Source organism: Narcine bancroftii, chromosome 9 (genome assembly GCF_036971445.1).
Source record: "Narcine bancroftii isolate sNarBan1 chromosome 9, sNarBan1.hap1, whole genome shotgun sequence".
NCBI classification, from domain to species: Eukaryota; Metazoa; Chordata; class Chondrichthyes; order Torpediniformes; family Narcinidae; genus Narcine; species Narcine bancroftii.
Window position 1 is genome coordinate 63,099,393 of NC_091477.1, and position 72,089 is coordinate 63,171,481.

At 43.9% G+C, this 72,089-nt stretch overlaps 1 protein-coding gene across 4 annotated transcripts; it reads left to right on the top strand.

Annotated features, from left to right (window-relative positions):
* The first annotated feature begins 3,697 nt into the window (after positions 1-3,697).
* LOC138743704 (presenilin-associated rhomboid-like protein, mitochondrial) lies at positions 3,698-56,269 on the top strand. 4 transcript variants are annotated; one of them, XM_069899321.1, is made up of 10 exons: positions 3,698-3,785; positions 9,143-9,365; positions 16,540-16,680; positions 17,972-18,020; positions 21,811-21,906; positions 30,664-30,813; positions 31,607-31,677; positions 41,018-41,119; positions 42,587-42,684; positions 54,159-56,269. In XM_069899321.1, the coding sequence occupies exons 1-10, from the start codon at positions 3,718-3,720 to the stop codon at positions 54,271-54,273; spliced, it is 1,113 nt and encodes a 370-aa protein (XP_069755422.1). In that variant the 5' UTR covers positions 3,698-3,717; the 3' UTR covers positions 54,274-56,269. The 4 variants fall into 4 exon arrangements, with proteins under 4 accessions (XP_069755422.1, XP_069755424.1, XP_069755425.1 ...); XM_069899323.1 differs by lacking the exon at positions 42,587-42,684; XM_069899324.1 differs by lacking the exon at positions 30,664-30,813.
* The last annotated feature ends 15,820 nt before the right edge of the window (positions 56,270-72,089 follow it).

Below are 72,089 nucleotides of genomic sequence, written 5' to 3' on the forward strand. Positions count from 1 at the left end.
ACCATATGACTGTGGGAATGGGGATGGACACGCCTCCATTCGCGTGACTAATCTGCTGAAGATGGCAGACTGCCTGGCCATTGCGGCGCTCAGTTCCTGCAGGGAAGCTGACAACCCAGTCACCGATTGGGCATGCTTGTCCACTTCTGAGCTTCGCATTGCTTCCTCCTCCTCCATCAGGTTGGCGAACATGGCTCTCTCCTGATCCAGTGACTCCTCTCCACGCTGGCGATCCGTTCTCTGTCCTCCCTGTCAAGTGCCATCATCATCACCTGACCCTTAGTCAATCGCTGGTGCTTGTGTCTGGGACCAGAGGCTGTGGGTGGAAACAGGAAAAGTGCATCAGTATTGGACTTATGTACTTCTCCATAAACACAACCTCAATGCTACTGTACCTGTGTTCTCTATTGAGAGTGCCACCTCGCCACTTCCAGAAACGGTGACCTCTGCGCAGCCTCTCTCGGGGGCATCCAAATCCGTGGCTGCGGAGTCCTTGGCGGCGGCCTGCTCCTCCTGGACTGGCATGTCTCCTCCATCATTGATGCTGGGTGAGCCCTGAGATCCCTTAGGGATGCGCTCTTGCGATTCAGGGGTCTCTGGAGCTCTGGCTACATTCAAGGGAGAAGCTGAGAAGCTAGTTTCCCAGAGTGTTGCACTGGTCGAAGTACTGCCGGTCCTTGCGCCCATTGTCGCTCCTCCTGTTGTGGTCCAGGACTGCATGGAATTTCTTCCTCAAGCTCTTCAGCCTCATAACCACCTGGTTTTTACTGCAGCTGTGCCCATGCGCTGAGAGTACTCCAGACAGGCGCTCAAATGTGGGACCATCCCTCACTGTGCCAGTGAGCTCCCTTTCCTGGGATTCCTGAGTCAGATGGAATAGAAGCAGTCTTACTGCTTCTTCACACCTGTATGAAGCCTTTTTTAGAGCCATTTTTCAATTATAACGTTTTTCTGCAATGCTGACACAAATCGACTGTACCTGCACGAGCCTGTCTGCACAATGTGCTTCAAGGTTCATGCCAGGCATCTCAGGCTGACGACGTGCTTTCCCCTTTGGCAGCTGCTTTCAGCCAGCTGCATTCAGATGGCTGGGGGGGGGGGGGGGGGGCAATTGTGCTGCAGCAATTATCCCTCCCGGATAATATTGGCATAAATATGCGGCTTTACAATCGGGGATTTTGGCCACCTGAAAGTGCCTTGTCCTGAAACCTCAAACTTCGAATTAAAACAGCTCGAGGTGGCTGACCCAGGTAAGGTTTCTTTCTCAATGCCCTATGTGCTCTGTCCCATTCCAAGCCATCCGGAAAAAAAAATCAATAGCCAGCACATCTGGAATCCATTTTTTTTAAAAACTTCACCGGATCTTCAATGTCTTCTGGAAGTCCTACTATTTTCACATTATTCCATCAACCTTGATTTTCCAAAGAATCAATCTTTTTCAACAACTCTCTCTTCTGAATCTCCCATCCAACAAATAAGTCTTCTACTTTTTCTCTATTCCACTCCACTTAATTCTTTAATCATGAAATGCCTCTTCAATTTTCTTAAAATTATCTTGCACTGTATCCACTGCTTTCAGACATTAATTAACATGTCTTAACAACATCCTTCATTACAGACGACACTTCTTCATTTTTTATATTATTCATTTTAACCTTCATGTCCAAAAATCTCTGGTTCATCTAAGAAATTCTGTGATGACATATTTTCCATCTGTTGGGCAATACCTTCCAAAACAGTACCAACCAGCTTCAAATTCTGGTTCCTCAATTCCACCTACATTCTTTAACTGCAATGGCTGTGGTAAGTTCTTCATATGCCTGTGTCTCTAACAAGGCAGGACTTCCTCCTCTTCACCTGCATTTGCTGCTGGTCAGGCTGTTCGACTGTGGGTTTGGACATCAGCCAACGCCAGGCTGACTTCTTTAATCCTGCGTTGGTTGGGCCCCCCCCGCCCCCTGTCCAGACCTTTTCTCGCAGCTCCTACATGCGCATCGTTCCACGCATGCCCAGTAGTGCTGACGACCATCTTCAGATGCACCACTGCACGTCTCGGGGTCGCTGGGCACAATAGCAGGACCGTGCGTTAACATCGGGAGACGGCACTTTGCCACCTCGCTCATGCACCCGGCATCACAGGCATGCGTTTCAGAGCAGGTTGGGCGGGTAGCAATGCCGATGCCATCTTGCGGTTGCAGGATGGGCGCCAGTGTTATACTCATCCATCCAGGAGTTCGTTGGGCTTTCATAAATAGTCAATCGATTCCGTGGCTTCTCTCTGGTAAGTAGGCATCAGTTCTTCAACATTTTTTTAAGGTAATTTCTTTTGTAGTTGAGCTTTTATTTTCTTCACATTTGTAGCCATTATCTATCTTCCATCTTCAGACATTCTCAGAAATTTTAAAAAAACTTTTCAGACTTTTCAATTAACTGAGGAGAGGTGAAATTACACATCTTCTTCCTACATCATCTTGCCACGCCCCCTCGCTTTCCCTTCCTGAAATCAACAATTCGCTCCTTGGTTTTGGTAACTTTGACTGCAAGGTTATTATTAGTCCACCATTCAACCAAGTTTTCAATCTCCATCCTGCATGCTGGCTCATGCCCTCCTTTACACAACCTATCACAGCTCTGGATAGGACTAGAGGACTCATCTATTGAGGATATATGGGTGAAGCTGAAGAATAGGAAAAATATGACCACCGTCATGGAGATGTATTATAGATCACCCAATAGTCAGCGAGAATTGGAGGGGGAAATCATTGTAGAGAGAGAGCAGGCAGTTGCAGGAAAATAAGGTGGTGATAGATTTTAAATCGCAAACCCTTTCCCACACACGTTACCTCTGTTTCAGTGTCTCTATCCTCCTCATCCAACTTCAACTCATCCACACAGCTCAACTCCACCCGCACCCCTCCACAATTCCCTACATACCCCTCCTCAACTCCCCCGCACCCCACCTCAACTCCCTTAGCACCCCTCGCTGTGCAACCCATCAACACACACTGCACCCCTCAACGGCCCAACAACCCTCAACAACCCCCACCCACAACTCCACCCGTGCCCGTACTTAACTCAGCCTTTATTCTCACCCTCCACCACAACACTCCCCCTTATCTCTCTCCCCTCCTCCTCAACACTCCCCTTCTCATCACTCATCCTCCTCCTCTTCACTCCCCTCCTCAACATCACTCCCCCTGCTCATCAACACTCCATCTCCTCCTCAACACTATCCCTCCTCATCGCTCCCTTCCTTCTCATCACTCCTCTCTGACTCAACACTACCCCCTCATCAACACTCACCTGCTCAACTCCCCTGCTCCTCACCACTCCCCTCCTCACCACTCACCATCCTCCTCAAAAATAGCCCCTCACCACAGCCCTCCTCATGACTCCCCCCTCCCCACGACTCTCCCTCCTCATCACTCCAACTCCTCATACTCCCCCTCCTCCACATCACTTTCCCTCCCCATCACTCACTCCACCTCATCACTTTTCCTCCTCAACACACCCCTCTTCCTCAACACTCCCCTCCTCCTCAACACTCCCCTCCTCCTCAACACTCCCCTCCTCCTCAACACTCCTATCCTCCTCAACACTCCCCTCCACCTCATCACTCCTCCTCCTCATCACTCCACCTCCACTGGCTTGTCTTTACGTCATGCCCTAGGAAAAGCGTCACCGGAAATTACGTGAGTGAAGTTAGGGAGATCGGGCATGGCGTCGGTCTACTCCGCCATGGCGGCTTCTCCGCTCTTGTGGCCGGGGACTGGCCGCCAGAGCAGGTGAGATCGCCGTGGACGGGCCGTGCTTTCACGGGAAGGGGGGCGCTGGACACGCAGCGTGACGGCGATTCAATTAGTTCCCTCTGGCACCTACGGCCAGCCGGAGACTGCCCGCAGCCGCTGCTCCCCAACCCTCACCCCTCCCCTCGTCCATGCATCCCACTCCCCAACCCCACCCCTCCCCTCGTCCATGCACCCCACTCCCCAACCCCACCCCTCCCCTCGTCCATGCACCCCACTCCCCAACCCCACCCCTCCCCTCGTCCATGCACCCCACTCCCCAACCCCACCCCTCCCCTCGTCCATGCACCCCACTCCCCAACCCCACCCCTCCCCTCGTCCATGCACCCCACTCCCCAACCCCACCCCTCCCCTCGTCCATGCACCCCACTCCCCAACCCCACCCCTCCCCTCGTCCATGCACCCCACTCCCCAACCCCACCCCTCCCCTCGTCCATGCACCCCACTCCCCAACCCCACCCCTCCCCTCGTCCATGCACCCCACTCCCCAACCCCACCCCTCCCCTCGTCCATGCACCCCACTCCCCAACCCCACCCCTCCCCTCGTCCATGCACCCCACTCCCCAACCCCACCCCTCCCCTCGTCCATGCACCCCACTCCCCAACCCCACCCCTCCCCTCGTCCATGCACCCCACTCCCCAACCCCCACCCCTCCCCTCGTCCATGCATCCCACTCCCCAACCCCCACCCCTCCCCTCGTCCATGCACCCCACTCACCAACCTCCACCCCTCCCCTCGTCCATGCACCCCACTCCCCAACCCCCACCCCTCCTTTCATCCATGCATCCCAACCCCCACCCCTTCCCTCGTCCATGCACCCGAACCTCCACCCCTTCCCTCATCCATGCACCCCAATCCCCAACCCTTCCCTCGTCCATGCACCCCCACCCCTCCCCTCGTCCATGCACCCCATTCCCACTCGTCTCCTTTAACTTCCCCAGTCAACCACTTCACCCAACCCCTCCCCTCATGCTCCAATCAATCTCCCCTCCTCTCAACCACACCTCTCCCTCATCTTCTAACCCACACCCCTTCCCCCATACCCTCTCTCAACACTCCTTCCTCCATCCCACCACACTCCTCATTCTCAATTCCCCCCCCCCCACCCCCTCAAGATTTTGTCTCTTGGTTTGCTTCACCCCCATTCCCTGCTGCCTCTTCTTTTTCGTCTGGTTCTCCAACATTTGAAGTGCCATTGGCAATATAAACTCGAGGGCATTGAAGGGACACCAGAGAGGAATTATGTGTTATATGTGCTTACTTCAGTGAAATTAATGTTTAAAAAAATTAGTAACAGCAGTGTCCCTTTTATTTCTTCAAGTTTGCAATCCACTCATAGATTATGGCTGACCCTCCTCAAACATTTTCTAGCACTATTTCTCTTCATATCCAAAAATTTATTGACCTCTGTTGAATGAAGCCTATGGCCAAGTCTCCACAGCCATCCACAGAGAATTCCACAGATTCGCCATCAATGTGAAGACATTTCTTCTGCCTTATTTTGACCATGTGATGTGAGGGACTAAATGCTGTAATTTTGGTATTGTGTACGAAAGTGCATGACTGGAATTTTCCTTGTTGCATCTTGCACTTCTTTCATGTGCCTTCTGTATATTCCATATAATTCTATCTAACGGTGCTTTCAGGTGGCCAGAATACCCGAATGTCTTGGCTTGGCTTCGCGGACGAAGATTTATGGAGGGGGTAAAAGTCCACGTCAGCTGCAGGCTCGTTTGTGGCTGACAAGTCCGATGCGGGACAGGCAGACACGGTTGCAGCGGCTGCAGGGGAAAATTGGTTGGTTGGGGTTGGGTGTTGGGTTTTTCCTCCTTTGCCTTTTGTCAGTGAGGTGGGCTCTGCGGTCTTCTTCAAAGGAGGTTGCTGCCCGCCGAACTGTGAGGCGCCAAGATGCACGGTTTGAGGCGATATCAGCCCACTGGCGGTGGTCAATGTGGCAGGCACCAAGAGATTTCTTTAGGCAGTCCTTGTACCTTTTCTTTGGTGTACCTCTGTCACGGTGGCCAGTGGAGAGCTCGCCATATAACACGATCTTGGGAAGGCGATGGTCCTCCATTCTGGAGACGTGACCCACCCAGCGCAGCTGGATCTTCAGCAACGTGGACTCAATGCTGTCGACCTCTGCCATCTCGAGTACTTCGACGTTAGGGATGAAAGCGCTCCAATGGATGTTGAGGATGGAGCGGAGACAACGCTGGTGAAAGCGTTCTAGGAGCCGTAGGTGATGCCGGTAGAGGACCTATGATTCGGAACCGAACAGGAGTGTGGGTATGACAACGGCTCTGTATACGCTTGGGCTGGAAGTCAGCCTGACTAAAACTGAGGTCCTCCATCAGCCAGCTCCCCACCATGACTACCAGCCCCCCCACATCTCCATCGGGCACACAAAACTCAAAACGGTCAACCAGTTTACCTATCTCGGCTGCACCATTTCATCAGATGCAAGGATCGACAATGAGATAGACAACAGACTCGCCAAGGCAAATAGCGCCTTTGGAAGACTACACAAAAGAGTCTGGAAAAACAACCAACTGAAAAACCTCACAAAGATAAGCGTATACAGAGCCGTTGTCATACCCACACTCCTGTTCGGCTCCGAATCAAGGGTCCTCTACCGGCATCACCTACCCGAATGTAAAGCCACCTAAAATACCCAAATGGAGCTGTCGGGAGGCCACCTGAAAGCACTTACCTAACCCTCCTTGGGGATATATTCTCCAGCTGGCGACCCGTTGACAGCTACCCTCCCCGCTGCCGACACCTACCCTCCCCGCTGCCGACAACTACCCTCCTCACTGTCCACACCTACCCTCCCCACTGCCTGACAGCCCTCCGGCGCGGGACTATGGGGCTGGGGCAGCTGGCGTGGGACTACAGGGCTGGGGTGTGGGGTGGTCAGTGTGGGACTATGGGGCTTGAGTGGCCGTCGCAGGACTACGGGACTGGAGCAGCCAGCACGGGACTTCGGGCCCCTGACGTCCCACGCTGGCTGCTCTAGGCCTGTAGTCCAGTGCTACAATTTGGTGTTGGTGAGGAAGGCTTGTTAGTTGCAGTTACTCTTTCATATTGATTTTTGCATTCTAGAGAGAGTTCAACACTAGCATCTTTCAACCTTTGCATCCTTAAATCTGATAAACTGAAACCTACAAAAATTCTGTCATCAATTATCATTGATCAAGAGCAAAGGATACATTAATAGGAAGCAACGCACAGAGATATTGTCCTTGTGAAAACAAACCAACAACTGTTTTGTGGACGACAATTAAAGTTTATTTCTTTTCCATTATTTTCATGTAGTGCTGCTACAAGATGCTCCATAAACAAGCCGTGACTGTGGCCACAGTCCACAGGAGCCGGCGTTCGTTCGGATGCGTTTCTCCTTCAGCATCCCAGCTGCACTCCCCAAGCTGCGTCTGCCAGTGCATTATCTGCATCTGAGCACCTGAAAGTGGCTCAACAAACCTGGAAATATAACATTTAGCTGCTTCAGTCAAATTTAGAGTTGGGGGCCCAAGACACATCCTTCTGCTACCCATTAGTTGCAGGCTGTGACCTTGAGAATATTTTGTTTATTCGCACTCTTGGCTGATAACCAAGTCTCAATCCGTGTTAAAATTTTAGTGTCAGGATGGCATAGCTTGTTGAGCTCCTGCCTCTACAAGAGATTCACAATGTTGTATGCATGTGATTGCTTTGTTTCCTTCTACCACCATGATGCATAGTTTCATAGGTTAAATGTCAGGTAAATTGATCCTACTGAATGGCAGATTTTGAGGGAACTGATGGAAATACAGGGTGAATAAAATAGGATGAGTATGGAATTAGGATTAATGTAAATGGGTGCTTGCATGTCAGTGTGGACTGAAGGACTTGTTTCTGTGCCATATGACTTATTGCCCCCAGATCTGTGTTTTCACCTCACTGTGTGGAATATTATCAAAGGTCTTCTGAATATTTATTTGCACTATTGTCCTCTGGTTCTCATTTATCTATTTTATAGGTCATACTTCACAGAACAAGTAGATTAATTGTATATTTTTCCTCTCCTAAATCTATGCCAACTCTGTTCAATGTGATTATTATTTATGTTCTGTTATTATTCTTCTTCTTTATAAACTACTGCTCCTTTCCACATTGCTAAAGCTCAGCTAACATATCAGTGGTTCCATGTGTTTTCTTCCCCCCCCTCTTTCTTAAATAGTGGGGTGACATTTTGCTATCCTCCCATTTCACAAAAACAGATCTAGAATTTTGGAGGGTCTTAGTCAATGTGCTTACAACTCTGGAGCCCATCCCTTTGAAATCCTGGATGTTGATCATTGGGCATTGGGTTTATGTCAGCTTTTAGTCATTCCAGCTTTCTTGTTATTTACAAAATCACACCTCCTTAGTTTCCCACAGTACCCTTGGTTTCCTGGTATTTTGGAAGTAGAAGCTCTTGCAGTCTTTATTTAATACCATATTTAATTATCAATCACAGGAGGACAGTTTTCCTGTTGGCTTCTTGTACTTAAAGGAAAAGTTTCTATTTTGAAAATTAAGCTTTATTTCTATCAATCTTTCAATGTATTTTCTATTGAATTTAGATTAAATTGCTCAAGATTATATCATATTATGAACAGTTTCTGAAGAAGGCTCTTTTTATGATGATAGTTTCTTTTTGCACAAAACTGTATTCTAAAATAGCCTTTTTCTTAATATTCATTTGGAAGCTATCTATGGCCCCTGATTTTTTTAAAAACACTTCTGCTCTTATTTACAAAGCCATCTTTCACCCTTGCCTTTTTCTCTGCACTGGGGCTCTGATTTCTGGTTCAATGGCACTCTGTTTCTTGACATCTGGTTCCTTATCTACCATTACTGTTGTATTCCTGGACTCCTTGTTAATTTCCCCTTATCTTTTCATTGGCTGGTCTCTCCAGACTGGTGATGTGATGTGTCTGTTATCCACACTTGCCCATCATTAGTTTCAAAGATTTGTACAGTAAAATCTGGAGTTCGCGCAACATGCAGTCTGAAGAAACCGGGAAAATTGCTTATCCAGCATCTCCCAATCTCCAGAGGTGCCAGATACCAGGGGTTTTACAGTAATTTGTGAAGTTGGTGTGCAATAAAAATATTTTTGAATGATCTGGAGATGTGTTAATTTTAAATGCATTTCCATTTGTAGATATTGGCTTTTTCTAATATTTAACTGAGGCAGTGTCCTGTCTTATCAGTCTCTTGTTTGCCATTTCCAATGTAGTGCTGACACTATGTGTGTGAGATATATGATGTACTGTATTTTGTTTAAAGAGAATTGACTTTTCTCTTCCAGGTTAATTTTTCACACTGTATCGAGACGGGGGTTTAGAAAAGCTCCAAAAAATAGTGAACCTCGGAAAGTGGAACCAGAGAACACAACTCAGAAAGATTTAGCTTCGAGTGTGAATCAGACAAGCAAAAGCAGCCTGACCCCAGTGCTGGAAGAGCCTGTCATAAGTAAATCAGCATCGTTATCATTCAGGCGGCTGGTGAAACCCTTTGTGTTTACTGTTGGGGTAAGTTGACATTAATGGTCAAAACTTTTTTTCATTCTAAATATGCTGAGGAACTATCATGAGGGGTGGGTCTTTAGTCTTGTGTCTATTCATGGGAAGGTCACGTCAGTAAGCCGCAGGAAGACTGGAGATTCTGCCTTTCCTACTGTACTTCCACAGACTGTCACTGCAGAGTAATGGAGATAGAACTCTTACTTATCACACATTTAAATATTCTTTGGCTTGGCTTCGCGGACGAAGATTTATAGAGGGGGTAAATGTCCACGTCAGCTGTAGGCTCGTTTGTGGCTGACAAGTCCGATGCAGGACAGGCAGACACGGTTGCAGCGGTTGCAGGGGAAAATAGGTTGGTTGGGGTTGGGTGTTGGGTTTTTCCTCCTTTGTCTTTTGTCAGTGAGGTGGGCTCTGCGGTCTTCTTCAAAGGAGGTTGCTGCCCGCCGAACTGTGAGGCGCCAAGATGCACGGTTTGAGGCAATATCAGCCCACTGGCGGTGGTCAATGTGGCAGGCACCAAGAGATTTCTTTAGGCAGTCCTTGTACCTCTTCTTTGGTGCACCTCTGTCACGGTGGCCAGTGGAGAGCTCGCCATATAACACGATCTTGGGAAGGCGATGGTCCTCCATTCTGGAGACGTGACCCACCCAACGCAGCTGGATCTTCAGCAGCATGGACTCGATGCTGTCGGCCTCTGCCATCTCGAGTACTTCGATGTTAGGGATGAAGGCGCTCCAATGAATGTTGAGGATGGAGCGGAGATAACGCTGGTGGAAGCGTTCTAGGAGCCGTAGGTGATGCCGGTAGAAGACCCATGATTCGGAGCCGAACAGGAGTGTGGGTATGACAACGGCTCTGTATACGCTTATCTTTGTGAGGATTTTCAGTTGGTTGTTTTTCCAGACTCTTTTGTGTAGTCTTCCAAAGGCGATATTTGCCTTGGCGAGTCTGTTGTCTATCTCGTTTAAATATTAAGCTTAATCTTTTCACCATTGTTGGTCTCCCTCATGAGACCAACAAACTTGTTTCATTATTTTATTTGCCAAGGCAGCAGTATGCCCTTAATTTCAGTTCCTTATATTATTTTCTTTTCTTTTTTTTTATTGTTACATGCAGAAATGCAAGGTAAACCCATACTTAAGTACAGCAAATTGTGGAATAATAAAAACTGAGGTCATGGTGTAGAGAACAGTAAGCTAAAGAGTGCAGGATGTAAGATTACAAAGACAAAGTGCAGGATTTTACATAGCCTTTCTGCAGTTAAACCATGCAGGAGGATCATCTTTTTACCTGTTGAAGAGTCTGATAACAGCTGAAAAGAAACTGACATCTGGAGTTTTGTGTTTTCAAAATCATTTGGGATTTTGAAATTATTGCCTTTGGCTTGAATCTTGAACAGATCATGGCTCCATAATTTGTGTGTGCTCCTTTTTGTTGTATGTTAATTTCCTTGTGTGGATGGCATGCCTGCAACTTTCTGCAATGTTTAGTTGTGATCCAGTTTTACTTGCATCTTGATTCCAAATGAATGCATATTGCACCTTGGTGGTAAGTGAGCTGGTTTCCCTCCAAGGAACTCACAGACTAAATTTCAGATTTATTTGTGGCAGATTTCATATCTGCCATAAATTGGCTTCTAACCTCTGTCCTTTAAAAGTGCCAACAATTGTCAAATCTGGAAGTCGAAGTTTCACCCCGTCTTGTGAATAATTGTCGCAAACAGGGTGGGGTGGGAAGTAAAACACAAAAGTCTGCAGACACCGAGGTTGAGGTAAAAACACAAAGCTGGAGAAACTCAGCAGGTCAAACAGTGTCCTTTATACAGCAAAGATAAAGATAAACAACCGATGCTTTGGGCTTGAGCCCTTCATCAAGGTATGAGGTAATGTTACAACTCTATAAAACTGGTTAGACCACACTTGAAGTCACCTTATTACAGGAAGTATGTAGATGTTTTAGAGAGAGTGCAGATTTACAAAGATCTTGTCTGAATTAGAGAACATGTCATACGAAGCAAAGTTGACAGAGCTAGGGCTTTTCTCTTTAGAGAGGTGACTTAGTAGAGGCATATAAGATTGAGAAACATTGATAGGGTGGACCGCCTGGGGTGACAATAGCAAATAACACAGGACATCTGTTCAAGGTAAGTGGAGGAAAGTTCACAGAGATGTCGGAGGTAAGTTTTTTTATATACAGAGAGTGGTGGGTTCCTGAAACGCATTGCCAAGCGTGATGGTGGAAGCTGGTACAATCAGGATATTCAAGTGAAATGGATGGAAGAAAAATAGAGAGTGTGAGGCAGGGAAGGATATCAGGTTTGGTGGGTTCACAGAGAGACACTTAACTTTAATGAACACATGGGAAATAAACAGGGAGAATGTTAAACGGTACTCGATCATTATTTCACTTAATCAATGCTATTGACCTTCGCATCAGACCAAGGTTGGTCTGCCCACACACCCAGTTCCCTGAACCAACGAAGGTGCAGCTCTCTGCAAGTATTGATCTTTTGCAGTATTACAGCTCAGGTTCAGTGTAGGGCACACCTTACCTGCGACACTTCCAGGGATGCCCATAATACCAATCTGGGGTGGTGCAACGTCTGGAAAGAAATGTGCTGTGCATCAATGTTATATACAGTTCTGATCTGGGCACTAATCTAATAATGACCCTAAGTAATTTAACATCAAGCTACCATCATGCACACTATCACTTCTGAGAATTTCCCTTCCATAGCATCTAAGCATTGTTTCCCAACTCCACACTGCCTGATTGTTCCTCCTATCTGTTAGTCTGTGCTGCTCCCTCTTTCTCTCCCTTCTCACCTTCTTATACAGATTTATTGTCAGAGTACATACATGACATCACATACAGCCCTGAGATTCCTTTTCCTGCAGTCGAGACAGATTTATCATTTATTGGTATTGCAAAATAAAACTGTACACAGTATTTAGATGTAAACAAATAAATACATGTAAACAACTGACTATGCTATACAGAGAGGGGGAAAAATCAATAAAATGCAAAAGTAAGATTATTTTTAAAAATGTTTACAGAATCAGAATTAAGATTTATTGCCATGAACAAGTCATGAAATTCAGTGCTCTTTGTTTATTGATATTTTACAATAAAAATATTGAACAATACAATTAAGTGTGCTACAAGATCGGAAAACAAGTTACAATAATGATCATTAGTCCAAGTTGCAAAGCACACTCAATATAATGAAATAATACATGACAAAAAAAAACAATACCTTTCAAAACCCCTTTCCCTAAGCAAGGTTGAAGATTAACATTAATAAATCCAGGTGGCCCAGTCTTAAAGAGGGACAACTCAATGCCTAGATTCCAGGTTAACACTAAATCTTAAGATTATGGTAGTAGTCCACATCATTTGAAATTTCATATTTGAATTATTAACCACATATCTAATTTTTTCCAAGTTTAAACAAGGCATGATATCTTTTCACCATTGTTCATGTAGGTGAGGTATTATCTCTCCATTGAATCAAAGTTGCACGTCTGGCCATCAACGATGTAAAACATAAAGTGCGGCGTTGAATTGAAGTTAGTAAATGCATCATATTCTCAGTGTTCAAAAAGAGCAATTAAAGGGCTAGGTTCTAATTTTAAAATTAAAATCACCAATTGAAATGCCCTGACATCTCATTCATTTGCCAGCGAGTCGAGGGCCAGTGCATAGGCAGCATAATTTTCCCCGGGTTTCTGGCATCTAGTCAGAAACTGGTGTTGAGCGAGCACCACATTCCGTGGCCCTGCATAGTAAGCAGTCAGACGTTCCCGGGCTATAGACAGAGTGGTAGCTCCTTGCGTTATGGCGAGAGAGACTTCACCCAGCAGCGAGTTCAGGTGGCCCCACTGTATCGTCTCATTGACCACGTTGTTTCGAGCCATGTAGTAATCGAAACAAGCAATCCAGTGGTTGAACTATACACTGGCCCTTGACAGGCCACATGCCTGTCCACTTTCCCTTTCTTAGTCAATTCTGTTTTCATTACCCCATCAGAGACGGTTAGAATTTTTGCACAGAAATTTCAGAATTATTCTGATTTTAAAAAGTAGCATACTTACCTTCAGTGTGTCCTGATGTGGTTGTTTGCACAGATATGTTTAGAGCACTTTTACATAGCCTTTCTGTGTTGCAGAATTTGTTGGAGGGGAAATGTCGTATTCATTAAGCTTGTTTCTTACAGTGGCTGTGGTCATTTTACACTGCAGCTGCTCCGTAAAAACATGAACTACATAATAAATTCCTTTTGTCATTTTTACCCTGCCACTGGAGCAGAAAAGGTGTCTAATGAGTTCCAAATGACAGTTACTCTCTTTTAAATAAAAGTACTTTCCCCATGGGTGTTCTTTCTATATTTTGATCAAGATTTTATACTTATTTTTCTTAGTCCTTGGATTGTTCTCCGCATGGACCTGTGTGGGTGGCATGGTTAGCATAATGTTATTACAGCGCTATTTAACCAGTCTTGAATCCAGTGCTGTTTGTTTGTTCTTTCTCCCCGTACCTACATGGGTACTTCTGGGTGCTCCAGTTTCCTCCCACCATTTAAAAACATATGGGGTTTTCGATTAATTGATGTATTTGGGGTGCACGGACTTGTGGGCCTGAAGGGTCTGCTACTGGGCTCTATGTCTAAATTTAAATTAGGGTGGCATGGTTGGCTTAGTGGTTAGAACAACGTCTTTACCGCCTCCAGTGGTCAGGACCGGGGTTCAAATCCTGTGCTGGCTGTAAAGAGTTTGTATGTTTTCCCCATGTCTGCTTTGGTTTTCCCAGGTTTCCCTCCACTGTTTGAAACATACCAGGGTTGAGGGTTAATTGGGCATATATTGAGTGGTACGGATTTGTGGGCTGAAATGGCCTGTTATCGTGCTGTATGTCTAAATTAAAATAAATTCTTGACACATTTGGAGAAAATTAGATATAGCATTAAAGGTGTCACGGTAGAATTTGACAAGAATTTGACAACTTGAAGATTTCGTTGTGTGAATGCTCTGAGGATTCCCTGTCTGATGTCCAAGAGTTGCGATTCGATTCACATCTACTTACTGTATACAGGTTAACCTTGTTTAGTGGGAGGGGAAGAATTAGTGTTTGGGGAGGGGGGGCTCCTTTTGCCTTTTTATTAATTTTTAGAGAAAACGAGGCTATAGTAGATAATTAATAATGATCACATTATAGAATAGGACGAAGATTTATAGTCCCTATATGGGATTCTTAATTCTATCTCATTATTTTCTGTTTAACATCAGAATCTGAGGTTTTGAGAAAGATATGTTGCCTGATAATGATGATTTACATGTGCAATGTATAAACTATGTTGTCATGATTATCCAACTGCACGAAAACCAACAAGGTCGGGTCAGATACAGCAATGAGCTCTCTGAACCCTTCTCCATTAACAATGGCGTGAAGCAAGGCTGTGTTCTCGCACCAACCCTCTTTTCAATCTTCTTCAGCATGATGCTGAACCAAGCCATGAAAGACCCCAACAATGAAGATGCTGTTTACATCCGGTACCGCACGGATGGCAGTCTCTTCAATCTGAGGCGCCTGCACGCTCACACCAAGACACAAGAGAAACTTGTCCGTGAACTACTCTTTGCAGACGATGCCGCTTTAGTTGCCCATTCAGAGCCAGCTCTTCAGCGCTTGACGTCCTGCTTTGCGGAAACTGCCAAAATGTTTGGCCTGGAAGTCAGCCTGAAGAAAACTGAGGTCCTCCATCAGCCAGCTCCCCACCATGACTACCAGCCCCCCCACATCTCCATCGGGCACACAAAACTCAAAACGGTCAACCAGTTTACCTATCTCTGCTGCACCATTTCATCAGATGCAAGGATCGACAATGAGATAGACAAGAGACTCGCCAAGGCAAATAGCGCCTTTGGAAGACTACACAAAAGAGTCTGGAAAAACAACCAACTGAAAAACCTCACAAAGATAAGCGTATACAGAGCCGTTGTCATACCCACACTCCTGTTCGGCTCCGAATCATGGGTCCTCTATCGGCATCACCTACGGCTCCTAGAACGCTTCCACCAGCGTTGTCTCCGCTCCATCCTCAACATCCATTGGAGCGCTTTCATCCCTAACGTCGAAGTACTCGAGATGGCAGAGGTCGACAGCATCGAGTCCACGCTGCTGAAGATCCAGCTGCGCTGGGTGGGTCACGTCTCCAGAATGGAGGACCATCGCCTTCCCAAGATCATGTTATATGGCGAGCTCTCCACTGGCCACCGTGACAGAGGTGCACCAAAGAAGAGGTACAAGGACTGCCTAAAGAAATCTCTTGGTGCCTGCCACATTGACCACCGCCAGTGGGCTAATATCGCCTCAAACCGTGCATCTTGGCGCCTCACAGTTTGGCGGGCAGCAAACTCCTTTGAAGAAGACTGCAGAGCCCACCTCACTGACAAAAGGCAAAGGAGGGAAAAACCCAACACCCAACCCCAACCAACCAATTTTCCCCTGCAACCGCTGCAACCGTGTCTGCCTGTCCCGCATCGGACTTGTCAGCCACAAACGAGCCTGCAGCTGACATGGACTTTTACCCCCTCCATAAATCTTCGTCCGCGAAGCCAAGCCAAAGAAAGAAAAAGTATAAACTATGAATGAATTATGTAATCAGTTAGAAATCATGCTAAAATCAATAAAATATTTTAAAAAGAAAGAAAATAAATTAAATTAAATAGATTAAAATTTGTTGAGTTTAAAGCTCCTCAGCAGATTGATGGAGATTTAGTTAAACAACAGAAAGTAGTACAAGGTTGAGAATGCATATATTGGCATTCTTCTGAGCCCAGTGGGGAGATGACAACAATTTGTGTGTGTAGAATAGTTTCCTGACTTGCAGATGAACTGAACACTCAATAAGCATTACCACATTCTAACATAATGTGCATGTATACACACACACACACACACACACACACACACACACACACACATATATATGCACGCATGCTTGGTTATGTGTGCATGGATCTTTTTGTTTTACATAGTGGATTGCTCAGTAGATATGCTTGGTAGTTTCATGGAGTTTTGTTAACATTGCATCAAATAGGAGAGGTGACTTGCTTAATTGTCAGTAGTGCTAAATATGAAACTCAGTTTTCAGATGGACATTGAGCACTAGTTTATGTAGTTCACAGGAAGCTCATTTGGTGTGGCAGCCATTTGGCAGTATGAAACGCTCAAATCCAGAGTTCAAAGTTACTTCAATGATTTACAATTGGATTGGTTGGAAAAACATAAACCGCCGAAAGCAGGAGACATCAGGAAGCAGGTAAATAATTCTTGAAATATTCATCTCATGAAGTGTTGTTTATTTTTCAGCTTCTTTTAAATTACAAGCTACTGGTTCATTGTTTACATCTTATTTTATTTCCTGGATGTGGGAAGATGAGATGTTCAGAAATTAGAAAGAGGGAAGACAAGTTGATGCTGTCATGTTCCTAGGCATGCCATTGCATTGGTCAACTTTATATCTTGCAAAAAATATTGGTGGACATTGATCTGGTTACAGCTCTTTGAAGAAATGTCAGAATGTCAATGCATTGTCCTTCTGTCAACTTAGTGAGAAGCACATGGATGAGACAGGTTGTGTCAAGTTAGGAAGTGAGAGCCTCCAGGTTCAAAGAGTTTGTTTTATTAGGGAGCATTCCAACAATGAATTTTAATAAATATGTGTAGGAAATATATGATGTGAAAGAGAAATGTTGCTTAATTCAATGTCTAGATTAAATAAAAATAAAAAGAATACTTCTGTTTATGAAAGTCCTGCTAAAATACCCCTTTCCTTGGTTGGTTCTTCTAGCACATTCAACTATTGAATGCATTCTCTGGACTGTTCTAATTTGTCCAATTTTATCAAAATTAGACTCCACAATTAATGCATTACTCATTTCATTATTGATGCAATATTTCTCCTCCTGTCATCTGAAACATTTTTTGCCTCTGATTCTCTGCAAACTCATTTTCTTTCCTAATGCTCAATGCATCACCTTTTTTTTCCAAAGTCTTCCCTCTTCCTTGCCTCTCACTCCACAATATCACTAACTTTTCAAAATGTCTTCAACCTTGAGATACATTTTACTCCTTGTCTTTGGATTCTTGCTCATGTTTACCTGGTTCACAAAGTAATTTGGGACATTTTTTGTGTTAAAGGAATGGCAGGATAAGTATGATGTGCATTGAGAGAGTTAGTTACAGGTGGAAAGACCTTTTGAAGATTTGGCTCTCTGGATAAAGTTTGATCAGAAAGTTATGGTCAGAGAATGCCGAGCTCCAGTGGGAGAACAGGAATACAAGTCCAGTGAGATAGGATTGGAGAGTTAGTTTATGAGCGGGCTTTGAGAAAAGTTGCAGTCAGTGGTGCTGGTGAGCTTTGGGAGAGTTAAGGTGCAAGTGAAATGAACTTGGAGCAGTGCAAGAATGAACATTTAGAGTTAGTTTGTTGCAGGAATTAGCTTTGTTTTGAGTTTGAGTATTAGATAAATGAGCTTTTACAGGAGAATGTGCTCTTTATGACGCTTGTATCCACATTCATTTCAGAAGCAACTGTTACTATGTTTCAGGTGAACCAATGGTGGAACAGTCTTACAGAAGGGCAACGGACTGTTACAGGTCTGTATTCAATGTGCTGGACATGCATGGGAAGGCTGAGAGAAAGTGTTGAAGAATACTGAGGAGATGGTTTTCTATCTCAAGACAGCTGCTTATTTTAGCCACCTGAGCAATAATGCTCAAATATGATCAAGGTTTTTTTTCCTTCCTCTTACAACAGCTCTTTTTGAGATTTTGTTATAATTGTGTTAAGGATTTGTAAGGGGAGTACAAGAACTCTGCCGCTTGCTCTGTGGAGATGTTCCTAACTGAGAGTACTGGAGCAAACTGGTTTTGTTTCAGAATACCATTGATTGCTTCCCTTCTTCAGCTTAACGTTATCCATTGTCGCACCACCTCATTGCATAATGATGAGGTCTGATCCCCTGGAGAATGATAGAAAATTGCAACCACAAGGTGGCTGTCTAACACAAGATTTAAGATTTCTTTACTGTCATGTAATAATACAGAACAAGAAATATTGCATGAAATTGCATTCTGCCTGCCATTAGTGTTGCCTGGTGCCCATTACATTAAAAAGGAAAGAGAAGCAAAAGAGAGTCCTTCCAGAGTGAGTGAGTACCTGTGGATTTACCTCTAGCCCTCCTGCAGCCACACAGACTCCTGTTTGATCCATCATCAACTTGAACTCCAGATCTCTAAGTGCTGCTGCTATGTAATGGAACATCTAAGGGGGACAGGGGTTTAAATTTTATGTACAGCATGGGAGAAGCTGATTCCATCCACTTAAACCTGTGCTATGCAATTACACCCAAATTAACCTGCATCCCTGTACATTATGGAGGGTGGGTGGAAACTGGAGCACCCAGGAAAATCCACACAAACATGGGGAGAACGCACAATCTCTTTATAGACGGTGTGTGGTTCGAACCCAAGTTGCTGAAGCAGTAATAGTGTTCTGCTAACCATGCTGTCAACAGCCAACCATGCTGACCAACAGTAGAACAGAAAGAGTATATAGAAAGAGTATTTATTGATCTAAATAGGAGTTCTATATGTGCAGATTAAGAGACAAAGGGGAACTTCAGTATATTTTTAAAGAATATTTTACTCTAATGTTTTTAATTATTTTACAGTATTTTAACTAATGTTTTGAAATTATTTTCTTCAATTTTAATGCCTTTCAAGTGTTTTTGAACAACAATGGGTAATTTGCAGGGTAGATGATTCTCGAACCAGAGAATAATTTAGGAAGGGCCTAAATGGCAGGTTTTTCACTTGGTGTGATCTGCATCTGGAATGAGCAGCTGGGGCAAGATGTAGAAGCGGCACAATTACAATATTCAAAAGATAATTGTACCAGTAAGTGGTTAGGAAAAATCTAGAAGCCTACAGATCATATACAGGCAAATGGAACTAACCCAAAGTGCCACCTACTTGGGCTGCAGGGCCTTTTTCATGCTCTGATAAGCATCCACCCCAGTTGGACTGTCGCCTGTGATCTTTCTTCCACTGACACCTTCCTGTTTTACTTTGGGTGTAGAGCAGCAATTAACAGCAGCAATTCAGGGTGGAGAAGCAGAGCCAGCGTGATCTGGACCTGTAAAAATTTGGGGTAATTTCAATTTTGTTGTTAGTATTTATGTGGCTGATTCTTGATCATCTCTCATAGAATCATAGTTACACAGCATGGAAGTGAACTCTTTGGCCCACCATGTCCACACTGATCTTTTTGCCAATCTGCACTAATCCAATTTACCTTCACCAGGACCATATTCTTATCTTTCTTGCCTGTTTAAGAATCGGTCTCAATGCCTCTTAAATATAGGAATTGCATCACTTCCTCTGGCAGCACATTCCAAATATTAACTACTTTCTTTATTTAAAAAAAATTTCACCCCTCAGGTCCCTTTTAAAACTCCTACTTTTCATCTTAAAACCATGCTCTCCTGTTTTTGATACCCCTACTGTGAGATAAAGATTTTGACTATTTACTATATCTATGCCTCTCATAATCTTACAAGCTATGTAGGCAAATTTAAATTTAGACATACAGCACGGTAACAGGCCCTTCTGGCCCAAGAGCCTGTGCTGCTCAATTACACGCAATTCACCTACAACCCTCGTATATTTTTGGAGGGTGGGAGGAAACCGGACTACCCGGAGGAAACCCATGCAGACACAGGGAGAACATACAAACTCTTACAGACAGTGCGGGATCCAAACCCGGGTCAGTGGTGCTGCATTAGTATTGCACTAATCGCTATGCTAACTTGATTTAAACCAGTGGTTTTCAAACTGCCCCGTAAACTCACATTCCACCTTAAGTATTCCCTATGCCATAAGGTGCTCTGTGATTAGTAAGGGATGGCTTAAGGTGGTATGTGGGTTGAAAGAAAAAGTTTGAAAACCATTGTTTTAATTGTACCTCATTGACTCATTATGTACACAGTTTCAGAACTCCAAAGGAAATGGGCCAATGACAATTTTTCTCAAGCAAAGTATCTCAGTAACAATTGGGTTTAGAGCAGTGATTCTCAACCTTCTCTTCCCACTCACAAACCGCCTTAAGCAACCCCTTACTAATCACAGAGCACCGATGGCATAGGGATTACTTAAAGTGGAATGTGAGTTTAGGAGGGCAGATTAAAAACCACAGGTTTAAATGATTAAAGAATCATTCTTTCATTTTTTGTCTAGTATTTAATCGTGTGTTATAGTTCCAGCCTGGACAAAAAATATTAGCCTTTCCCCTCCATTTCCAAGAACTTCTTGTCCACTAACTTCATTTACTCTCCTTTCTCTATTCTCAACCATTACTGGACCTGTGAAAGGCAGTGATAGGTCCCAGATGACCTGATTCCACATTTATTTGTAGTTTCTGAGATGACTAATGAAGCCAGATAGCAAGATGGTTTGTGAGTTGTGCACTCTTCACCCGTGTTCACTGTGTGCTCCCAATGCATGGTTTTGAAGTTTTTAATAATGTTTTGAAAACTGCTTCTCAACTTAGCTTGGTCATAAGCCAGAGGCTTCCAGAAGTCAGTGTGGATGCTGCAATCTTTAAAGATTTTGTTCTTCAATCTCAAGGTTAATCACATCCTTTTTACAGTGAAATTGACTTGATTATTATAGAGTGGTCTCACCAACATCTTGTGCAGGTGGTTCATTATGTGTAAACTCTTATAGCTAATGCCCCATCCACTCCTTCTCCACTTGTGTCACCACTTTCAGGGAACTATGTACCTATACCTCTAGGTCTCTGTTGACTCTGCTGCAGATCTGCCTCATGCACTGGACAGTTACACTGATATGTCAGGAGCACACCAAAGCAGTCATGGAATTCAAGGTATGAGTGAATTCTTTCCCAAGAGGAAAACCGAACTCCATTCTTTCAGAGGCCATTACTTATTTTCTATGTGGTTGTACTTTAGTGCACTTTTTGTCTGATGCACTCCTACAAGATGGGCGGCTCTAATCTGTTACAGCAACAGTGACAAGGGTTCGAATCCCGCACTGTCTGGAAGGAGTTTGTACGGTCTCCCCGTGTTTGCGTGGGTTTTTCCCCAGGTGCTCCAGTTTCCTCCCACCTTCCAAAAGTTTGCGGCGTTGGACGTAATTGGGCAGCGTGGGCACGTGGACCGGAAGGACCTGTTAATTTAAAGTTAAATTTAAAGTTTAAAAATTGGACAGTGCAAAAAGTTTGAGAATGGGGCCATAAGCTCCTAAAATGTACCTTTTTACTTTCAGCTACTTATATTGTAGAAAATGTTAAAACTAGAACTGTATCTTGTACTCTGTCTACTATTATACACATCAACAACATCTCAGTGATTCTGTTCTTTTGCAGGGATCATAGCGGTCAATGCACTAGTATTCTGTTTGTGGAGAATTCCCTCAATGCAGTGGACTATGGTCAAGTACTTCACCTCAAATCCTGCTTCCAGTAAGTGTGGCCAGTTGTCTTTAGGGTTTTAATTTGTATTTGTGTAGGTCAATCAACATCGTTTACATAGTTTCTAAGCTTACTTCTGGGACCCTTTGCACGTTTTGAAGCTCTTTGAAGCTTTGAACTGTGCATTTCAGTCAGATACTTTTATGTTGTACCAAAATATATAAGATGGAAAATTGTAATATTACAAAGAAAAGGACAAAAAGATACAGCCTTAAATGAGACGATCGCAATCCATTACTCCTGACCATATATTACTTATGAAATAAATCTGAAAACCATTTTAAGCAAATTCCTCATCACTAGTGATGTTTAATTGTGGCGTTTTGACTTGATGAACCATATATAATGGTTTGCTGTACCTAATATAATGGTAACCTTTATTGTGGATCTGATTTGAGATTGTTTAATTAGAGAGGTCTTTACTTACATCTAACTGTCCTGGGAGCATTTAAGGGGAGATTAAAGAAACCTTACTAAATTTTAATTCTAAATCCGAAATTTTAGAATTACTTGGAGGTAATTTAATTGAATACTGTAAAAACGAATATAATAGTCAAATTTTAGGCCAGTTTTACTGGTCAAATTTGTTGGGGGGGGGGTCAATTTTTACACTGGTCATATGGGGCTAAAATTCACAAGAATCCAAAAGTACTGTGTATATTTATGTAATAGTCGAGGCTTGGGGACCAATTTTTCGGATCAAATTTGTGGGGTGGGGGCACTACTTTTGCCTGCAGCAAGAACCTGCGTCGTTCAAGGCATCAGGAGCTCAGGTGGGTGGGTGGCTGGGACCTAAGAGAGAGAGAGTGTGGTCGGGGTCCCAGGAGCTATGGTCTTCAGATAGCGAGGTAAGGAATTGTGGTCAGGGCATCGGGAGCTTGGAAAGATGGGCAGTCAAGCCCTAGGAGAGAGCCTGTGGCTGAAGTATCAGGAGCTCTGGTGTTTGGGCATCTGAGTCGAGGTTCTGTGTTTGGGTACTCGGGTGGGCGGCAGGTTGAGTAGGTGGGCAGTCGAGGTGAGGATCTGTGGTCGGGGCGTTGGAAGCTCAGATGGGCGGTGGCTGATGTGAGGATCCACAGTTGGTCAAGGCGAGGATCTGAGGTCGGGGCATTGGGACCTCTGATGGGTGGTGGCTGAGATGAGGATCCGCAGGCAGCCAAGGTATTTTTGGGCTAAAAAAGGATGTTGACTATTACATGGGATCAACTATTATAAAACTATCTAAAACTACAAAATACTTGAAGGCACTGTGGAAGGATTTTACTCTCTTCTGAAGTTGGTTTTGAGTTCTGAATACTGATATTTGGTCCACAAGACTTGGTTCTGTTGATATACATAATGCTCGAGCCCAGCATGTGGTATTTTCACACTGCAGGCTTGTGCATCTGTGCCAGATATCAAAGCTCTCCTTCCATTTTGTAGACTGTTATTGTATCCCTTCAAATCAATGTGCAAGAAGAATGATGACAATTCACAAATGAGCACTTTTTAAAAATTATATTTTTTACAATTCCGAACAATAATCAAAGTGAGGGAAACTTGTTAATGTTGAGCGCCAAATGAATTTTGTAGTCGTATTGAGATGACAAATCTGAAAATTAAGATACTTTATTTTATATGTATATATGTGTGTGTATATATTTATAGTTATACACATTTACAGGTGTACTCATTTATGGCCTGTACTGTCAGTACCTGAAAGTAACATGTATGCTGCTCTCTTCAAAATCCAAGGAAAATGGTGTGGGATTGCCATGTGTAGCTTTTTCTACTTTAATAGCTAGAAGATTTATTTTGCTAAGATGGAAGGACTCGATCCCTCCTAGTTATGCACTTTATCATGCTTGAGCCTCAAGAAGATTAGATGTAATATTTTGAAAACTGAAGTTAAGTTTAATAAAATGTGGCACACTTTTATGGAATATTTTAATATTACATACAAAACAGTGGTTTACTGTTTTGTGTGTAACATACAAAATGTTTAGAGTCTCTTCCTGAACTCAATTAAGATTAGGCCATTCACCAGCATATCATTTCTGTTACCCTTTTGGTGGGTTAAGGGGTCCCAGTGGCTTTTTCTCTTTTATTTAGTTTAGGGGCTACAGATTTAGGATGAGTTAGTTACTGTCTTTTTCCTTTGGTTTGTTTTTCTGTAGGAACAAGAGGTATATTATTGATTGTGTCTGTTTATCATTAGTTGCGATGTTCATTTTTATTCCAGGATACATTGTAATTACTCTGTACCTGCACAGTATATTTTTCTTTTTTTACACTTTTTGTTGTATGTATATAATATGAAGATGTCAATTTTAAAAAAATCCAAGGAAAGCATCCAGCCTGGATGGAGAACCTGGCCGAGTATTAAAACCCTCTGCTGACCAACTTGCCAATATATTCATGGATATCTTCCACATCTCACTCCAGCAAGATAGGTTACCCACCTGTTTCTAACAGCTACCAATCGTACAGATGCCCAAGAAGAGTGGTAACTTGCCGAAAAGACTACCGACCAGTGGCACTCACATCTGCAGTGAAGTATTTTGAAAGGTTGGAATGGAAATATAGCAGCTCTAATCTGATCTGTGACATGGATCGGTTTCAATTTGCCTAGTGCAGTAACAGATCTATGCAGATGCCATCTCATGAAACACCTGGACAGCAAAAACGCCCAAATCAGGATGCTCTTTATTGACTACTGTTTGACAATCAACACCATCTTGCCCTCAAACTGATCAGCAAACTCCAAAACCTGGGCCTCAACACACTGCTATGTAATTGGATTGTGGATTTCCTCTCCAATCAGGGTGGATTGGTAAGAACATCTCCTTCGCAATATCCATCCGATGCCACAGCACTACATAGCTGCATTCTTAGACCCCCGCTCAACTCGCTTTACACCTATGACTGTATGGCTCAGTATGACAATAAAACCATCTACAAATTTGCTAATGCTACCACAGTAGTGGGTTGTATTAAAGGGAGCAATGACTCAGCATGTAGGAGGGAGTTTAAAAACTTGGGTGAATGGGGTACTAACAACAATCTCACACTTAATGTCACCAAGACCAAGATGCAGATTGTGGACTTTAGAAGGATGGGGGCCTGTCCCCCAATTTGTTAAAATGCAACAAACAGGCAGTGCCGTGAGAGTCCAAAGGTGTGGGTTAATAGCTCCTTGAGGGCATTGTGACAGAGTATATAGATATGTTTTTGGGAGGTAAATTGGGAAAGATTTGTTAGAGTTGGTCACATACAAACACTTTAAAACAGATCTTATTTAAAATACTGGAGCTCTGCCGTATGGTAGACATATCAGCTCCAGAGCTTTTGCAAGAGCTTTTGCTCAAGAGACTTCACTAATGGATTGTTGTTTACAAAAGGCAATAGATGAAAATGCATGTCGTAGCCACTATGTCTGGAAGAGAACTTACTGTTCTGTGAGGGTCATGTGGTTTTGCAAGCAAAGAGAGTCAAACAGGCTTTCTCTCAGAGAGAGAGAGAGAGAGAGAGAGAGACACACACACACACACACACACACACACACACACACACACACACACACACACACACACACACACACACACACACACACACACACAGATCACTTGTAGAGCCAGCAGAAGTAGCTGGGACTGGAACAGGACAAGCTCGCAAGTTTGTAGAATGCCCCATTTTGGAAGACAGCCTGGTCAAAGCCCTTGTGGTTCATGCAAAAGGAGAGGACTGGCTGTGTAATGTTTCACTTGGAATAAGAGAAACAAAAAAAGGAACTCTGTGATGACCTGAAAGAAAGAGATTATCTTATGGAGAATCCTGACGGGGCAAGTTTCGTCAGCAAATGAACTTGGAGGAATGAGAAATGAGATTGGACTTGAACTAAAGAATTTTTCTGAAATTACACACACATTACACATTAGAATTAGAAGGGGGTTAAGTTAGGTTAAATAAGTCAATAGAGATAAGTTAAAGTTTGATTCTGTTTTCATGTTTAAAGATAATTAAAAGCATCTTTTGTTTAATTAACCATTTGTCTTGGTGAATATCTATTGCTGCTGGGTTTATGGGTCCTCTGGGCTTATAACAGCATCGTTTTTGCCATTCTCCGGAAGCTGCTGTAGGAAATCTATGACCCTTGCTGCTGTGTCCTGGTTGAACGAGCTCACCATTTAGTAATAACGTGTGGTATCGGCGTTTATCTTTTGGAGGTGGAACTGGGCCTCGGCCTCTTCGAACCACACGTGTGGCTGCGGTGCCCAGAAAATTGGCAACTTCAACGAAACTGCGTGAAGAGCCGCCTAGTCCATCATCTTTGGGTCCAACTGGCGGTTGGACCTGACGGGCCACCAATGTAGTGTGCATGCTACCGTGAAGAATGGAAAGAATGACATACACATGACAAGTCGAAGACTGGTTTATTGCACTGGCAACTTGGGTTATATTCTCTTCCCACCACTGATGACAGGATTGATGTCATGGTAACACCAGCCTTGGATTGGTCAGTGTTCCTGTCGTTGCTCATTGCTTTCCACTGTGCAGGTTGTCACTTGGGATGAAGGTTGTTGGCCCCCACGCATCTTGAGTACTGGGTCGCATCCCGGTCAGTGGGCCACTACTGAGTATACTTTAAATACAGAACTTTGGCTTGGTAATGAGCTCAAGAGATGGGGAGAAAAGGAAATAATATTCGGGATAAAATTGTATGATGTTCTGTTACCTTATAAATTAGACGTCTTTGTTGATTTCTTTATATTTGACATTTCTATTGTGTATTTTACAAATTTTCTGTACATAACAAATATATAACTCAATAAAAATATTTAGACAAAAAAAATGTCATTATCCACGGGTTTGGTGCCAGAGGATTGGAGGGTAGCTCATGTTGTTCCCTTTTTTAAAAAAGGCTCCAAAAGTAACCCTGGGAATTATATGCCGGTGAAACTGACATCAGTAGTAGGTAAATTATTGGAAGGTGTTCTAAGAGATCAGATATTCAATTATTTGGATAGCCAGAAACTGATTAGGGATACTCAACAACATGACTTTATGCGTGGTAGGTCATGTTTAACCGATCTTATAGAGTTTTTCAAGGTGCTTACCAGGAAGGTTGATGAAGAAAAGGCTGTGGATGCTGTCTATATGGACTTTAGTAAGGCCTTTGACAAGTTCCCATATGCGAATGTTCAGGCGCTCAGTATTCATAGTGAAGAAGTGAACTGGATTCGACAATGGCTGGACGGGAGAAGCCAGAGGGTCATGGTGGATAATTGTTTTTCAGATGTCCCAAACATTATGCTTCTCTGAAATGGCACAACTATGTATAAAAATTGCTGTAATTTCTACATGGTGAAACCAAAATGTATACCAATAATCTTTAATAAAATCTGGAATGTGCACTTTAATCACGTGAATTATTTGATAATAAATTGTAACTTTGGAGCACAGGGACAAATAAAGTTTAAAAAAAAGTGTCTGTCCCAAATATTACGGAGGGCACTGTAGCCTCTTCCCACAGACTGTGAAACTGATGAATGGTATCCTGTAACCGAGTCGATCACCCCAAAATGTATATATTTATTTCAAGTATTATTTTTGTATATATGTGATTATCATGTTCTGTGTATTGTGAGTGCACTGTGGTCCAGAGAAACGCTGTTTTGTCAGGTTATGTACACACAGTCAGACTGAATTTGATCTAGTTTAACTGTCCATTATATACTGTATATGCTGTCATATAGGACGATCCAAATCTTAAAAATGTCACCTTAAAATCAGGGGTTGTCCGATACAAAGAGTATAAAATTCCTACCTTAACGGCGAAGTGTCAACACCACCACCACCATCTTCCCACCGGCTCCAACGCAATCCCGTGCATGCAAAGTCTCAATGGGGTCCATCCATCTGGTCCGACTGTTGGCTCTGTACAAGCTTTAAACAGCCTGTTACAGCCAGACAGTGGTTTATTTTAAAATATCCAAAAAAAATTTAAGCCTTTAAATGATAATTTATTGTTAAAATGTTGTGATTTGGCTTTTATCAGCATCCACTGGTCAGCGGTAAGAGCCAGATTTGGGGTTGTCATATACAAAAGATATTACTCAAAAACAATATTTTAGGTGGAAATTTTGGGGTCCTCCTATACATGAGTTGTTCCATACAATGGCATATACGGTAGTCTGATAACCAGAATCTTTCATATACTTCACAAAGTATTATGCCCAAAATTGAACTGAGTTGTCAAACTGGCTTTGATCTGTTTTCTATTGGTATTGTGTAACTTACCAATTTGCTCCTCTGAGAGTTTAAATTCCATATACTCTATTTACTCTTTGGCTAATGTGAATGACTAAATTCAATATAAAAAGAACTGCGATGATACAATTCCATAAAAGAATGAGAGATGTAATGGAATATATATTTGGGAAATAAATTGGTAAAATTAGAGTAGGTTACATTTTAAAACAAATCTTATTTGAAATATTGAAGAATTCATATTCAGTGGACTTTACAGAAACTATGGAGAATGCTATGCACATTTCACAAGTAGGTGCTAATTGAAATGATGTCATCAAATTAATCTGTGTTGAACATTTTTACAAAACTTCTGACCTTTTTGCAAAGTGCACAGAAAGGTCACTCCTGAGAAGTTTGTTTACCTAAAACAACAGATGGGAGCAAAAGACTAACTAATTGTTTGCTGGAGAAGGTGGGTTTTCATTTTGCAAGTGAGAGAGTGACATGGGCTTTCTGGCAGTTGGAGAGAGAGGGGGTGGAGGGGGGGAACAAGCTCTCTCAGCTAGTAGCCACTTTCAGGTGGAGTCGCCTGGAGAATGCAGCTCTGGAGCAGGCTGCAAGTGTCTGTGAAGAGACGTTCAGGTGGCAGCGCTGAAGGAGGTGTTCTGCCATCTGAAAGGTCTGAAGTGGGGACAAGGGCCACAGAGCAAAAGCCGGCTCCTGAGTCTGGGCAGGGACAGCAGTCTGACAGCTCGCCTCCCTGCTGCCCAACAGCCCCCTCCCCGCTGCCTGACACCCCTCTCCCCACTGTCTGACAGCCCCCTCCTCGCTACCTGAAGCCCCCCGGCGTGGGACTTCAGGACTGGGGCAGCCAGCAGGGGAATACGGGGCTGGGGCGGTCGGAGGGGGGAAGTACGGGTCTGGGAGGCTGGCGGGGGAGTTCGGGGCTGGGGAGGTTGGTGGGGAAGTACGGGGCTTGGGCGGCTGGCGGGGAACTGCGGGACTCGGGCCACCAGCGGGGGTGTACAGGGCTGGGGTGGCCATCCCGCGAATCCTGACTTATTGAAAGCTCTCACCTTATTTAGTGGGATTTTATGTGCATGCGTAAGTCCCGTAGTCCCCTGCCTGCCGCCCCAGCCCCGTAGTCCCACGCCGGGGAACTGTCAAGCAGCAGAGAGGGTAGGTTTCGGCAGTGGGTCTCAAGCTGATTGTCAACAGCCTGCCTGCTGCTTTCAGGTACAAAGGGGGATTCTTGGAGTAGGATATTATACCTATAGGAGAAGGGTTAGGTTGGTCAACCTCCTGCCCAGGTTCTCCACTTTCAGGTGACCACCTGACAGCCATGTAGGAGTACAATAGGCTGCTTTACAGTCGGGTATTGTGGCCACCTGAAAGTGGTTAATATGTGTGACACTGAAAGCAGCTGAACAGTACAAGCCAGGAAGCTTGTTGGAACTGAAAAAAAGCTCCAGAGTGGCAGATGGCTGGAAGTGCGATCTGCCTGATGTTTCTCTTGGAATAAGAGCCTGAAAGAAAGAGAACCCTGAGGGGGCAAGTTTCATCAGCAAGACATTGAGGTGACTAATGGTGGTACCTCAGTTGTGGAAATCCTGGAACAACAAATCTCTGCAAACCCTACGAGAACTTTCCTGAGCGGTAAACATTTACCTTTCGAGCACCAAAGCCTGGTGAACTTTATAAATGTTAAATTCTGTGCACAGTGTAAGAATTGCCTGCAACTAGAGAACTTGGAAGAATGAGAAGTGAGATTGAACTGTGAACCAAAGAACTTTTCTTAAATTTACACACATATCACATACACGTGCGCTTAGAATTAGAAGGGATTAAGTTAATAGAGATAAGTTAAAGTTTGATTTTGTTTTCATGTTTAAAGATAATTAAAAGCAATTTTTGTTTAAGTAACTACTTGTCTTGGTGAATATCTATTGCTGCTGGGTTTTGGGGTTGTTTGGGCTCGTAACAGAGATTATACAAATGTATTTGTAATCCCTGGTTTGTTCTCTCCATGCTCAACTTTTAAAATTTAACCAACTCCATGTTCTATGTACATCTACAGTAAAATCTGTGGTGTCCGGCACCAATGGGGATTAGCAGATGCCTGATAAGTGAATTTCCTGGTTGCTTGAGACTGCATGTTGCATGAATGGAGAACTAATGGTGAGCCCGCCAATTTTAAACTTCCATATTTTTCACCCATTTATTTGCTGCAATTTTTTTGCTGGTTGGTTGAATTCCGGATAACAGGGATTTTACTGTATTACCTTTCATTGTTTTAATGAATGTTATCATCACAGCCCTTTTTGTGTTGCATTTCTTCTCTGATTTGATTTCCCACATTCTTCAGACCATGGTGTTCTGGACAATTCAATTTCAAGTTTATGTATTGAGAATGCAGAGGTAGAGGTTATTTTGCAGGTTGACCCTACCCAGTTTGTGGATGGGCAGTCATTTAGCAGGATTGCAACTCATGTGGAGTTCTATTTTTTTTGCTTTTAGAAACCCTGTGTCTACCTATGGTCCTGTCAGCATTCAGCCACTACTCATTCTTTCACATGGCAGCAAACATGTACGTGTTATGGAGTTTCTCCTCCAGCATCGTATCACTTCTTGGGCAAGAGCAGTTCATGGCTGTTTATCTATCAGCAGGTAGCATACCTCTACAACTTCTCATCTGTGGAAAGAACTCAATCATTATTCATTTGAATACTTTATATTTTTGGGCTACAAGTAAAAACAAATCTGTTGGATTAGGAGACTAATGTGTACAACAGTTATTTGGATCCTGAGTGAAATTCAGCTGTGAAAAGATAACATTGAAAGCGGGTGCCTGTTGGATTTTACTTGCTTCATGTTCGGAAGTGTGAAATAGTAAAAGTGCCCCTGTACAAAAAGGTAATATCAAATTCTTTACACACCAGCAGAAGAGATTTGTAGTTGAAGATAAATCAATAGATCAAGAAGGTCCTGATGTGGAGCTGAGATGGAGCATATGGGAGAGGTATTTGTTTGAAGACTGGATTGTTTGGGAGTAGGAATGGGGCTGGGTTAGATGGATCATCATCTATTACAAAAGAATATGAGAAGAAGCTAGACAGCCCTGATTGATAACAGACAAGTCATGGTGGTGGATCCTTGAAAAGGACTATTGGGATTAATGAGAAATTTTGACATCGCTGTTGTTATTCAACATGTATTTTTAAGTATTGCAGTGAAATTGTGATTCTCGTCTTGTAACCCATCCCCATATAATGTATTCACTGAAGTAGAAGGGTGGAGTTGGTGTGAAAATGTTATCCTTTGTATAATATCTATCAGCTTATGTCCTGATAGTTTTCTTTGTCCAGTTTGTTGCAATATGTTCCGCTTTTATTAAACAAATATTCTCGATATATTTGTGAGTGAATATGTTCATTATTTTCTGTCTCTTTGGTCTTTCTAGGGGTTATTTCCACATTTTCTAGTTATTTATGTAAAACTGCCACTGGTCGATTAGGAGCATCTCTTGGAGCTGTGAGTATCCTGTATATTTTTATTAATCATCAATGTGTTGCTTGTCAGTATACTGGTGCAGTTTAACTATGAATAATTGACCCTCCTTGCCTTTGCCACTATCCATGACGAGCCAATCTGGGGGAAAAAGAAACACAAGGCGGCACAATTAGCATAGAGATTAGCTCAAGTACAAGTGCAACTGGACGAAACAGCATTCTTCAGTCCTCGGTGTAAAGACATGCATACACATATATAGACATAGCACACATATTTACAAGCGATTTATATGCAGTACAGATATAAAAAATAAATATGGTTAAACACAGAGTCATGAAAGGATTGTATGAGGAGTTCATCATTCATTCAGGATTCTCACTGCATGCTGGAAGAAGCTGTTCCTCACCCTGGTGGTGCTGGCTCTGATACTCTCTTTCCCAATGCCAGTAGCTGGAAGATGCTGTGTGCAGAGAGGTAGGGGCCCTGATTGATTTTGCGTGTCATCTTCAGATAATGAAACCGATAGATCACATCAACAGAGAGGGTGGTGAAAGGGAGGTTCCAGTGATCCTCTCTGCTGCTCTTAAGGTTGTGTGGATTGTCCTCCGATCCAGTGCTCTGCACGCAACCATACCACAATGTGATGCAGCCAGCCAGGACACGCTCAGTAGAGCGCCTGTAAGAAAGTTGACTGTATGGTGGCTGGAAGTCTTGTTCACTTCAATCTTATCAGGAAGTGTAGTCGCTGTTGCACCTTCTTGACAAGGTGTGACCAGGATAAGTGGACTCTAAGAAACTTGGTGCTCTCTTCTCTCTCCGTTACAGAGTTATGGATGTGTCGTGGAGGGTGGTGGTCCCTTGACCTCCTGAAGTCCACATCATCTCCTGTGTCTTGTCCACGTTGAGGCTTGAGTTGATATTCTCGCACCATTACATAAAATTTTCCACCTTTTCTCTAGTGTGACTTATCATTGTTGTTGATGATGAGGGCAACTACTGTCATGTCATCTTGAAACTTGATGACTCTGTTAGAATTGGACCTGATGTTGCAGTAGCGTGAACAGGAGCAGGCTGAGTGCACAGTCTTGAGGTACACTGAATTAGCATCACGCTATTACAGTGCCAGTGCCTGAGATCAAATCTATAAGGAGTTTGTATGTTCTCCCTGTGTCTGCCTGGATTTCCTCCAGGCACTTCTGTTTCCTCCCATCCTTCATAAACCATAGAACACTACAGTATTGAAACAGGCCATTCAACCCTTCTAATTCTGCTAGTCCCACTGACCTGCACCCATTCCATAGCCCTCCAGAACTCTCCCATCCATGTACCTAACCAATATATTCTTATAACCTAAGAGTGAGCCCTTATTTACTATGTCAGATGGCAGCTAGAACCATGTTCCCACCACTCTGAGTGAAGATGTTCCCCTAAACCTTTTCCCTTTCCCCCTAAAGCCACGTCCTCTTGTATCTCTCCTAATCATAATCTTAGATCGAATTCTTGGTATTTTCAGAAGGGGAGGGTGAACAGCCAGATGTTGTGGTCCATGTAGGGACCAATGACATGGGTAGGAAGGATGAGGAAGTCCTGCAAAGAGAGTGTGGTGCAAAGTTGAAGGACAGGTCCTCCAGGGATGCAATTTCAGGAGAGCTACCCATGAGGCTAGAAGTAGGAAGTGAATGCAGCTAAATACGTGGCTAAAGTGATGGTGCAGGAGGGAGGGCTTCAGGTTTCAGGACAATTGCGCTCTGTTCCAGGGAAGGTGGGACCTGTTCCGATGGACGGTTTGTCCCTGAACTGGAGGGTACTAACATCCTTGCAGATAGATTTGCTTATGCTGCTCCAGGGGCTTTAAACTATTTTGTCAGGGGGAGGGGAACCAGAGTGTTAAAGTAGATAGTGAGGTGGAGGAGGATAAAGGTTGTGCGAGGACTGCTATCAAAGGTTTGTACATGATAGAAATGTTATCAGGTGTATTTATTTCAATGCAAGGAGTATTGTCGGAAAGGCAGATGAGCTTAGAGCATAGATTGACAAGTGGAATTATAAAATTATTGCTATTAATGAGACTTGGATGCAAGAGGGGAAGGACTGGCAGCTCATTGTTCCGGGGTTCCATTGCTTCAGACATGATAGAAGGGGCAAATGAAAGGGGAAGGAGTGGCATTGCTAGTCAGGGAAAATATCACAGATGTACTTAGACAGGACAGCCCAGAGGGCTCATCTACAGAGGCCATATGGATGGAGCTGAGGAATGGGAAAGGTGAGACCACACTGATAGGGTTGTATTATAGACCACCCAATAGTCGGGGAGAATTGGAGGAGCAAATCTGTGGAGAGATTTAAGACCAATGTAAGAAGCAGAACGTTGTAATGGTAGGAGATTTTAACTTTCTCATATTGACTGGGACTCCCATATTGTAAAACGGCTGGATGGCTTGAACTTTGTCATATGTATTCAGGAACGTGTTCCAAATCAATATATAGAGGTACTAATGAGAAAGGATACAATACTTGATCTCCTATTAGGGGACCAGACAGTTCAGGTGACAGAGGTAGGTGTAGGTGAACATTTTGGGTCCAGTGACCATAATGTCATTAGCTTCAGGTTAATTATGGATAAGGAGTTGAGTCCACGAGTTGAGATTCTAAATTTGAGAAAGGCCAATTTCATGGACATGAGAAAGGATCTAGGAAGAGTGGATTAAGGAGCATTGTTTTCTGGCAAGGATGTGTTCAGTAAGTGGAAGGCCTTCAAAAGTGAATTTTTGAGAGTGCAGAGTTTGCATGTTTCTGTCAGGATTAAAGTTACCAGGCAGAGGGAACCCTGGTTTTCAAGGGATATTGGTGATCTGGTTAAGAAGGAGAGAGAGGTGTAGAGCAAGTATAGGCAACAAGGAGCAAATGAGGTACTAGAAGAGTATAGAAAATGCAAGAAAATACTCAAGGAAATCAGGAAGAAGACATGAGGCTGCTCTGGCACATAATGTGAAGGTAAACCCGAGTAAAAGAAAGAAAAATTTTAAATTTTTAAATTAAGTTACAAAATTGGTCCCTTAGAAAATCAGAGTGGTTATCTATGTGTGGAACCTCACAAGATGAGAGATTTTTTTTTGCATCAGCATTTACTCAGGAAACTGGCATAGTGGATAAGGAAGGGAGGGAAACAAGCAGACCTGGCATAGAACATATAGAGATTAAAGAGGAGGAGGTGCTTGCTGCCTTTCAATGAATAAAGGTAGATAAATCCCAAATATCCCAATCCCCAGGTGTGGTGCCAGAGGATCTGCGGGAAACTCTTGTTGTTTTGTTGTTCAAAAAAGGCTCCAAAGGTAAACCAGGGAATTACAGGCCGGTGAGCCTAACGTAGGTAAATTATTGGAGGGTGATCTGAAAGATCGAATATACAAGTATTTGGATAACTAAGGGCTGATTAAGGATAGTCACCATGGCTTTGTGCGTGATAGGTTGTGTTTTTTGACCCCGTCCATAAATCTTCGTCTGCAAAGCCAAGCCAAAGAGACCAAGAGAGTAGATGAAGGAAAGGCTGTGGATGTTGTTGACATGGATTTTAGAAAGGCCTTTGACAAGGTCCCACATGGAAGGTTAGTTCAGAAGGTTCAGACACTAGATATCCATGGAGAGGTTGTAAACTGGCTGAATGGGAGAAGACAGAGTGTGGTAGTGGATGATTGGTTCCCGGGCCTGTGATTAGTGGTGTGCTTCAGGGATCGGTTCTGGGACCAAAGAACATAGAGCATGGAACAATACAGCACAGTTCAGGCCCTTCGGTCCTCGATGCTGTGCCAACCCATATATTCCTTCAAAAAATATGAAACCCTCCCTACCTCATAGCCCTTTATTCATCCATGTGCTATCTAAGAGTCTCTTTAATGTTTCCCAATATTTCAGTCTCCACCACCATCCCTGGCAAGGCATTCGAGGCACCCACAACACTGTGTATAAAAAAAACTTACCTCTGATGTCTCCCCTAATCCTCCCTCCCTTAACTTTGTACACACGGCCTCTGGTGTTTGCTGATCCTGCCCTGGGATCACCCTATCTATGCGTCTCATAATCAAGACATCTCTTATCCTTCAATGCTCCATAGGGAAAAGTCCCAGCTCTGCTAACCTTGCCTCATGACTTATTCTCCAATCCAGGCAACATCCTGGTAAATCTCCTCTGCACCCTCTCCAGAGCTTCCACGTCCTTCCTGTAATGAGATGACCAGAATTGAATGCAATACTCTAAGTGCGGTCTTAACAGAGATTTGTAGAGTTGCAACATTTCCTCTTTACTCCTGAACTAAATCCCTCTACTCATGAATCCCAAATTCCCATAGGCCTTCTTAACTATCTTATCAACCTGTGTGGCAACCTTGAGGGATGCATGGATTTGGACCCCATGGACCCTCTGTTCATCCAAACTCATAAACAACTGACCATTAACTGTGTACTCAGCCTTCCTGTTTGTCCTTCCAAAATGCATCACCTCACATCTGGATTAGAATCCATCTGCCACCTTTCTGCCCAAATCTGCATCCCATCCATATCCTCTTGTAACCTTCAACAGGTTTCAGCTCCATCCACAACTCCAACCTTCATATTATCTGCAAACTTACTGTCCCATCCTTCCGCCTCTTCATCCAGGACATTTATAAAATTCACAAAGGAGGGAGGGGTCCCACAACAGATCCTTACGGCACTCCACGAGTCACCGACCTCCAGGCAGTATACTCTCTGCTTTCTTTCTACAAGCCAATTTTTTTTTAATCCATGCAGTTAATTTTCCACTGATTCTGTGCCTCATGACTTTCTGGATGAGTCTCTCATAGGGGACCTTGTCAAATACCTTGCTAAAATCCATGTCAACCACATCTACCGCCCGATCCTCATCAAATTTTTTTGTAACCTCCTCAAAAAACTTAATTAGACGTGAAGCTCAACCTTCCCTTCACAAAGCCATGCTCACTATCCTTGAGTAGACTGGACTTCTCCAAATGCTCATAGATCCTATCCTTAAGAATCTTCTCCATTAGTTTGCACACCACTGACCTAAGACTCACTGGTCGATAATTCCTAGGATTCTCCCTATTATCTTTTTTAAACAAGGAGACTATATTTACCATTCTCTAATCCTCTAGCATCCCCTGCAGCCAAATAGGATTCAAAGATCATAGCTACATCCCCAGCTCTTTCTTCCCTCATTTCCCGCAGCAGCCTAGGGTACATCGCATCCGGCCCCGGGGACTTAGCAATCTTGATGTTTTTAAGATCCAACATTTCCACTTCCTTAATATCCACATTGTCCAGCACTCAGGCCTGTTCAATTTCGACCACACTGTGATCAAGGTCCTTTTCTCTTGTGAATACTGACACTAAGAATTCATTTGGGACCCTCCCAACCTCCTCCACCTCCAGGCACATGTTGCCTCCCTTATCCTTCAGCGACCCCACCTTCATTCTCGTCTCATTCTTCTGTTTTTCACATATGCATAGAATGTCTTGGGGTTCTCCATAATTCTACATTCCAAGACCCTCTCATGCCCCCTTCGAGCTCTCCTAAGTCCTTTCTTAAGCTCCTTCCTGGCTACAATGTACAGGCACACAATCCTTTATCCGGACATCTAAAATCCAGAAAGGTCCAAAAACCGGCTTTTTTTTCCTGGTTCTGTTACAGCGGAGAGAGAGAGAGAGAGAGAGAGAGAAGTGCGACTAGGTTGGGCAGGGGTTGGGGGGGTAGAGACAGCAGCGCAACTCAGTGGGCGGGGGGGAGAGAGACGGCAGCACGACTTGGGTGGGCGAGGTGGGAGAGAGATGGCAGCGTGACCTGGGGAGGCGAAGGGGAGAGACGGTAGCGCGACTCAGGTGGGCGAGTGGGAGAGAGGCACCAGCACGACTGGAAGGGGGTGGATACGGCAACACAATTTGGGTGGCCTTAAATCTGGGGCAGCTGGCTTTTGTTCTGAAATCCGGAAAACTCTGAAATTCGGAACACATTGTCCCCCAAGGGTTCCAGATAAAGGATTGTGTACCTGTACTTTTCATGAGCCCTTCTTATTTTCTATATCTGATTTATGCTTCCTTCTTAATTTTAACGTTGCCTGACCTGTTTTGTCACCCATGGTTCCTTTTTCCTTGTCCCAGTGGGACAAACATATGTTGAACCCTGCATAAATGGTCCCTAAACTTCCTCCACATTACTTCTGTGTTTTTACCCTTTACTCTTGCTAGTTCCTGCCTCATCCTTTCATAATTAGTCCTTCCCCAGTTAAACAGTTTGACTGTTTATATCCTTTTCCATAGCTATGTTGAAGCTCAGGGAGTTGTGGTCAGTCTCATCAATAGTTCCTCCTCCACCCCTCCCCCCCAACCCCGTGAGGTCCGCCACCTGACCAATTTCATTCCCTATTACCATATCCAGTATGGCCTCCCCTCTAGTCGGCCAGTCCATGTACTGTGTCCAGAATCCTTCTTGTGCACACCTGAAAAATTCAGTCCCATCTATCCCTTTTGTAGTTAGGAGGTGCCAGTCAACATTAGGGAAGTTGAAATCACTCATAACTACAACCCTGTATTTCCTGAACCATTCCAAAATCTGCCTGCTTATCTGCTCCTCAGTGTCCTGAGGACTATTTGGGGGCCTATAGACTGCTTCCAGCATGGTGATAGCTCCCTTCCTATTTCAGACTGCCACCCACACTGATTCAGTGGACACTCCCTCTGCAGCATCCTCCCTTTCTATAGCTGTGATACTATCCCTGACCAGAAATACTACTGATCCATGCTCTAATTCCTCCCCTTTATTCCCTCTGACTACCTGTATGACCTCTGATTTCCTTCCCTTCCCCCCCCCCCCCCCCACTCCCCCAGCCCAACAGCTCTAGCAAAACTGTCCAGCAGGATATTGGTCCCTTTCCAGATCAGGTATAGTCCATTCTTTTTGTACAGGTCAGACCTTCCCCAGAAGATATCAAATGATCACAAATCTGAACCCCTGCCCCTGCATCAACTGCTCAGCAACACATTCATCTGCCACAAATTACTGTGTCTACCGTTTCTGGCATGTGGCACAGACAACAATCTGGAGATTACCACCATTGAGATCCTGCTTTTTAACTTCTTTCCTAACTCCCTGTATTCCCTCTTCAGGACTTAATCCCTACTCCTATTTATGTCATTGGTCCCCACTTGGACCACGACATCTAGCTGCTCGCCCTTACCCTCCAGAATGCTATGGACTTGATCAGAGATGTCTCTGACCCTTGCAGCTGAGAGGCAACATACCATCCAGGAGCCTCGATAATTGTTCACAGAACCTCCTATCCACATGTCTAACCAATGAGTCCCCAATCACCATCGCACTCTCTTCTCCCCCCTTCCCTTCTGAGCTGGCGGCCAGCCTCTGTGCTAGAGATGTGACCCCCTTGATGTCCCTCGTAGGTTGCCCCCTCGTCCCCCATTATATGGGGTTTGTAGGTTAATTGCTATATTTGAGGGTGGGTACGGGATTGTGGGCTGGAAGGGCCTGTTACCGTTTAATATGTTTATATTTAAACAAAAAGATTTCATGGAAGTAAAGGTTTCATAAGTTCTGCAAGTCACCTCTTGGTTGTTTCCACTGTTTTTCTAGCCACACCATTTTTTAATCCATCTATTTTAAATTAAATTGTACTGACTGATTCTTGTTTATCGGATTACATGTCACTGGCCCTCCTAAGGTTTAAAGCCTCCAATGTTTCCGTTCCACGAAACTATCATCTGGTTTTTCCAATCCCTTAATTAAACTTCTTGATTCAGATATAATTTTAGCCAGTTGTCAGGAAAGTAATTCAATGATTTGGGCTCTTTCTTTTCTGGTGCAGTCTGCATTTTGTTGTTTTTGTACAATGGTGTAAAATTTTGCAGAGCAGTGAATGACCAGTGAGTGTGATTCATCTGTCTGAGCTGATCTCTCAGTGAATGTTTCCATATAAAGATTCCCTGGTCCCTGTTGTCATGGTGTTGCATTTGTCACACCATGTGGTACTGGTATATACCCCATAGGTTCTCTGTACCTATTCACTTTATCTTTAATCCTGACAGGAACATATAAACTCTGTAGTCTCAAAATTTCACCTTTGAAGGTTCTCCACGTACCTCACACATCCTTGCCAGAAAACAACTTATCCCAATCGACACATTCTAGATCCTTCTCAGTTCCTCAAAATTGGCCTTTCTCCAATTTAGAATGTCAACTCAAGGCTCAGACCTAACCTCCATAATTAACTTGATCACTGGACCCAAAATGTTCCCCTACACCTACTTCTGTCACCTATCCTGTCTTGTTCCCTAATAGGAGATCCACTGGCAGAGTGTTTCCAGCTGCATGGGGGATTATGGGTAACAAAGAAGGCCATTGCTCCTGCCGCGAGCCAGTGCGGGGCTACGGTGACCTCTGAGCTCAGCAGTACTGCACCCCTGCTGCCGTGTGGGCAGTTAAATGGGGAAGGGGGCAATGGACTGTTGGATGGGGTGGTGACAGACAGATGGCCAGGGGCATGGTGGGGTGACGGACAGATGTCTGGGGTTGGGAGGGAGGGACAGCGGGAGCGAGGCAGTCAGATGTTTTGTGAACAGTCTGCAGTTCCGTTTAGTCTGCAGGCTGGCCACAAAAATGTGTAAGGTTGCTGGAGTAAAATTCCAATGGGAATTAATTTTGATTCCTGCCCGGGACGTTTTACACAGCCAGAGTTGTAGGAATTTTCCAAGAAATTCCTGTTATGTAGTGGCAGTGCAAAAAGTATATTTGATAAACAGATGTCATCTACTGAAAAAAATGTCACTTTTTGGAGGTTGCCAGTGTTCAGAATCCTGGATAAATGGTGAGGCACCTGTATTGCATTCTCTCTAGTTGGTACCTCAATATATTGATTTAGAAAACTTTCCTGAACACTTTTGACAAGCTTCCAGCAATCCCACACTCCCATTCCTGTTTAATGGGAATAAGAAATGATCCATCATTCATGAAGGTGATGGCTCCTAACCAAGTGACATTTTCAGAACTGTCTTCATATCCTTGATGTCCAAACACCCATTGATCTCTGTTTTGAATGAACTGAACGACTGAGCCCCACGGCCCTTCCTGGAGGAAGAGATGTCCCCCGAGTGAAATCAGGCTAATGATATATTTCAAAAGTTTTTGTTGAAGGTTGTGGGAAGCTTTGGGCACACACCCAGTAAATATTCTTCGAGTGCTGTCTGGAGCCAGGAAGGCAGGCAGAAATTTTCATCACTGATATTGGCTATTTTGCAGTTTAAATATTGACTATTGATGAAATGTTTTTAAGTTACTGTTTTGGGTTTTTTTTTCTTTCCAGTCTGGTGCAATAATGGCTATACTTGCTGCAGTTTGCTCCAAAATGCCTGAAGCAAAGTTGGCCATCATTCTACTTCCCATGTTCACCTTCACAGCCAGCAGTGTAAGTATTGGCTGCACTTCATAAATTTACCAATTTGCTTTGCCTGGTGTTTATTTAAGTTGAATGTCACATTATACTATGTTCTTCCATGAGCAGGCTAGCAAGTCAACTCTTGACATTCATACGAAGTAGGATAGCAAGAGCTTAGTAATAGTTGCATTGAAAAAAGATCAATTAATACATATCAAGGATAGCACAAGAGAATTGTGGAGTTTATGCATGTCTGATTCTTTGCCTGTTGGTATGCAATTTCACACTTTTGAATCTTGGAGGAAAGGTGGGGGAAGGGAATGTGGCTGAGTTGTGTTGGATGCTTCAATATACTGATGGCTTTCCTTGGCTGTGGGAGATGTTGATGGAGTCAATGGAAGGGAGGAAAGTTTGCTTGATGCTCTGAGCTGCATCACCACTCCTATGCCACATTGTTCACCCATACAAGCTGTTAAATGACGGAGGGGACGTGCCAAATTACCTTTGACTTCTAGGACATGAGTGGGCTTTCTTGACCATCGTGTGAGCATGATTAATCCAGATCAGGTCATTGGAAATGTTCACTCCCAGCTATCCACTATCTCCTCTTCAGCATCATTGCTGTGGATAGGGATTAACCTACCAATCCCATACATTTTGGAGGGTGGCAAGAAACTTGAGCACCTGGAGAAAACCCACATAGGTCACAGGGAGAATGTGCAAACTCTTTTCAGACGGGCAGATTCAAACCCAGGTTGCTGGTGCTGCTATAACATTGCCATAACCACAATCTGGCATCCTAGCAATTTTAATGATTCACTATCTCATCTTAGCAAAGTAGTATTCAAAGTCAGGACCTCTGGGCTGTTACTTCTCTGGGGTTATAACATAATGCAGCATATCTATGCAGAAAGGATTATTTAATGCATTTTAAAAGTATAATGATAGCAGTCAATCGATTTCAATGCACTTGCTGTACACAGCAGTATATCCTCTTAAAATTGTTCTACATAATGAAAACAAAGGCATGTGAATTAGAAAATAATTATTTGATGTTATCCTTCAATCAGCACCTCACAATGTGCCACTGACATAGCACTGTGTTGTTATTTAAATTTAAATATACAATAATATAACAGGCCCTTTTGGCCCACAAGTCCGTGCTGCCCAATTACACCCAATTGACCTATAACCATTGGTACATTTTGAGCAATAGGAGGAAACCGGAGTCCCCGGGGAAAACCCACGCAGACACAGGGAGAAAGTACAAACTCCTTACAGACAGCGCTGGGTTCAAATCCCAGTCCTGATTGCTGGCGCAATCACCCATGGTGATGTTTGCTTAAAATATAAGATGACAAAAAAGGAATAATTTCAGACCTTGTAGATTGTTTTCATTTTTTTAAATGCAGCTTTGTTTTAAGCTACCATGGGTTACAGTTGAGATAGCTGAAAATGTTCCTTAAATAAAACTTTTTTTCCTCTTTCCTGTTCTAGGCTCTGAAAGCAATTATTGCTATTGATTCAGCGGGCCTAATTCTGGGATGGAGATTTTTTGACCATGCAGCTCACTTAGGAGGTGCACTTTTTGGAATGTGAGTCTCAGATTACTTTAATTTGCTTTAAATCCCGTTGGAAGAGGATTCTTCCACCAACGGTGACAATAAAAAATATGCCTCTTCATGCATTCAAAAAATATTGGTTTTAAAAATAGTGTTGGTTAGTCTAAAATAATAATCTAAATGTCTTTTAATTTTAGTGAATTTTCTGTCAAATAAAAATGACTTCTGGGGTGGTTGCAACTGTCAGTTGGTGGTCAGAGAAAAGGTAGAAACATAAAACACTACAGCACACAAAGCAAGCCATTCAGCCCTTCTAGTCTATGCCAAAACATAATTCTGCCAGTCCCACTGACCTGAACCTGTTCCATAACCATCCAGACCTCTCCCATCCTTGTACCTAATCAATTTAAACTTAAGAGTGAGCCCACATTTACCACATAAGATGGAACTCTCTGAGTGAAAAAAGTTCCCCCTAGACTTTTCCCCTTTAGCCATATCCTCTCACATTTATCTCTCCTAATCTAAGTGAAAAAAGCCTACTCACGTTTACACTATCTTTACCTCTCATAATCTTGTAAATCTCCATCAAATCTCCCCTTATTCTTCTTCACTCCAAGGAATAAAGTCCTAACCTGTTTAATCATTCCTTGAAGACCTGGCAACATCCTAATAAATGTTCGCTGCACTCTTTCAATTTAATTGATATCCTTCCTGTAGTTTGGTGACACAGTACTCCAAATTTGTCCTCTTATACAACCTCACCATAACATCCCAACTTGTGAATTCAATACTGTAGAGAGTGCACGACACGAAGTGTGCAAAGAAGACACACACACCAGGAGTTGAAGTCGAAGACTGGTTTATTGCACTGGCAGCTCTGCTTATATTCTCTCCCACCACTGACTTTGAGAATGATGTCACAGCAGCGCCGATCTCCGACTGGGTAGTGTTCCCGCTGTTGCTCACTGTTTCCTGCCATGCAGGTGGTCACCCGAGACGAAGGTTGTTGCTCCCCACAGGATCTGCATGGTTGCCGTGTTCATTTTGTGTACTGAGTCGCATCCCGGTTGGTGGGCTGCTACATGACCCCTCCAACCCCCCCCCACCCCCCCCCCCGAACCGGCGATTGACATGGTTTGCCATGTTCAGTGGCCTACTTCTGCATCGTGGAGCTGCGGGGATGTGCTGGTTTGAGGCAGTTGATCATGAAACCCTCTTCCTTTCTGCTGATATCTAGGACATGTGAACTGGTTGTGCCTAATTACTTTATACAGCTCCTCATATAGCCATTGCAGAGGTGTTCAGTGTGCCCCCCGCTCCGAACGAAAATGTATTGTTACGAGCCCAAAGGACCCCAAAACCCAGCAGCAATAGATATTCACCACGTAAACAAAAGTTGTTTTTAATTATCTTTAAACATGAAAACAGAATCAAATTTTAACTTATCATTATTAACTTAACTAACCCAACTTAACCCCTTCTAATTCTAAGCACATATGTATGTAATGTGTGTGTTGTTACAAGATCAAACCAGCAACCACAAAGAAGGCATATCACACAGGGGTAAAGTAAACAATTACTTTATTAACAAAAAATTCACCTTCATACTTTAATTTAAAATCCCCCCTTTTATAACGATGCCCACTGGTTACTATGCAAATTGCTATAACAGTGTAAAACTGTGCCCCAGCCTAAATATAACATAGCAATTAAAGTCTAAGTTATATTTCCAACCACCCCATAGAAAAACTTAGACACAAGACTCACAAAACTTTGATCTCAACTGAATCAAAGATCATAAACAAAATTCAGTTTGTTTGGTAAACTGATCTTTAAGAGAGATCTTTAAGATCTTTAAGAGAGAGAGCGCACAAAATTCAAAGTTGTTCTCTTGTGTTGCTTGAAGAGAGAGGAACCACTGCCTTGGTCCAGATCCTTCTGACTGCCTTCGGAATGTTCATCCTTTTTAAAATGTCAAACATTCTAAACTGTCCTCTGGACCATGGCTCATGCTCTGGGCCTCCTTCCACTCCACAGCACCACCAAGTGGTGGTTTATCGTCCAAGTCCAGAAATGTTTTTCATTTTTCTGCACATGCTCAGTCCATCTCCCAACTCTCATCAGTCCACCTTCACCTTGGTTCTCTAACTGTCACTTTTTAACATAAAACCACACAACACATAGGCTAATACACAACACAGAACTCTGTAACAGTGTAAATTTAAGAAAAGTTATTTGGTTCACAGTCCAATCTCACTTCTCATTCTTCCAAGATCTCTGGTTGCAGGTGGTTCTTATACTCTGCATACAATTTAACATGTATAAAGTTCACTATGCTTTTTGGTGCTTGAAAGGTAAATGGTTACCGCTCAGGAAGGTTCTTGTGGGTTTTCAGAGAGAGATGTGTTGTTCCAGGAGTATCACCACTGAGGTACCACCATTAGTCACCTCAATGTCTTGCTGATGCATCTTGCCCCATCAGGGTTCTCCAGTTGATTTCTCTTGGCTTGTTACAGCTTTTTGTGTCACACACACAGTCCAATCTGCCTGGCAGCATGTCCTCTCTCTCACTTACAAAAACTTGTGACCTTCTCCAGAAAACAATAGGAGTTTGTCTTTTGGTTAATCTGTGGTTTTAGGTGAACAATAACCTCTCAATGTCCTTTCTGTAAAGAGGTATTCGGAGACGCCCTGTCTCTTGCTGTGGCTTTTAAAGACAATAGTCCATTCATTCACTTCAATTAACAGCCACTTGTGAAATTTCCATAGCATTCTTCATAACTTCTGTAAAGTCACTGTGAATATGAAATCTCCAGTATTTCAAATAAGATCTGTTTTAAAATGTGTATGTAATCTTCTCTACTTTTCCCAATTTATCTCCCAAAAATATTCCCAAATATTCCATCACAGTACTCACAGGTCTCTTAAGTCTTGGTGACATAGGTTTTGGCCTGGCAGTGCGGCAGAGGCTGCGGAGGTGCTAGAGTGCCCAGTTTTTCCCTCCACTTAGTTAGCGAGACCATGGGGTCCTCGGGGCCCCTTAACAGCGGCCAAGAACTCCCCCGGTATCACCAACGATGCGCTGTATTCCATCTCGGCTGCAGAGGTGTTGAAGTCTTCTTTCAGTGCAGTGCAGATCCCCAGGAGAATCCAGGGAGACTCATCTGCCCAGTTCGGTCCCTTGAGTCGAGCCATCAAGGCTGCCTTTGGTGCCTGTGGAACTACTCCACCAACCCATTGGCCTGAGGGTTCTCAGCTACTTGGCCAGAGCCCTGAAGTGGCCAGAGGTCATATGCTTTGGAACTCCAAACCTTGACACCCAGGTGTTAATTAGTGCCCTGGTGTTGGTGGTTGTGTCGGCCAACGGTCAATCATAGTGAGGAGATATCTTGCTCCAGGGGAGAACGGCAGTGGCCCTACAATGTCAATGTAGACCTGGCTGAACCTACGCCATGTTGGCTCAAGAGTCTGGTGGGGGTGTCACCCTTTGACTGCATCTGCACTTTGGACGTCTGGTCTTGCCCCACTGACTTACCCCACTGACTGCCCTGCTTTTGGAGGTCATGCCAGACAAACCTACTGCCCACCATTTTAACAATAGTCCTGATGGCTGGGTGCGCCAGGTTGTGTACTGCGTCGAAGACCTGTCGCCCCCATGCTGCCTGCACGATGGGCAGGGTTTGCCGGTGGAGACGTCGCAGAGGAGCGTCTGGTTCCAGGACCGATGGCGACATCCTCCAGCTGGGATCTCAGGTTCTTCCTGCTGTGCCTTGGTTATGGGGGAATAGTCTATTCCCTTGGACAGGGCCTGGGTGGACTCGATCGAGGGGTGGGACAGTGCATTGGCCCCCAGGTTGGTTTTACCCATGATGTGTTAATGTCCATGGTGAACTCAGACATATGTTAGAGGTGTCGCTGCTATCTGGCTGACCATGATTTCAACACTTTGTGGGAGGCAAAGGTTAATGGTTCCATGAAGATCCTGAATTGCTTACTTTCCAAAACATACCTTGTGCCTGCCTGCCAGGTACAGGACCAATAGTTCCCAGTCAAATGCGCTGTATTTGAGTTCGGGTGGCTGGAGGTGTCTGCTAAAGAAGGTCAGGGGCTGCCATTGCCCTTCGATGAACTGCTCCAGGACATCCCCTACCGCTTTGCTGGAGGTGTCTACTGTGAGGGCGGTTGGCACTTCTGGCCTGGGATATACTAGGAGGGTGGTGTTGGCCAGCAGGTCTTTGGTCTTTTAGAATGCCTCCAAGGCCTTATTGTTCCAGGTAATTACCTTACCCTTCCCCGCCAGGAGCATGATAAGGAAGCGCATAATGCAAGCTGCTGCCTGTATGAATCAGTGATAAAAGTTAATCATACCAGTGAATTCTTGCAGCCCTTTCACTGTGCGGGGCTTGGCAAAATGCCGAACGGCCTGTACCTTTTTGGGCAGGGGTTTCCCTCCATGTCTGTTGATCTGTTGATCTCCATGTCAATTGTTTCCAACCCAAACTGGCACTTAGTCCGAATTCCTGCAGCCAGGCGCACAATTGCATCAGGTGGGCCTTTGTTGCGGCTGGCAATGAACGCAAATGGAGATCCAGACCCACCGCATCCATCAACCTCTGGAAGATCTGTGCTGCATTCTTAAGTCCAAAGGGCTTTCTCAGGAATTCAAAGAGTCCAAAAGGGGTAATGATGGCGATTTTAGGGATGTCATCGGGATAGACCGGGATCTGATGATAGCCCCTGATGAGATAAACTTTTGAAAACACCCATGCCCCTTGTAAGTAGCAGGAAAGTCTTGAATGTGGGAAATGGGGTACCTGTGGCAATAGTTACCTCATAGCCTTCACCCTCCTGCTGCCTTTGGAACCATGTGCAGGGGGGAGGCCCAGGGGCTGTCGGAATGCTGCACTATCCCCAGCTCTTCCATTTTTTAAACTCCTCCTTGACGATGGTGAGCTCAGGGGGAAGGCGCCATGCCTTGGCGTGGAGCGGAGGGCCCCCCAGTGAGGATTTAGTGCCGTACCCCGTGCTTTGGCATGGCAGCAGAAAATTGCACGACAATTGAAGGGAACTCCGCTAGGATCCCTGTGAATGCATTGTCAGATAGCGTAATGGAGTCAAGGTGAGGGAGCATGTAACTTGGGGTATGGTTTGAAAAGTCCTTGTTTGCACCAATCACCACCCTTTAAGGTACACCAGCAGGCAGTGGGATTGCAGGAAGTCGGCTGCCAGGAGCAGTTGTGCCACCACCACAATTGTGAATCTCCATGTGGACCAGTTGCTGCTGAAGCGGGGTGGGGGTGGGGGGGGGGGTGTGGTGTGGGTGATGAACGTATATTTGCTTTACTTTCTCATATGGTGGTGCTGTTCGCTGCCATCAGTGCCAGGTCTACTTTGCCATTCTGTGTGTCATATGGTGAGGAGGGGAGGACACTTATTTTAGTGCCGGTGTCCACGAGGAAGCACTTTCCTGTCAGAGAGTCCCACACATGGAGGGGGCTGTCATGTTGGCCAAATGCCGCAGCCATTAACGATGATGTTTCCCTGAAACTCACAGGGTGGGCGTCATCGACAGGCCCTGTTTCCCATGTAATTGTAGCAATACTGTTCGGTTGGGTCGGGAGTCCACTTGCCTCTCTGTTTGCTGTGGCCTTGTTGTCAGCTGTGTGCGGGGCCTAGCAACCTGCTCCACCAAAGGCGCCCTTTTCTTTCTTCGCTCTTCAGAGCATGTCCACCCAGGCTGTGACTTTTCTGGGGTCACTGAAGTCATCGTCAGCGAACAAGAGTCAGATATCCTCAGGCAGCTGTTCCAGGAAAATCTGCTTGAAGATTGTTTAAGATTTTTCCCATCTTGTGAGGCTCCACACATAGATGACCTCTCTGATCATTTAGGAGACCAATTTTGTAACTTATTTTTTTTTTTTAAATTACCATCCTTTAAGCACACTTGTAGAAACCCTTCAAGTTTACCTTGACATTATCTGCCAGAACAATCTTGTCTTTTTTTTGCCTTCCTGATTTCCTTTTGTATATTTTCTATATTCTTTTAGTACCTCATTTGCTCCTTGTTCCCTATTTCTGCTATACACCACTCTCTTCTTAACCAGATCGCCAATATCCCTTGTAAACCAAGGTTCCCTTTGCCTTTAATCCTGACGGGAACATACAAACTCTGCATTCTCAAAATTTTGCCGTTGAAGGCCATCCACTTACCTAACATACCTTTGCCAGAAAACAACCCTCTGACTATTGGGTGGTCAATAATACAACCCTATCAATGTGGTTACACCATTCCTCAACTCCACCTTTGTAGACAAATCCTCTGGGCTGTCCTGTTTAAGCACAACTGAGATATTTTCCCTGACTAGCAATGCCACTCCTCCCCCTTTCATCCCTCCCCATCTATCACGTCTCAAACAACAGAACCCCAGAACATTGACCTGTCAGTTCTGCCCCTCCTGCAACGGTCTCACTAATAGCAATAATGTCATAGTCCCACATGCCAATCCATGCCCTAAACCTGTCTGCCTTTCCAACAATGTTCCTTGCAGGGATGAGGGAGGGAACATGTGCCTGAAGACACAGGAGGTAAGAGAGGTCCTAAATTAATACTTTGCTTCAGTATTCACCAGACAGAGGAACCTTGGTCAATATGAGGTCAGTATAGAACAAGCTTATGTGCTGGAGGATGTTGATGTTAAGAAAGAGGAAGTGCAGGATCTTCTTAAGAGCATTAGGATTGATAAGTCCCTGGGACTGGACAAGATGTACCCCAGATTACTACAGGAAGAGATTGTTGGTGTGTCCTAACTGGCCACATTGGAGGGACCAAAGGATTGAAGAATGGCCAATGTCATCCACTTGTTTAAAAAAGGACATTGGGAGAATCCTGGGAATTATAGACAAGTGAATCTTGCATTAGTGGTGGGCAAACAATTGGAGAGGATTCTTTGGGATAATTTACAAGCATTTAGAGACCTATAACCATTTCCGGGATAGCCAGCATGGCTTTGTGAAGGGAAGGTCGTGCCTTATGAGTCTAATTGAATTTTATGAGGAAGTGACAAAATAAATTAATGAAGGTAAGGTCGTGTATATGGATTGTCGCAAAGCAAGGACCCCCTATAGTGGACTCATTCAGAAAGTAGAGAATAGTATTGGATGGATGGAAAGTATTCTGCCTGGAGATCAGTGTTCTGAAACTGCTGCTCTTTGTGATTTTGTTTACAAAGAACTGGTGGAAGAAGTGAAAGGATCAGTCAGTAAGTTTGCAGATGACACAAAAGCGAGAAGGTTGTCATAGGTTGCAACAGGATATAGACAGGATGCAGAAATTAGTGGAAAAGGAGCAGGTGGAGTTCAGTCTGATAAGCTTGATAGAGTATTATGAAGGCTTATGGCAGGGATGGCCAAACCTGCTTCATGATAAATTTAACAATAATATTCAGATGTTTGACAACTGCAAGACATGAAAAAAATACATACACATTTTACTCTTGCATATTTTGATACAAAAATTTTGTTTAAAGAAATACATGATTGTAATAATGTTTTTGTTATTTTAAAACTGCTCATTTGTATTAGTTTCAATAATCAAAATATACACGTATAGTGGCTCCGATAGCTAAGTGGGTTAGATCACTGGCCTTGTAAATCAGGGGTTGCGAGTTCGTTCCTCACGGGGCCCTCATTTCTGTGAGGGGTGCTGGACAAAGTAAAGTGGACAAAGTTAAAGAATTTAATCGACATTACATTCTAAATGTAATATTTACATGACAATAATGGAACCTTTACCTGTACATACAAAGTGTTTTCAAAATCCTGACTGATTTTCTGTGGATATCTCTGCCCAAGGAAGCAGTAGATGCTCCCTCATTAAATCTATTTAAGATACAGTAAGATAGGTTTTGGCATTGTAGGGGAATTAAAGGTTATGGGGAAAAGGCAGATTTTGGTCTACAGCCAGGTCAGCTGTGATCTCACTTGAATGTGGGAGCAGGCTCAACAGCCAGATGGATGATTCCTGCTCCTGTTTCAGATGTGTTCTCTTTGGGAACGCTACTGCCTCTAGTCTCTGCAGATACCTGCACCAGTGCAGTGTCCACAGCTGAGCGCATGATGTGAGATGCAACTTGATTCAAAGCTGTCTCCTGCGGCAGGACAAGGCCAGGGAGCCCACAGTTCTGCTCCTCCTCGTCCCACCCTCTGTTGTCCTCTTCTCAGTCGCCGGGGGAATGGGGAAGCAGCTGCTGGGAGTGGAGGCTGGAGTATGAAGCGGTCTAACCTCTTTGCTGCCTGGTGCTGATTCTCCATCTGGTGGGGTCACGGCTTGCCCATGGCCCTGACAAGACTGCACTTCTTCACTGTGATTGCAGTGGGTCCAGATCTTTACTTAGATAATTCTGTTAATTCTGGCCATGATCAACCTCTGTGAGGTTGGGAAAGTTTACGTTGTTGACTGGATTTATATAGTTGGCACTGCATCATGTTCTTTGCCCAACTGAATGAGAAAGTAAAGCAAATACATGTTTAAAAAATATATTCCATGTTGCATTTCTTTAGGCCTCTGTTTTAAAAAAAAATTAGTTGGCTGGAGACCAAGACAATACAAGTTGTATCACTGGAACATGAAACGAAACGTATTGCCACAGTTAAACACACAATCCGCTGTTTTGAAATAGCGTTTAGTTTTGTGTCTGCCACTTTTTGAAGCAAGAATTCACAACAATGATTCACCCGATTGATAACGTGCACCATGTTTACCGGAGATGCAACGTTGGACAAATGCAACACAAATCTTCCTCTCACTCATAACTGTGTCTTTGCCCAATCATAGAACTCAGTATTGCAGCAATATGGAATTTTACTACTTTCCATAATTGCAGGAGGGACTCTCATTTTAATGCTGAATCTGAAATTGTTTTGTAATGGGATGAGGTAAGTTGGATCGAAGTGGGTGCTCCAGGTTCCTCCACATTGTGTCAGGCTAGATTTGAACTTGGCTGCTAGTAACTGCTACAGACATTTCAGTTCCCCCCAGCTGAGAAGAGCACTTGTGTCCCCAATACACTATCGCTGATGGATTTTGTAAAAAGCAGAGAACGTTAGGAGAACAAATGCATGAAAATGGGACTAGTTCAGATGGGCGTTTTGGTCAGTATGTAAGAGTTGGGGTTTAAAGGGCCTGTCAGCATGTAAGAGTTGGGGTTTAAAGGGCCTGTCAGCATGTAAGAGTTGGGGTTTAAAGGGCCTGTCAGCATGTAAGAGTTGGGGTTTAAAGGGCCTGTCAGCATGTAAGAGTTGGGGCTTAAAGGGCCTGTCAGCATGTAAGAGTTGGGGTTTAAAGGGCCTGTCAGCATGTAAGAGTTGGGGTTTAAAGGGCCTGTCAGCATGTAAGAGTTGGGGTTTAAAGGGCCTGTCAGCATGTAAGAGTTGGGATTTAAAGGGCCTCTCAGTATGTAAGAGTTGGGGTTTAAAGGGCCTGTCAGCATGTAAGAGTTGGGGTTTAAAGGGCCTGTCAGCATGTAAGAGTTGGGGTTTAAAGGGCCTGTCAGCATGTAAGAGTTGGGGTTTAAAGGGCCTGTCAGCATGTAAGAGTTGGGGTTTAAAGGGCCTGTTAGTATGTAAGAGTTGGGGTTTAAAGGGCCTGTCAGCATGTAAGAGTTGGGGTTTAAAGGGCCTGTCAGCATGTAAGAGTTGGGGTTTAAAGGGCCTGTCAGCATGTAAGAGTTGGGGTTTAAAGGGCCTGTCAGCATGTAAGAGTTGGGGTTTAAAGGGCCTGTCAGCATGTAAGAGTTGGGGTTTAAAGGGCCTGTCAGCATGTAAGAGTTGGGGTTTAAAGGGCCTGTCAGCATGTAAGAGTTGGGGTTTAAAGGGCCTGTCAGCATGTAAGAGTTGGGGTTTAAAGGGCCTGTCAGCATGTAAGAGTTGGGGTTTAAAGGGCCTGTCAGCATATAAGAGTTGGGGTTTAAAGGGCCTGTCAGTATGTAAGAGTTGGGGTTTAAAGGGCCTGTCAGTATGATTTGCGTGAGTCAGTGCTGATCTTGTAACACAACCTGCCAGGTTGTTATAAAATTAACAGCTGTTCTGGCTAGTTTTCTTTCAAATTATTGTAATGCAAATATTGCCAATTAATAATACTGTATTATGTGGTATACACTGTTACAAGTCCAGAGGACCCCAAAACTCAGCAGCAATAGATATTCACCAAGACAAAAAGACAAATGGTTACTTAAACAAAAATTGCTTTTAATTATCTTTAAACATGAAAATAGAATCAAACTTTAACATACCACTATTGACTTACTTAATCTAAATTAACCCCCTTCTGATTCTAAGTGCACGTGTGTGTAAGTTTAGAAAATTATTTGGTTCACAGTCCAATCTCACTTCTCATTCCTCCAAGTTCACTGGTTGCAGGCAATTCTTATACTGTGCACAGAATGTAACATTTATAAAGTTCACCAGGCTTTGGTGCTTGAAAGGTAAATGGTTACTGCTCAGGAAGGTTCTTGTCGGTTGAGAGAGAGAGATTTGTTGTTTCAGTACATCCACAACTGATTACTTTTTAATCAGCCACTCCAGTGTCTTGCACCCTTCACCTCTTTCTTTCAGGTCACCACAGAGTTTCTTTTTGTTTCACTATTCCAAGTGAAACATTAGATAGCCAGTCCTCTCCTTTTGCACGAACCACAAGGGCTTTGAGCAGGCCATCTTCCAAATGGGGTTTTCCACAAGCTTGCCAGCTTGTCCTGTTCTAGCTGCTGTTGCTGACTGTAACACTATAGAAGTGAACACTGTCTCTCTCTGTTTCACACACATACACAGAGCCGTTTTGACTCTGCTTGCAAAACCACATGACCTTCTTAGAACAGCTCCAGACAAAAGGCAGCTCTGACCAGCTCTTTCATCTATTGTCTTTTTGTAAACAACAATCCATTAGTGAAATCACTTGAGCACTCTTCAAAGCTCTTGTAAAAGCTGTGGAGCCGATATGTCTAGCATTAGCAGAGCTCCAGTATTTCAAATAAGATCTGTTTTAAAGTGTTTGTATGTAACCTACACAAACCTTTCCCAATTTATTTCCTCAAAATGTATCTATATACTCTGTCACAACACAAAAAAAAATGGTTTAAAAGTTAGACCAGAAAGTCTGCAGATAATGTGATCACACAATATGGTTTTATTAAATTTCTTCATGTATCCACTCAAATAAATGCTGAGATAACTCAGAAAATGGTTAATGAGATTGATTTGCCCAGAAAGAATGTGCAGTAATTAGATTACTTAGTCTTAAAAGTTGAGTTTAAAATTATATCTAAGCAATGTATATGAAATTGAAAAGTATTTTTGAATAGCTGAATAATTCTCAATTCTTGCAGACAAAAGGAAACAATGTAAGGTATGTGTTTTTCAATTTGCTAAAAGTGCTTGAATTAACTAAGTTGACTAAAGTGGTAATCCCATTTGTGGAGTAGGCATTTGCTTCATTAAACAACTTCTTCTTCCAGTTGGTATATCTTTCATGGCCACGAGCTGATCTGGAAGAAGAGGGAACCTCTGGTGAAGGTGTGGCATAACCTAAGGACGAAGGGCCCTGGGAGTGGAGGAAATGGCCCCTCTTAGGCAAGAAGCTGTATTTATGAAAAATGATTCCTGAATGGTTTGAGATGAACACAAAAGCAATAATGGGGCTCAGTTGGAAGAAGAAATCCTACCAAGACCCTGAATCATCCAAAGCTACAAACTGCAGTGACTTTTAACTGAAATTGGAAGATTAACAGAACTACCAAGGAGTCTATATTGCCTGTTGGCAAACATCTACCAGCCTTAGAAAATGAAAGCTAAATTTTAATTTGTTTGAAACATGCTTTTTCACATTGCTGTGATCCCTGTTAAAGCAAACACCATAATGGTAAGTTGCTTAAATACTTTCATCTATCACCCCATTCTCTAATCTGTCAAGTTAAAAGTAGTTATCTGGGTTTTGTGTACATATCTGGAATATTTGTTTGTCTTGGGTAGAGCACATATTTTCAAAGTGCATGCATCGGGACAACTGAAGGTTAGGAAGCTTTTCATGCTGCTTACCAGCTGAGTCCTGACCACTTTTCTCTGCTTGTCCATCCTTTGGGGAAAACTTCTCCTCCCTCACCTTAAATCTCTACCTGCTTGTTCAAGACTGACCTTAATTTTTATTAACTGCCACTTCATTTCATTGAGAATAAACCCAGCCTGTCCATTCTCTCCTTTTAATGACAACTTCCATTCTGGTGACATCTTCACTTTTTAATGCTATCATCTCTTTCATGAAGTGTGGAACCAGAACTGTACACAGCACTCCAAGTACAGTCTAACCAATGTTTTGTACATCAGCCACGATATCCCAACTCTGGCACTCAATCCCTCAGCCTATGAAGGTCAGCATGCAAAATGTCTTTCCTTTTATTACTGTAGGCCCACTTACATGGAGCTACAAGTTCCTGTCATGGTGTAGACTTTGTACTTAAGTAGGTCAGGTAGATGAATCTGAGATTACTGAATGCACTGGTTGTTGATACATGGTTTTTGAAGAGCATTGATGGAAAGGATTACATAAAATGCTCCAATAATTAAAGTAAAATGACTATAATTTTTGTAAATGTTTTAAAGTTTAAATTACAGCACAGTAACAGGCCCCTTTGTCCCTCAAACTTGTGCTGTCCAATTGACCTACAACCCTCAGTATGTTTTGAACGGTGGGAGGAAACCAGAGCCCCCGGGAAAAACCCACACAGACCCATTGAGGACATACTAACTACTTACAGACAGGCAGGATTCAAACCCTGGTCCCAATTGTGGCGCTGTAAAGGCGTGGCCAACCGTGCCACCCTTTTATTCTTTTGAAAGCCTGAGTTGTTCACAGGAATCCACACTGGAGTTCTTGAATTTGTAATTCCCACTGACACTGGTGATTGTTTTAAAGGCAGAACCAGGAGGAGCGGAGATGTGTCTTTCCACACTCCTCTGTTGGCTCCTACTGCCTGTAGGTCCCAATTTAACTTGCCTGTAGAACTGGCCTGGTAGTGATATGATTCGATATTGAAGACCCATAGAATTCCATGCACAAGATGACAGTGCCCATGTTCGGCAGCCCAAACCACGAGAGTTGTGGGCTCTGGGGAAGCAGTGGGTTGGCATTAGGCACCTCAGCAGGAAACCCCCCCACCCCCTCCACCTAAGCAGATGAAGCATGAAAGAGGACCTAAACGCTAGAAGACCACAGCAGTTGGACAATGTGGCTGCTGGTGACTGACTTCTATGAGTCTGTTATCAGGAGTAGGAACTGATGGCAAAGAAGGATTTCAGGCACTGACCACTTCAGGGGTTCAGACCCAGGGGCCTAAGAGGATGACTGGGATGCCTCAGCTTGGGTTCAGTGCTGGAGTGGCCTTGGAGGCTATGACTCATAAAGCAGCAATGCATTGAAGGAAGTGGTGGGATCCACAGACACTCGTCGTCTCTGAAGGGGACTCTCTTTTGCTTCTCATTCTCATCTTGATAGTACTGCTTTCTGTGCCTTTACAGGGCATACAAATGAAAACAGACTTTTTATGTATGACAATAAAGGAGTCTTGACAAAGTGTTTCTCCCAGTTTATACTCCAACAAGAGAAGTTTAGTACCAATAATGATTCAGATAAATTGTGCCTTCCTCACAGTTCAGCATAACTGGAGCAAGATAAAATGTCAATTAGATTGAACTCTATCATGTCCTCATGGTCTCCCAAGGCACTTTAATAATAGATCACTTATTAAAAGTGGTAACTCATTGCAAGTGCTTTGCGTATGTTCAGCAAAGAGTAAAGAAATGATTCAACAGGTCACCTCAGTACTGGGTTAGGTCTGCGGATTGTGCTGCTGGATATTTTGTGTCTACCCGAAAACATTGTTAGATTCTCAGTTTCATATCTTTCTGATTCATTCTATGTCTAATGATTCTGGATTCAAAATTCAGAGAATGTGAACGAGAAGGCAGTGCTATTGGAACCAAGAAACATCTACATCTGTTGCTGGGTCTTTGGTGGCCTTTGGAATACACTAAGAACCAGGAAATCAAACCTGCCACAAGGTGAAGGCTGAGATTGGCAGCATCTTAAATATCGATAAACTTTGTCCTCTCCATCAGTTGCCTTTTGCTGTGCTCCCAGTAAGGGTCAATCCTATTTCTTCACACCACAGCACTGAGATGACACCCTGTGTATTATCAAATGAAAGTTTCATCAGATCATTGTTATATTATGTAATTTATATTAATATGACACTCTTCCAGTGCTAATTTCCTGATCATACTGACAGTTTAGACATACAGTACTTACAGCAGGATAACAGGCCCTTTTGGTCCATGAGCCCGTGCCACCCAATTACACCCAATTGACCTACAAGCCCTGGTATGATTTTGAACAGTTGGGGGAAACCGGAGCCCCCGGGGAAAACCCACGCAGACACAGGGAGAATGTACAAACTCCTTACAGACAGCGCGGGATTGGAGCCCTGGTGCCAATCGCTGGCGCTGTAAAGGCATTGTGCTAACTGCTACTCCAGCTTTTTGCTGTGAATTTGACCTTGCCCTCAGTCCATGTGCTTACTTAGTCAAGGCTTTTTGAAGTTTGCATTACACATTAAATTAAACCATTTTTAATTAAAGTTCCTAGCTGCGTGAGTTGTAGATTTCAAACCAGATTAGTAGCTGGACTGTCAACAAGCTAAGGTTTCTGTCACAAATGCATAGGATTTGTGGAAGGGAAACAAGGATTCTATTATATTTGATAATTAAAATGTGATTAAAATCTCATTCTTGATGTATAACTAAATAATTTTTAATTTATTTATGGTCATGCAGTACAGGTTTGAAAGCCACTTACAAATAAAATGGGTCACTTCCTTATTTCATCGAAGGCGCCTAGTCAAAAAGCTCATTCTCCCTCCGATGATTATCCTTCAGATTCTGTCCCAACACCAAGAGTAGTTTATAGGAGCCAATTAGCCTGACCACCAGCAAACATCTTTTAGTAACATCACAGAGTACATTGGCACTGCTAGTGGTGTTCCACAGGGTTCTGTGTCGGGGCCACTTTTTATTAACTGGCCCCTCCCCCAGGTTTACAGATGAAGCCTCACTAATATATTTAATAGTTTTATCACATCGTGAGCGTACTCGATAAAGAGACCGCGGCCAGTGTGGACGACATCATCCACAACCTGCTGGATGGCGGTAAATATCCTACCCTCAAGAAGTTCGGCAGGCAGTTCCTGGGCCATACCATCTCAGCGGCCGGAGCCGCCCCGGCACCAGAGAAGGTTGCAGCCGTGCGCCAATTCCCGAAGCCCACCACCCTCAAAGGCCTGCAGGAGTTTGTCAGCAGGGTGAACTACCACCGTTTCATGCCCGGGGTCGTCCACATCATGCGACCATTATTCGCACTGATCACTGCGAAGGACAAAGTCCCGGTATGCCCTGTAGTCCTGCCGCAGTGGAGGTCGCGGGCTTTCAGCATGGTCCACGACTTAGCCCACCCCTCGGTCAAGACATCGGCTCAGATAGTGGCAGAGCGTTTTGTGTGGCATGGGCTCAAAAATCAAGTAGCCCAGATGGCGAGGAACTGCACGCAGTGCCAGTCCTCCAAAGCCCATTGTCATACAAAAGCCCTAATACAACAGTTCGACTCTGCGGCCAAGAGATTCCAACATATACACGTGGACATCATTGGCCCCCTGCCGGTGTCCAGGGACGCCCGCTACTTCTTGACAGTGGTTGACCGAGCGACAAGGTGGCCAGAATTCATTCAACTGAAAGACATATCCGCCGAGACGAGCGCCAGGAACTTACTCACTGAATCACCAGGTTCGGAGTCCCAATGCACATGACCAGCGACAGAGATGCCCAATTCACGTCTGCCCTCTGGATGCAAGTGGCAAGCCTTTTGGGGGTCATGTTCCACCACACCACAGCATATCACCCTCAAGCCAACAGCCTAGTGGAGTGATTCCACCAACACCTTAAGTCAGCCCTCATGGCTCGCCTCACCGACCCCCAGCTGGGTGGATGAGTTGCCCTGGGTTCCACTCGGCATCAGGACAGCCCCGAAGGAGGATCTGCAGGTATCATCCACGGAGTTGGTTTACTGCGTGCCATTGTCGCTACCCAGAGAGTTTTTTGGCCCAGAAACGGACTCGACAGCCGACAATCCGACCTTATTGGCAGACCTTCAGAGTAAGCTCACCTCACTAGCCCCCCCACACCTCCATCCTGCCTGCCCAAGGAACTGGATGCAGCCAAGTACGTATTTGTCCAGCGAGGTTTGCACTCTGCGCCCTTATGAAGGCCCCTACAGAGTCCTGCAGCGATTGGGCAAGACTTTCACTTTAGACATTGGGACAAAGGAGAACTATTCACAATTGACCGCCTCAAGGCGGTGCACCTGGACCCCAGTCAGCCAGTTCAGATGGCCCAACCTAAGCACCAAAACCAGCTGCTCAAGCGACAAGACGTGTGGCGGTGCGCTTACTCATAACGAACCGGCCCTGCTTGTATCGTCGCGCCAGCGGGGCAGATGCGAGTTGGGGAACCTCCTTGCCTCATTGTTTCAACTGGGCGTGCGCTCCAGGCAGCGTGATGACGTTACTGCCTGCGCGGGGGCGGAGTTCATGCTGCCCTTAAAGGGGCACGCGTGGATTTTGAATTAAACCACCATTGAAACTCCTAACGTGGTGGTGGTGTCTCTTTCCTCGTAGCTGCTGCTACATTTCCTCTCTTTTTGTCGGTTGTTTCTGGTTGGTTGAATTCCAGGTAATGGGGATTTTACTGTACCTATATGTTTCTTCACCACCCTATTTACTTTTGTACATTGATGCCAGAGAACACCCAGTTGCTGCTCTGAACGTGGGTTGCTGGAGCTGTGAGAAGACATCCTACTCACAACAGCATTCTCCCAAAACAGGCCTTTTGGCCCATGCAGTTGAGCTTGCACCTCTTAATCCTTCCCCCTCTGTGTTATTGTGCCAACTACTCTGGTAATGAGTACCACATCTTTGATAAAGAAAGGCCTCCTGAATGCCTTTTTATTAAAAAATAAGAATTGGGTATAAAATTATTTAGCCAATTGAATCTGCACTTTTCATTAACTCCACTTTGTTGCCGCATTCCCAATAACATGTACACTTGTTGACACCCTGTGCTGGGCTTGCATGAAAGCAGAACTTTCAAAATGCCATCCCCAACAGCTTTGATTGCTCATGCAAAGTTGTCAAGGGTGTAGAAGGGATTCCCCAGGGTGTTACTGGGGCTTGAGTACTAGAGAGAGTTTGGATAGACTGGGTCTTTATTATTTGGGAGTAGGACACTGAGGGGTGACATGGATAGGGTTGCCGTGCAAGTTGATAGGGGGTGATAGGCCGTGAAATAATAGCACAACTCTATAAATAAAGTCTGGACCACTCTTGGACCAATGTGCTCAGTTCTGGTCACCTCATTACAGGAAGGATGTAGATGGTTTGGAGATGGTGCAGAGGAGATTTACTAGGATGTTCACTGGATTGGAGAACATGTCATACATATGAAGCAAGGTTGACTGAGAACATGGCGGGTTATGAACGAATCTACTCTGTTTATGGCAATGCTGATTTAATTCAACTGGATTTATTTCCTGTATGGAAAGTTCCTTTTACTTACAATTATTCTAACTAAAGCTATTCACCCAGGGTGAATACTAGGGTGTGATTTTCCCATAGTTGGATTAGAGGTTAATTATAATATCCTGTATTTTCAACAAATGGCAAAGAACCAGCTGAAGCTTTCCTGCATGTTGCCCCAGAAAAATTTACAATTGCAGAATGTCAGATCAGGAAACTGAATAATTTAATGAAATGTTCCCTGCAAGTGCTTGTGAAAAATAACAGCTACCAGTCACACTACCCTTAAAATTATCAGCAGCTAAAAGGAAATAAAAGTTGGAGAAAATCTAAATGTTGAAGGGGACAAAATGAGGTGTTTCCATAGATACCCAAAGGGATGTATCTTGAATTTTTATTTACATTATTTTTACAGATCAAGTACTTAGCTACTTTACAATTGATTTTTTTTAAATCATAAAAAAATAAAGGTAAAGGAGGTTTGTTGATAGGGACTGCTGGTGTTGTGGATAATTATAACTTCTCTTTGTGAGTCAAGCGATGCAAGTGTCTGCTTTCATTTCAACAGACCAATCAATGGAAGTGGAATATTTACCGTCTCCGATCTATTGCCACTCGGTTCATTCACATTCAACACTTTCCATACCCGGGTAACAGCACGGAAACCAATCCAGGTCCTCAGCCTTACCTCGTCTTTTCTCTAACTCTATCTTCAACTGCCATCCTCCTACAGTTCAAACACAACATGATCAGGCTCCAGCCTGATCTCACCTCCAATCTCTTTCTCCCTGACTATCTACTTCCAGTGTGGCCATTCTTCCTTGCCATAGCACCACTCCAAGCTTTTGTCTTTGTTTCTACTTGCCCTTCCTTTATTCTTCCTTTGGGATGTCCCACCCCAACCATATCCCTAGTCCATTTCATGTCTGGTTGTTGCACCATTATTGTCCCTTAGTCCTACCGAGTTCTGTTATTCTCTTTTGCTTTGCTTTGTGCCTGTTCTTTTGCTGGTGCAGTGAATTTAGTTGCAGTTCACAGCTGATAAATGAAAAGTGTTTTGGTACAAGGAATGAGGTGAAGCATGGAGGGGATCCTTCTAAAATTTGCATTGTCCATGGAAAGTGGAGGTGGGCCGGAAGAATCACCTGTAATACATCGAGCCCATTTCAACCAAATATTTAAAAGTGGTGATGTTTTGATATTTAAATGTAAAGAAACAACATTTTGGTACATCTCAATTTCCCAGATGCTTCACACCATCGAACCTGACCATCCATGTTATATTTGAGAAAATGTAGTGGTTATTTTCCATTCCACTTGATTCCCTAAAGATCTTTGAAGAAATGTCACTCCTCCATTCAGTGGTGGGATCTTTGATGAATGTCTGAGAAAACATATGAGGACTGTTCCCTCTTGCCTAAAAATTTCACTTCAGCTCAGTATTAGTGCTCTTGCCTTTCAGAAGACTCTGCTCTAATGTCTGAGGTGGTTTTCTGGGGCAGTGCTTTAGCTTGAAACCAGTAGTGGTAGTTGCTTTCAGCTGGTATAGGATGACTTAAGAGAACCTATTGAAGTTTTTGAAGAAAAATGGGGTTGTCTGTCAACAAAATCCCGACGATCTGATGAGGAAGATCAAGACCCGACCCACACCCCAAATATCTGTAATTTTATCATAATAATTAGTGATATGGTAAAATCCCTTTTATCTGGAATTCAAGTAACCGGCCAAAAAAACTGCAGAAAATAAATGGGTAAAAAATGCAGAAGTTTAAAATTGGCAGGCCTCACTGTTACTTCTCCATTCACACAATACGCAGTCTCAAGCAAAAGGAGAACTCGCTTATCCGGCATCTACCTTTAGGTGCCGAATACCAGGGTTTTTACTGTACATTGTTTTGCAAATGGGCTGTTTTATTCTACAACAGTGCTTCTCCTTGCAATATAAGAGATAGTTGACTACCTCTGGCCCTACAGGGTTGTTCTATCATTTATCCAGATCAATTACAGGGTAATTTAATAGCACCGTCCCCATACTCATTTATTTCCTTAATATCCACAAATTGATTGATTTCAGCTTTGAATGAACCCATTGGTGTGAAACTCCACAGCCTGATGGGATAAAGAATTCTCCTCCCCTTTGAGTAAAGAAAATTATTTTCTTTGTCATAATTAGCCCCTCCTTCTGAAACTCTGCTCTCAGGTCCTTTCTCTTAAGATGGGGCAGTTTATCCAACCTGTCCAGCTTTTAAAAATGTTGCAAGCTTTGATGAGATCACCTCTTTTTTGACATTCAAGGGAAAAGTCTGTTCATTCTCTCCTCATGCAGCAAACGATTCTTCCTTGGAACGAGTATAGCAAATCTTCACTGCACTACCACACTGGCAAGTGTATTCTTTTTCAGATAAGACCAAATTTATTCAGAGTACTCCAGGTATGGCTTCACCATGGACTTTCATAATTATAATAGTACATCCCCTTTAAGTATTGGCCGAGTATTATCAGCAACTGTAAATATGACCTCTGATCCCCTCAGTCAAATCAGTTTGAGCTGTGTAAAACACAGAACATTACAGCACAGTACAAGGCCCTATGGCCCTCGATGTTGTGCCAACCAAAGTAAACCGACTCAGATCTAAGCTTCCTTGTCTCACACTCATAACCTTCTATTTTTCTTGCATCTGTGTTTCTAAGAGTATTTTAAATGTCCCTATTGTACCAACCTCCACCACTGTCCCTGGAAGTAGATTCCAGGCACCCACCATTCTCTGTTTGGTGGGGGGGGTGGGGGGGGGAACAACTCCAATGTCTCCCCTAAGATTTCCTCTCCTTAAAAGGGATGTCCTCTGGTATTTGCTACTGTCAACTTGGGAAAAAGTCACCTCTCTCCCTTCTTTGCTCCAAACAGAAAAGCCCTAGCTTTGTTAACTTTGCCTCATAAGACACACCCTCTGTTCCAGGCAATATCTGGGAAAATTTCCTCTGCACCCTCTCCAAAGCTTCCACATCATTTCTGTAAAGAGGTGACCAGAACTGAACACTACAATCCAATTGTGGTCTAACCAGAGTTTTGTGGAGCTGCACCATTTTGAACTTGAATTCAATCCTCTGACTAACAAATGCCAGCATACTGTAAGCCTTCTTAACCACCCTATCAACCTGGGCGGCAACCTTAAGAGATCTATGGTTTTGAACCCCAAGGTAACTCTATTCTTCCACACTGTTAAAAATCCTACCATTAACCATGTAGTCCACCTTCAAGTTAGACATTCCAAAGTGCATCACTTCACATATATCTCGACTGAACTCCATCTGCCATCTCTCCACCCAATTCTGTACCCTGTCTATATTTTGTACGACAACACTATTTACAATACCTCCAACTCTTGTATTACTGCAAACTTACTGACTGATCCTTCCATATTTTCGACCAGGTAATTTGTAAATATCACAGAGCAGTAGTTCCAGAACAGATCTCTGTGGAACTACAGTATACATTGATCCCCAGGCAGAATCTTGCCATCCAATACTACCCTCCACTTTCTGCAGGCAAGCTAATTCTGAATCCACACAAGCCAAGTTTCACTGACTCTGAATGAGTCCACGATAGGCGGCCCTTGTCAAATAAACCACATCTAGCCCCTAATTTATTTTGTAACTTCCTCAAAAAACTCAATTAGACTCATGAGGCATGACCTACCCCTCACAAACCTATGTTGATTATCCCTCAGAAGACTAGATTCTCATAAATCATGTCTCAAAGAATCCATAGAACAGCAGAGGAACAAGCTGTAAGGCGCCAAACTATTATTCTGCCTGGTCTCACTGACCTGCACCCAGTCCATTCCACTCCCATCAATGTACCTGTGCAAATTTTTCTTAATTAAGTCCCCATTAACCACTTAGCTGGCAGCTTGTTCCACACTCCCACTACTCTGTGCAAAGAAGTTTCCCTGAATATTCCCCTTAAATTTTTCCCCTTTCATCAATAACCCATGTCTTTTGGTTTTTTTCTCACCTTCCCTCTGTAGAATGAACCTCCTTACATTAACTCCATCTATACACCTCATTTGATGCTGCTATCAGTTTTCCCTTCATTCTTCTACGTTCCTGAAGACCCAGTAACAGCCTCGTAAATCTTCTTTGCACTCTTTCTATCTTATTGCTATCTTTCCTGTAGTTAGGTGACCAAAATTGCACACAATCCTCGAAACTTGGCCTCACCAATGTCTTCTACAAATTTAACAAACATCCCAACTCAATACTTGGATTATGAAGGCCAATGAGCAAGAAACTCACTTTACGGCCCTATCCATCAGAAACTATGTGTCTAGATTTCCAGATCCCTCAGTGCCCGACCATTTACCTTGTACGTCCTACCTTGGTTTATTCTTCCAAAATGCAACACTTATCATTTGTCTGCATTAAATTCCATCTGCCATTTTTCAGCCCATTTTTCCAGTTGGTCCAGATCTCTCTGCAAGCTTTGAAATCCTTCTTCACTGTCCACAGCATTTCCAATCTTTGTGTCATCTGCAAAATTGCTGATCCAATTTACTGCATTATCATCAAGATCATTGATGTAGATGGCAAACAACAATGGTCCCAGCACTGATCCATGAGGCACACCACTAGTCACAGGGCTCCAGTCTGAGAGGCAGTCATCCACTATCACTCTCTGGCTTTTCCCATCCAGCCATTGTCGAATCCATTTTACTACTTTACCATGAAGAATGAGCGACTGAACTTTTCTAACTTCCACATGGGACCTTGTCGAAGGCCTTACTAAAGCCCATGAAGACAACATCCACAGCACTTGAAAAACTACGAGATTGGTTAAACATGACCTACCTTATTGACTATTTTGACTCCGTCCCTGACTATCCAAAGGAATATATCTCCATGTTTCCCTTTCTTGTACTTCCCACCACTTTTCTCTCTTTCCTTATCCCTCTGTCCACTTCCCTCCAGCTCTGCATTGACAGTCCCCCCCCCCCCCCCCACATGATCAGTTCTCAGCTTTTCTCTCCTGCCCCCGACAAAGGGCTCAGGACCGAAACGGTGATTTATCCACCTCCTGTGGATGCTACGGGACCTGCAGACTTTCTCCATCACTTTTGTGTATGGTTCACACTGCCTCTAGATTTTTGTTTCAATACTGCAATAATTTCCTCTCCACTGATTTTAGACACTATTATACAGGGTAAATGGTAGGGCACTGAGGTGTGTGCAAGTACAGAGGGGTCTGGAAATGTAAGATTCTCCCTATTACCTTTTGAAACAAGGGGCCTTACATCTGTCATTCTCCAATCCTCTGGATACATCCCTTGTGACCAGGGAGAATGCCAATATCATTGCCAACACCCCAACATTCTCATCCCTTGCTTAATGTAGTATCCTCAAGTACATCTTATCTGGTCCTGGGGACTAATCAGTCTGAATATATTTAAGAAGATGCACCTCTTTCTCAACCTCAACATGCTCCAGCACAAGCCTACACTGACATCACATTGACCAAGGTCTCTCTCTCTGGTGATCACTAAAGCAACAAATTCATTAGGACCTCCCCTACCTCTAGGCATTTATTCCCTCTGTTATCCTGAAGTGCCTTTACCTTTACTTTAGTCATCCTTCTGTTCTTCAGATATAGAACACCTTAGGAGTTTCCTTAATGCTCCTTGCCAAATTGCCTTGCACCCCTTCCACCTCTCCTTAGTCCCTTTCTGGCTACCATACAATTTTCATGAGCCCTATCAAACTTTTGCTTCCTAAACCGTCCTCCTTCCTCTGAACAAGCTGTCTCATCTCGCTTATCAACCACCATTCCCTTATCCTACCATCTTTTCCCTGTCTCGATGAAGAAGGAGGTGCCGATCAATATTGGGGAAGTTGAAGTCTCCCACCACAATAACCCTGTTATTTTTGCACATTCCAAGATCTATTTATCTGCTAACTCTATCCCTCATTCCCCACCCTCGCATTTACCTCCCTTGAATCAACCAATCCTACCCTTGCATCAGCCCAGGCTCTGTAACGGCCACAACAATGTATTTCTATCTACTGATCCATGGTCTAAATTCATCTCCTTTCTTCCTAATACTCCTTGCATTAATGTAAATTCATTTCAATCCTTCCAACTGACTTCATTTATGCTCCGTCCACTGCCTACCCTTCCTCATAATATCATACACATTCATCAATCATTCCACCATCTGCTTTATTCTCTGGCCTGCCATTCTGGTTTCAAGCCCCCTGCCAAATTAGATAAAATCCTCCACCACAGCTTGAGCCAAACCTCTCTGCCAGGATATTAGTCCCCTTCCAGTTCAGATGCAACTCATCCTTTTTATACAGGGGGTACCTTCCCCAGAAGAGATCCCAATGATCCAGAACTTAAAGCCCTGTCCCCTGTACCAATTATACAACTATGCATTCATCTGTCATATTCTTACCTCCCACTGATGCATGGCAGTGGCTGCAATCCTGAGATTACTACCTTGAAGTCCTGCGTTTAAGCTTCCAACCTGGCTCTCTGTTTTCTCTCTTCATGGCCTCATCCTATTTTCCTACCTATCTTGTTGATACCAACATGTACCATGACCTCTGGCTGCTCTCCCTCCCTTTTGAGGATGCCATGGACCTGATCTGAGACACCCTGACTCTGGAATCTGGGAGGGAAAAACCATCCAGGTGTCTCTCTGATGTCCATAAAATATCTTATTTTCTCCTTTAACTAATGAATCCCTGTCATTTCTGCGCTCATCTCCCTTGATTATCCTCTCCTGTCCGTATCCAAGGATGATGTGCAGGCTGCCCTCTGGAGTGAATCTGAGGAAAGCATCCGGTCCGGCAGGATGTGGAACCCACCTTTTTCAATCGGGCGTCATTCATAGAAGAGTGTGGTAACCTGCGTTAGTGACTATCGACCAGTGGCACTCTCATCCATGGTGAGGAAATGTTTTGAAAGGCATATCAGCTCCTGTCTGAGCAGTGACGTGGATCCATTCCAATTTGCCTAATCTAGCAACAAGTCCATGGCGGATGCCATCTCACTGACTAAACAAAGTCGTGGAACACCTGGGCTGCAAAGATGCATACATCAGGATGTATCAATCACAATTAGGCATTTATTTCCATCATCTCCCCCTCAGAACAAATCAGCAAACTCCAAGCCCTGGGACTCCACGCCACATGTATAATTGGATCCTGGATTTCCTCACCTCCAGTCCACAATCAATGAGGATTGGAAAGAACATCTCAATCTCCATCAGGACTGGAGCACCAGAGGGCTGTGTTCTTAGCTCTCTGCTCTACTAACTTTACACTATGACTGTGTGGCTCAGTACAACATCAGCTACAAATTTGCTGACAATACCATGGTGGTGGGTTATATACAAAGGGGGTGACGAGTCAGCTATAGGATAGAGATTGAAAACTTGGCTGGATGGTGCACCAACAACAACCTTACCCTCAATGTCACCAAAACCAAGGAGCTGTTTGTTGAATTTCGGAAGGGAGAGTCAGATGTGTACAATCCAGTGATCATTGGGGGATAATAAGCGGAGAGGGTGAGCAAATTTAAGTTATTGGGAGCCACTATCTCGGAGAATCTTTCCTGGATCCAACACACCAGAAGAAAGCGCATCAGCGCCTCTACTTCCTCAGGAGTTTGGTAAGACATCAGAAACCCTGGCAAATTTCTACAGACATGTCGTGGAATGAGTGTTGACCTGCTGCATCACGGTAGTGGACACAGTCCAGGCCATCACAAGTAAAATCCTCCCCACCATCGAGAACATATGCAGGGAACTCTGCTGGGGCAAGGCATCAGCTCGAAGCTGATTCGAGCAAGAGGTCAGGTGACCTAAGGAGCAGCAGCAGTTAGAATTTAAAAAGGGTGAGGCAGCAGTTAAAAGTTGATTGGAGTAAGAAGCTGAGTGTCACTATAGAAGTGAGGGACTGCATGGTTGGAGTGCCCTGAGTCAAAGTGGAAAGGCCTTGGCTCAACTGGTAAGAGGCAAGGAACGGTAGGAGTTGAAGTGAGAAGGGCCAACCTAGAAGTGCATCCAGCTGCAGCTCCTGACAAGCCAAGTTAAGGAATGGGAGCTGGAGTTGGATCAACTCTGGATCATTCAGGAGGCAGAGGGGGTGATGGACAGGAGTTACAGGAACACTATCACACCAGAAGGAGGGTGGATGGGTGACAGGAGAGGAAAAGGGAACAGGCAGGCAGTGCCAGGCACCCCTGTGTCTGTCCCCCTCAATGGGGTGGGGTGGGGGGGAATACAACCTACCAGGGACAAATTGTGGCAATCAGGTCTCTGGCACTGAGTCTGATCCTGTGGTTAAGAAAGGAAGGGAGGGGAAGAGTGAGCTGTAGTGATGGGGGATTTGATAGTTAGGGGGACAGATAAGAGGTTTGGTGAAAGAGATCAAGTATCACAGATGGTCTGTTGCCTCCCTGGTGCCAGGGTCCGCAATATCTCAGATCGAGTACCTTGCGTTATCAGGAGGGAGGGTGAGCAGCCATATGTTGTGGTCCATGTAGGGACCAATGACGAGGGTAAGAAGGGTGAAGAGGTCCTGCAAAGAGAGTTCGTGGATTTAGGTGCTAGGTTGAAGGACAGGACATCCTGGGTTGTGATCTCAGGATTGTTACCCATGCTATGTGCTAGTGAGGTTAGAAATAGGAGGACAATGCAGCTTAACATGTGACTAGTAACATGGTGGAGGAAGGAGGGCTTCAGGTTTCTGGATCATTGGGCTCTCTTCCAGGGAAGGAAGGCCAACAGGATGGTTTGCATCAGAACTGGAGGGGGACTAATATCCTTGCGGGAAGGTTTGCTAGTGCTGGTCCGGTGGGTTTAAACTAGATTTGCAGGGGGATACAATCTAGAGTGCCAGAGACTACTCTCCAGAATCTCCCATCCAACCATTGCTGAACTCATTTCACGACTTCATTATACCTAATGCTTCCACCTTCCTTACTAAACTCTTATGGGGAACCTTATCAAAACCCTTACTAAAGTCCAAATAGACAACATCGACCACCTTCCCCTCATCAACTTTTTTAGTAACCTCCTCGAAAAATTATAAGATTTGTTAGACATGATCTACCATGTACAAAACCATGCTGACCACTCCGAATCAATCCCTGCCTTTCCAAATAGTGTATATGCCATCTCTAAGAACACTTCCCATTAATTTATCCACCACCGAAGTCAGACTTACAGGCCTATAATTACCAGGTTTACGTTCAGATCCTTTTTTGAATAGTGGAACATAAGCCACCCTCCAGTTGTCCGGCACTTCCCCCGTGGCCAGTGACATTTTAAATATTTCTGTCAACATCCCCACTATTTGTTCACTAACCTCCCTCAGGGACCTAGGGAAAATTTTATCAGGACCTGAAGATTTATCCACCTTGATCTTTAATATACCCAACACTACTTCCTATTAATCCTTATGTTATCCATGAGCTCCCTACCATATTTATTTACTTCATCTGGCTCAATAGTCTTTTCCTTAGTAAAAAAAATTTAAAAATTTCACCCATCTCCTTTGGCTTCTCACGGAGCCTACCCTCCTCATCTTCAAGGGGCCCAATTTTATCCCTCACTATCCTTTTACTTTTAATGTACCTATAGAACCCCTTTGGATTTATTTTTACTTTGCCTGCCAAAGCAGCTTCATATCTCCTTTTAGCCATTCTAATTTCTTTCTTAAGATTTTTTTTACACTCTTTATATTCCTCAGGCAGTTCATCCCTTCCCTGCTGTTTATACCTGTTGTACACATCCCTCTTCCTCCAAACCAAGTTCCGACTCAGCACACTCAGAACTTCTCCTTTGAATATCCTCCACTTATCTGCTACATTCTTCCCTGAAAATACCTTAATCCCAATTCACACCCTCCAAATCTTTTCTCATCCTGTCAAAATTTGCTTTCTTCCAATCAAGAATCTCCACCCTTGGCCCATCTCTATTTTTTTTCCATTACTAGCCTAAAACTAATAGTGACACTAGATAGTGATCACTAGACCCAAAGTGTTCCCCAACAAAAACCTCTGTCACCTGACCTATCTCCCCTCTTGAGTCGGTTCTTCTACGTATTGATTTAAAAAATGTTCCTGAAAACACTTAAACTCTACCCCATCCAGCCTCTTACTGTATGGGTGTCCCAGTTAATGTGTGGAAAGTTGAAATCTCCCACAACTACCACATTACACATGTACACAATCTCCCACAACTACCACATTACACATATACACAATCTCCTTACAAATTTGCTCCTCTCATTCCCTCAGCCCATTTGGTGGTCTATAATGCTCCCATTAATGTATTCATGCCTCTGCCATTCCTCAATTCTACCCAAGTAGCCTCACTGGATGATCCCACCAAACCATCCTGCCACAGCACTGCTGTAATGTTCTCTCTAATAAGCAATGCAACTCCTCCACCTTTTACCCCCCTGTTCTATCATACCTAAAATAACGGAATCCTGGAATATTTAACTGTCAAACATGCCCTTCATGCAACCAAGTTTCACTGATGGCCACAATATCGTATTTCCATGTAACCATCAATGCCTTAAGTTCATCCTCCTTATTTACAATGCTCATTGCATTAAAATATATGCACTTGAGAAACTGTCCTCCACATATACTCCTTTTGTTACCAACTACATTTACCTCCTTCCCTCCTCCATTTATTTTTATGTTCTGTTCCCTCCATTTCTTCCAATCTACGTGTTCTTCTACCCTAATCTCCGTACTCTCATTCTGATTCCCTCCCCCCTGCCAAACTAGTTTAAACCCTCCCCAACAGCTCTAGCAAACCTGCCCATCAGGATATTGGTCCCTCTCCAGTTCAAGTGCAGCCCATCCCTTTTGTACAGGTCAAACTTCCCCTAGAAGAGATCCCAATGATCCAGAAATCTAACACCCTGTCCCGGCTCCTAAGCCACATGTTCATTCTCCAAAACTTCCTATTTCTACCCTTATTAGCGTGTGACACAGGCAGCAATGCCGAAAATGCCACCCTTGAGGTCCTGCTTTTCAACTTCTTCCCTAACTCTATGCAATCCCTCTTCAGGACCTCATCCCCACTTCTAACTATGTAATTGGTCCCACGTGGATCATGACTTCTGGCTGCTCAACCTCCCCCTCCCCCTCCCCCTCCAGAATGCTGTGGACTCTATCAGATACATCCCTGACCATGGCATCTGGAAGGCAGCATACAAACCGGTAGCCCGATCTTGTCCAGCAAATCGCCTACCTGCTCCCCTAACCAGCAAGTCCCCAACTACAAGAGCTCTATACTTGTCCCCCTTCCCTCCTGAGCCTCATTCCCCCCCCCACCCCCAATAGTATCCAAAGTCAATGGGTTGTACATGCTGCAAAGTTTCTTAAGTGCATCTATTTCAATACAGGACAAGACTAAACTTCTGCAATATCACAGGCACCAGACTTCACACCATCGAGAGCATCTACATGAGGCGGTGTCTTAAAAAAAGCAGCCTCTATCAGCACTCAATGGCACAAGGTCAGCTTCTTCCCTGCTGACATCTGATTCCTGAATAATCAATGAACCAAAGACACTGCCTTGCTTTTCATGCCCTATTATTTTAATTTTTTTATAGTAATGCTGCAAGATGGTTATAATATGAATGTTTGCTCTATGATGCTGTCACAAAACACGTAATTCCATGACAATAAATTCTGATTCTTGTCATACTTTATTTGTTATTGCTCTGTTTCTTTTTCAGTGCTCGTGT

What these genes read in the sequence shown, in the direction of transcription:
- LOC138743704 (XM_069899321.1), top strand. Translation starts at nt 3,718, where the DNA reads ATGGCGTCGGTCTACTCCGCCATGGCGGCTTCTCCGCTCTTGTGGCCG. An exon ending in AGGGCAACGGACTGTTACAG is followed by an intron (nt 18,021 to 21,810) that starts GTCTGTATTCAA and finishes GTTCTTTTGCAG; the next exon opens with GGATCATAGCGGTCAATGCA. An exon ending in CACCTCAAATCCTGCTTCCA is followed by an intron (nt 21,907 to 30,663) that starts GTAAGTGTGGCC and finishes TTTTGCTTTTAG; the next exon opens with AAACCCTGTGTCTACCTATG.